The sequence below is a fragment of the Gymnodraco acuticeps genome, unplaced genomic scaffold (genome assembly GCF_902827175.1).
Source record: "Gymnodraco acuticeps unplaced genomic scaffold, fGymAcu1.1, whole genome shotgun sequence".
Classification (NCBI taxonomy): domain Eukaryota; kingdom Metazoa; phylum Chordata; class Actinopteri; order Perciformes; family Bathydraconidae; genus Gymnodraco; species Gymnodraco acuticeps.
Window position 1 is genome coordinate 3,545 of NW_022990510.1, and position 72,089 is coordinate 75,633.

Genomic DNA, 72,089 nt, shown 5'->3' on the forward strand with positions numbered 1-72,089 from the left:
ATTGAACCCAGCTCGAGCTAAATGTCAAATGTATTTAATTAATGTGCAAGTGTTTTGATTTATTTAAAATGTTCCAGTCTAGCTTCCTTCGAGTTTAGTATAAACAACAGATTGGTTCTCATAACATTCTCACTGCTGTGCTGTCCCAAATGTTTTAAACCTTGGGCAGACAAGCACACACACACACACACACACACACACACACACACACACACACACACACACACACACACACTTTGGATGAGTAATCACTTCATCCAAATTGTAAATTGTTGCCTTCTTTAAAGTTATTAGTAATTCAAGATGAATTATTAAATTAAATTAGGTACATAACAATAAACAAAATAACTTTGACTTGATCATTTTGTTCACAACATTAGACCTTGTCCTCTAATCTCTACTAGAACCTAATCTTCTTATCCTTTTCATTACAGAGCTGGGGAAATGGTGTATTGCTTAGATTCGGATCCGTGCAGAATCCAATTATGACTGACTTTAGTTCTAATGTTAATTTGATTTCAACTCATAAGTAATTATTTAGATTAACTCAACATTTCACATGATGATGGATTAGTGCTCCACATTTTTCCCACTAATTTGTTGTGCAATTAGGCCAATGGTAAAGAGAGACATTGATGACCTTGTGTCCCTTTTGTTGGTACGTGGTTCCATTCTGTCTATGGCCTTGGACGGCTTCACTAAGAATCACCCAGTTCTGACACAGTTCTGAGTGCAGTCACAGAGATGCTATGGCTGCTCTACATGAAATGACATTAATGGTCTGGTCTGAGAATGGACACCATTACCTGCTTCCAGAGACAATGCCGCTCCTCAGACTGAACAATACTGTCTCACGTGGGCCACTCCCCCCACCAAGCCATGAACTGAAAGAACACCTGGAAGCCTCCCGGTCACACCAGCACCAACCCTTGGGTCAGTCAGATGGGACTAACGGCTTAACTTAGGGCATTTGGTTCAGAAATATGACTCTCGTTACCGCAGAGTGGGTTGTTTTTTTAAGGCTATTCATACTGCTATGCAGAGGATGCCTGTAGGTTGGCAAGCTGTTAAAAGCCCCTACTATTTTTAAAATAGGCCTCTTAATGTCTAGTTCTACATGTATTCACATTATATGGACAATGTTTCCACCTGGTGAAACTGAAGGCTGCACGGTACTCAGGCTACAATACGACCATTCTGTTCTGCTCTAACAATTCAATTGATAGATTCTACATCAAAACAATTAGCTTTTATTGTTTCCAATGATAACGTCATTTTAAGAGAAGGAATGCAAACCTGTTTTCAAATGTAAGGTTTTGAATGTGTTTGACATTTCTCAGTAAAAACACCCTCAGACACCCACTATCATTCATGCTATGCCTTCAGTAGTGACTCAGATGTTAAGGGGAAGAAGCTTTTCCTCCCAAATCAGATATGCTTTGTTTTTTTAACAAAGGTATGCATTTCCTGCATAAAATATGTTTCTCACAATTGTTTGTTTTTTTGTAAGCTGCACACAGGTGATACTGAGTCTTCTCGATTAATAGATTATAAACTACACCATGCTTAAATAGACTCCTAAGTTATTATTTCATATGAGACATATGTAAGAAAGGGGAGGGAAGAGTCAATTATATTGAGTAATTGATTTTATATTGGAACATTTATTTCTCAAACCTGTTTTATGGAAGAGGAAAATATTTCTGATAAACTAATATGTTATCAAACGGTAAATGGTGAATTAATATAACATTTAGAATCATTGAGAAGGGGTGATATCCGCAGGGACTAGCTCACCTTTAAATTACAATAACATTTCTCTACTTTGGACTGATGAGTTTATGATTCTTGCATGTTAAATGACTAACACAAACCTTACATTTATGCATGTGCATGTCTCAGGAAGGCTCCCAAATAATTCTGAGGGGCCTATCCTATTTTTGTATTTAAATGATAATGTGCTAATCCATTACCTTGAGTTGTCTGCACTCAGGAAAACATCCCTATCAAGTGTTAACCCAATAACTACAGTAGGACAGCTCTGAAGGCCAAGGGTCAGAGAGAGAGCTACGTGGGTCCACGCCAGCCACTGCAAGGTCCTAATCACCAACAGAAGTAGATGACAACAAGTGATGTGTCCTAGTCACCAACAAAAGTAGATGACAACAAGTGATGTGTCCTAATCACCAACAAAAGTAGATGACAACAAGTGATGTGTCCTAGTCACCAACAAAAGTAGATGACAACAAGTGATGTGTCCTAATCACCAACAAAAGTAGATGACAACAAGTGATGTGTCCTAATCACCAACAAAAGTAGATGACAACAAGTGATGTGTCCTAGTCACCAACAAAGTAGATGACAACAAGTGATGTGTCCTAGTCACCAACAAAAGTAGATGACAACAAGTGATGTGTCCTAATCACCAACTTGCACCACACTTGCACTACATACACCAAAACACACTACACACAAGGTATCACGAGCGAGTGCCAGCTGAGCGGTTCCATATGCTCTCTGGTTCCTCGTTTGTGTTACCGGTGTGCGGAGTCTGACTGTCCGTGTCACAAAATCGACCGAAGGAATACACACACACACCCCATGGAGCATTCCCACCTCGTGATGACGGCTCGCCTGGGAAAACGACAACGCAACCGTGAGCAATACAACTGGCCTGGCCCAGTGATGTGGGGTTTAGCTCGCCACAAGACTACGTTTGGTTGTGCGGCGACAAGCTCTATCAAGTTCTGGCTCCCCTCTGGATAGGTACATGCACTCTAGTGGATTTGAATCCAGCAATCAGGCTTAACAACACTACTCTTTAATGTATTATCCATGCACAGAAAGACCTACAATGATGTTTCAAGTACTGGATTAATTTCAGTTTTGGCCCAAAACAAATATTTATAATATTTCATATAACAATTATGTAGCATATTTGATCCTCAAATTAGAGAAGTATAATTTAAAGAAATTGATATTCTCAACATTAGATAAACACAGAAGAATCCTTTCCAAGTACCATAAGTAGCTCAGGTAAGTATGGCTAATAGGAATAATTGATAGACTTAATTTGGTACAGATCAGTGGTAGCATTTACAAATGTAATAATTCAAGGTTTAAGAATGTTTAATCCTTCCTTTCCAGGTTTTTACAAAAGTCTTTGAATATTTGCCTAACTTTTCCTTTTCAGATTTTGAACAATGTACTTGACTAAAATGAATGTATTGATTTCACTAAGTGCCTTACTCTTGACTAAAGCATATTTAAGTAAAAGTAAAAGTAATCCTAAAATTGAGGACACTGCACTTTTGCAGATTACAGATTGATCAAATCACCAGTGTGAATTCTATACTCTAACTGTACATTTGTAGCTGGATCTCTTACGATCCTGAGTTTTAACATGCTTGTGACTAGTGATTGCCTTGAAGTAAATCTTTAAAGCGGCAAGCTGGTTTTGATTTTATAGTTTGATGAATGAAATTAACTAATGGTAAATGATCAAATATATTAGTTTAAAAACAAATATTTAGCCATTGTGCACCTGTGTTTTATGTGTGTTCATTATTATGCTTTTGACAAAAGATGATCAAACACTGATGAGAGATGATTTTTCCTATTATGATTGTCTGTATCAATCATTGTGATTGAATGTTTCAATCTTATTCTACTTTGTGATATAATTAATGTAAGGTGAGACCACACTCGAACCTGGAGACGTCTATTGAGTTAATTATTGACCAAATTATTATTAGACTAATGTTTTTAGGTTATCATAAATGATAAAAAGAGAGGACTGTTATGGAAATAATTATCATAAGACGCCAATTAGTAACATACAGGACAAACCTTGATGTCTGTTTACCTTCTTTAAGGACACAGGCTGCTTAGCCAATAATGTTATTGTTCCCATTCTGTGACCGGTCAATACTGGGTCACAGATGGTCTGTGTTGTGGGTACACTGGGACACTTCCTTCTCTGTATTTGTGGACTCCAAGGTGAATCTTCGAGGTCATAAGTGTCCGAGGCGAGTAGCTCTGTGTTCCCACACTGTTTAGGCTATCTCCTCAAATATGTTGTTTACTCTCTGCGAAACCAGTTAGATGGGCTGGCAAGAGAGAGGCTCTCCAGAATTGACGTGGCAACTCTACCGTGAAGTCAGAACCTCTGACTCTTGGACTTGTGATGTGAATCCTCCGGCCGTTAACTCCAAATAAACCATCATGTGTTTGACATCAAAGCTACTGCTCTTCCCGTGTCTCCTTCCTGAGTCGGTGACTCCCACTGCATAGCTACACAGAAGTTTCCATTACACTATTGACTATGTTACAGTCCTTCATATGTTTGAGTTAATCGTACCTACTATTATTTCAAATGATCATTTGATTTCTCTGGACTTTTCGTATTTACATATATGACATTTGAAAAAAAATAAGTTTACCTAAAATCTGTCTTTCTTTACTCAGGGCCATGCCGAGGTGTTGGTGCAGTGGCAGTCTTGCTCTGGATGGTATGTATCTAATCTGAAGTTTCCTTCAGTGTAGCTGGTGGGGCTGGCAGAACAGGGGCCAGAAAGTAGTCTTACCAACCAACTTCATCAACCCTGAGATCACTAACTTAAACATTTTGGGTTCCTCAGCAGTAAATTCAATTTAGTTGATCACATGGGGGTGGGGAGCCATTTCACCAATGGCTCTATCAGACAGCGATTGTGCCATAAAGTAAGACATCCAAGTTCTCTGCCCTTCGTCATTCAGACATCGCAGGTCTCCCTTGAAAAAGAGATCTATGATCTCAATGGGACCAATCTGGTTAAATAAAGGTTTGAAATGAAATGAAAATTGCGCCCTAGAAACGCTGTCTGGTTGTAACACATAAGCAGGGAAGTAGCTTACATTGGAATATAAATTAAAATACAATATACAACTGAGTTTATCCTTGATCAATATCACTAAAGGTTAAATGATTGATATGTGATGCTGGATGGTATTTGATCTCTTTTGTAATTACTTACTTGTTACATTTGTTCTTAACAATTATACTATTAGTATAGTTAGTAAGTAGTATTATTGCTGTGTGCTGTCTTGGAGGCAGTTGTTTACTTGAGTAAAAGTAGAAGTACTCAGATCTTGTACTTGAGTAAAAGTAGAAGTACTCAGATCTTGTACTTGAGTAAAAGTAGAAGTACTCAGATCTTGTTCTTGAGTAAAAGTAGAAGTACTCAGGTCTTGTTCTTGAGTAAAAGTAGAAGTACTCAGATCTTGTTCTTGAGTAAAAGTAGAAGTACTCAGATCTTGTTCTTGAGTAAAAGTAGAAGTACTCAGATCTTGTTCTTGAGTAAAAGTAGAAGTACTCAGATCTTGTTCTTGAGTAAAAGTAGAAGTACTCAGATCTTGTTCTTGAGTAAAAGTAGAAGTACTCAGATCTTGTACTTGAGTAAAAGTAGAAGTACTCAGATCTTGTTCTTGAGTAAAGTAGAAGTACTCAGATCTTGTACTTGAGTAAAAGTAGAAGTACTCAGATCTTGTTCTTGAGTAAAAGTAGAAGTACTCAGATCTTGTACTTGAGTAAAAGTAGAAGTACTCAGATCTTGTTCTTGAGTAAAAGTAGAAGTACTCAGATCTTGTACTTGAGTAAAAGTAGAAGTAACAGAGTGTAGGAATACTCTGTTACAGTAAAAGCATTCAAAATGTTCCTCAAGTAAAAGTAGAAAAGTATTATCATCAAAATATAGTGAAAGTAGCGACAGTAAAAGTAGTCATTGTGCAGATTGGTCCATTTCAGAATAATATATATGATATATTTTTTAATGATTGATCATGAAAGTGTTCTCAAAGCTGGTGAAGGTGCAGCTAGTTTGAATGACTTTGTATACTGCAGGGTAGCTGGTGGATTTACTCCAGGTGGAACTAAAGTCTGATTTAACACTTGGTTATATTTCACATCATTCATCCACATCTGTGAAGTAACTAAAAGGTATTAAATACATGTAGTGGAGTCAAAGTACACCATTTACTTCTGACTTATGTTCACTGCCAACCTAAAAGTACCTCAACAATAGTAATCAATAATGTATTGAAAAGTTATTTGGCTGATTGTTTTATATTGGCTCAGACAGGTTATATGGGAGGCCCAGTCTACGTACAGATCACTCATTTTGAAATATTAAACTTACTTTTCTTTTCTTTAATTGTTCATCCTCGTGTAGAAGGCTATCACGAAACACACATTTGGTTGTTTATAGCATAAAGAACATCTGATTTAATGTGAGGTAGGGAAATAATCATTTGAGTATGTGTATATAAATATGTAATTTACAACAGCTGTAAGTTGCTTGAAAAGCTGGAAAATGCACCTTGAAAATGCTTGAAAAGTGCTTGAATTTGACTTTGGAAAAGGTGTAAGAACCCTGTATATATAAATATATATATTATACTGCACTTTCATCACGATATTTTTAAGTGACTTAGTGTATCTTCTCATTTGAAATAGCATTGTCAACATACTGTAGAACTACATATTCCAAACAGTTGAAAAAAAGCAATACTTTTTGCTGTGTTTCTGTTTTACAGTGGGGCGAAGTGGAAACATTCCTGGGAGCCAAAGGAAAACTTTCCTAATTAAATATGCCTGACTTTCGTTTTTCTACATTGGAGTAATAAAATACATATTTAAAAAAACATCTATGTAAGTGCCGTGCCTATTTGTGTTCTTATGTTATCAGTGAGCTGAAGCCAAGACAAATACAAATATGTTTTAAGTGTATCCATACAAACTCATTCTCTAAAACTGTCATGTTTGGTCTGTTGAATGACACCCATGAGGAAAAAGGTCCTATACATTATATCACATCGGCAGGGCTGTGATGTGATGAGGCCCTCGCGAGCGTCGACTGGGGGTGGTGGTGGTGTGTAAACCCCGGACACACCAAGCCGATTACAGCTAGTGGAGCCTCGCAGCAGAAACTGTGGCGCGCTCAATTGCGCCGCATTTGTGCATCAGATGAGGCTCCCTCCACAAGATGAGGGCGAGAGGCAGACGCAGTCTGTGTGATCGGCGTGTAGGGAGGAGCGGGCCTGCACATCGGCATATCACAGACTGGTGCATACATTGTACAGGCGGCAATTTGAATTGGAATGCAGCCCACTCACGGCAGACAAACCCAAACACTTTTGGAACACGCCACCTCCAGACACATTAACATGCACTCCCCTAACTTTCCCCTAATCTGACATTGTATTTCATTCCATAACATCTTATCAACAGAGAAAATGAAGGGTAATCAAATAATAAAACATGTCACTCATATCACTTTCTTTCTTACTGTACTTGTCATTTTTATATCCTATATATTCAAGCTGCATTTCAACTTCAATTCTTGGCGATAATACAAAAAAATATTCACATTTATTTTGGATTATGTCTATGGGGGGCCGTTAGGGACATTATTCAGAAATACTGTTCACACGTGAAACACACTGAAACCAAAATCATTTACAAACATGTACAAATCTCTCATATGCAATGGAAACTTCTGAAGCAATGGAAACTGGACTCAGAGAGACACGAGGAGAGCAGGAACTTTGATGGCAAACACTGATGGTTTATTCACAAGACATGTTGTGTGACACGAATTGACACAAAAGATTCCAAACCAATTCTGAAGATCTCTACCCCAGACCCATATGTAGCTAGTTCTGAGAGAAGAATCAACATTGTGCATAACGAGATAAAACCAACACCTCTATCAGCTGACGCCAACAGGCAGGAACAGGGAGACAAAACACTGAGAGCACAGCAGCCAAGGATACAGGTGCCTGTGCTCAGTCAGGACAAAACTGATCAACTGGCTCAAAGTTATTGGCCTTGAAAATATTTCGCCCACAATATATATGAAACGCTCTCACACACACACACACACCATATGAAAGGTTCCAGGATAATAGATCAACTCAGTGAAAGCACCGCCTGGTGACCAATCAGAGCTCAGTGTGCAGAGTCGACGTTCGCTACACACAGGGCCTCATCATATAACTTTGCGTGGGGCCACAAGTTGGCCAGGGGGTGCATGCAGAAGTATTATTTTAAGCAACACATTACTGATCTTAGATTTATTTTTCTGATAGAAAGGGACACCTAGTGGTTAAAGCACGTTATTGAATTGTATTATTTTTCACAAAAATGAAACCATCAATAGCAAAAACTGAATTAACTGTCATTAGTAAACCACTCAAATAAAAAGATCATAAGTGGTTTTGTTTTACATATATTTTAAGGATAATAATAGCAATGTAATTATGTGTCTATGACACTTATAACACTGATTTGAAAAACATACAGAAACAATTAATTCACTGCCCTTAATAAAGTATTTAAATATACATTTCAGGTGTGCTGTTTTGTTAAGTAATGGATATTGAATATGGAATAAAGGTTTTGACAAGACCTGGTGTAACAATAATCAAAAAGGACATTAAAAGAGCTCCAGATGTTAATTATCTGTTTTTGCAAAAATAAAGTACACAAAGTTGATTCTAGACTCTTTAAACACAGGTGATTGTATTCTTGTAAAAGTAACAATAACAAGCTCCATTTTCTATCTCCAGTCCGACTCATATTCATATGCAATGTGTTTGCTTCTATGCAAACTCAGTAATATCCATTGTGATACAGTTATAAGGCCTTCACATGAGACTGTCAGTGGAGATTAAAGGAGATCAGGAGCTCACGTCTTCTCAGAGTCATCATCATCATCATGTTCTCTGCTGCTGCTGCTGCTGCTGCTGCTGCTGCTGCTGCTGCTGCTGCTGCTGCTGGCAGCTGGAAGTGAGTCAACACTTATTATACTGCTGTTTAACAGGATAATCTGTCATATAACATTTTTTTTATTTGTACAGGTGTGAAGTGTGAACAGTTGACACAGCCAGCCTCTGTGACTGTGCAGCCAGGTCAACGTCTGTCAGGTCTCTTATTCTGTTTAATAATAATAATAATTAAAACTGCGGTCGCACTTGTGCGCGCAGTGATGAGCGGGCCCTCGCGTCCGTGCGCCTGTCGGGGAGGGCGGCAGGTCGTCCCGGCGTCAAGCAGACGTGCGCGAGTCCTGGGAAATGAGCGGTTTGTCATTTCTATAATTTTGGCGTCCCAGACTCCCAGGTGCTCCGGCAGCGACCCGGAAACGGATGTCGAAGGAAAACAAATTTCTCTAAAGGGTCGTCGAGGATCGATTATCGAGGAGGCTGTCTGGAGGAGCCGTAACCGAGGATGCACTGATTTAGAGGAGAGAGGAGTGTCTCTGGAGGAGCTATAACCGAGGGTACACTGAAGTATTCTCCTGAGACGATTTAAGCCAACAGTGATGTTTAAAAGAGGCGTGACGCATGGCTGGACTTCTGTCAAACGAAGCACAGCTCTGCAAACTGTTCCCGTTGTGATTATAAGTTATTTGAGATGATCAAATGTGCATCAGACTTTCTGCCCTTTACAGTTTGTTTACTCACTAATCACATGTCCCCTGGATGTTAGGTGATGTTACAGTGAGAACAGCTGCTGAGGGCAGTGCAGAAAGAAGAACAGTGTGTATAATATATATCGCTCAATAACAAATGTAACAGGCCTACATGTCACACTTTATTTGTAGGCTTTAGGAGATATCTACAAATAAACATTAGGGTTAGGGTTAGGGTTAGCGAGTGTATAGGTGTCAGTTGTAATGAATATGCCGCCAGCAAAGGGTGTTGTTGGACTAACAGTAGGTGTGTGTGTGTGTGTGTGTGTGTGTGTGTGTGTGTGTGTGTGAGTGTGTGTGTGTGTGTGTGTGTGTGTGTGAGAGTTGATGTGCCAGGCAAACAGGCAGGCCTCAGTAGCTTATCTGACATATAATTGGTGAAAAATGGTACATTCTCCGTTAGCCTACGAGCTCCCCGTTTGAGCGAAGGACTATTCCTTCTCAATGTAGCATGACATTGGATATGCGCTGAAGTTGTCCTGGATTGGAATTGTTCCGATCATTCCCCTATGAGGAGTTTACAGAAATGTCCTTAAAATGCATGAAAAACGGCCAATTTTCAAAATGGCCGACTTTCTGGTGGGCGGGGCTAATGGAAGGCAATTTGAAATATGTGTGCAATCATAATAGCAATATGTATACAGCGTTTCGTGAATATCGGAAAAACTATATGCGACCAGTTTGGAGCAATTTGTGACATGTAAATGGTCAAAAATGGTGTATTCGCTGTTAGCTTACGACCTCCACGAGTAATTTTTCAAAGATGTGCTCCTCAATTAAGTATCATATTGGATAGGGGCTAAACCTGTCCTGCATTGGAATTTTTCCGATCATTCCCCTAGGAGGAGTTGGCAAGAACGTGCATAAAATGGCTGAAAACCGCACATTTTTTAAAATGGCCGACTTTCTGGGGGGCGGGGCTAATGGAAGGCAATTTGAAATATGTGTGCAATCATAATAGTAATATGTATACAGCGTTTCGTGAATATTGGAAAAAGTATACGCGAGTATTTGGAGTAATTTGGGACATGTAAATCGTAAAAAATGGAAAGTTCTCCGTTCGCTTACGAAGTCGTCGTTTGAGCGATCGACTATTCGTTAGCAATTTAGCATCACATTGGAAATGGGCTGAACTTGTCCTGGATTGGATTTTTTCCGATCATTCCCCTAGGAGGAGTTCGCAAGAACGTGCGTAAAATGGCTGAAAACGGCACATTTAAAAAAATGGCCAACTTTCTGGGGGGCGGGGGCTAATGGAAGGCAATTTGAAATATGTGTGCAATCATAATAGCAATATGTATACAGCGTTTCGTGAATATCGGATTAACTATATCCGAGTAATTTGGAGTAATTTGCGACATGTAAATCGTCAACAATGGTGTATTCGCTGTTAGCTTACGACCTCCACGATTGAGCTATCAAAAATGTTCTTCTCCATTAAGTATCATATTGGATAGGGGCTGAACGTGTCCTGGATTGGAATTTTTCCGATCATTCCCCTAGGAGGAATCCGCACGAATGTGCTTAAAATGCATAAAAAACGCACATATTTCAAAATGGCCGACTTTTTGGGGGGCGGGGCTAATGGAATGTATGTACAAATATTTCCGCAATTCCATGAGGAATGTCTGTGCCAAAATTCGTGAAGTTCTGAGAAACTATATGCGACTACCACACAATAGGGGGCGCTAGTGAGCAGTTTTTTTTGAAAATGTACGTTTTTTTTTTACATTATGGAAAAGGTCGTGGGCTGTGACTCGTGTACCAATTTTTGCGTAACGAAAACCATTTTAGCTCATCGTCATAAAAAAAAAAGTACAGGCCACGCCCACATTTGTCATTCGTTGTGACACTTTGAATATAAGTCCATACTCATCCCCAGAGTATGTCTACAAAAAAAGAAAAATATTTCGTCCATCAGTTAATGAGTTAGACATTTGTCATGTTTTTGGCGCCCCCCTATAGTCCAAAATGGAAATTACTTGTTGTGCTTCTTCCCCAATACAGACTGAACCTTACCACCAAAATGTGTGTTTTTTTGGTACATTGTTGATGAGTTATGAGCATTTGTATGTAAGCCCCGCCTTTTTGCGAAGACATTTAGAGTAATGACGACCACATTTATCAACTGAACATGCTCATTTCCTACGATAATGTGTCTGACCCTCCGGCAATACTGTATACTGAGTTTGGTGTTGAAAAACCAAAATTTGAAATTTAAGTGAATATTTAACTGTTTTTCAAATTATGCTAATTTAAAAAAAATAAAGTAGGCGGAGCTTAAGGGTACCTGGACATTATATGTAGAGCAGGTCCACCCGAGTAAGTGTGAAAAATTTCAGGTCATTTGGAGTTACGGTGCGACTTTGTACATCTTTCCAAAAACGGAAATGGCCATAGGTGGCGCTAGAGAGCATGTTGGACAATTTGAACACATTGACTCCAGAATATCAAATTTTTCACCGATTCTGGAATCTGTGCAAAATTATACAACTTTCTCAGCATCCTAAAGGCCTGAAAATAAGCATTGAAATATGGAATAATAATAATAATACCACGAATAACAATAGGTATCCTTGCACTTCGTGCTAGGACGCCGTTGGGTCCTAGCACTCTCGTGCTCGGGCCCTAATAATACAATTCAATAACGTGCTTTAACCACTAGGTGTCCCTTTCTATCAGCTGTGCACCTTTATGGTGTAAATACAGCCTATCTACCAATTGGATCAAATATAAAAGTCAGCCGAATTAGTGTTGATACTGCAAGGAGACGTATTGTGTGAAGAGAAATGTAAGATGTTGTTTAATGGCTGATATATTTATGATCCACGTCACGTTTTCAGTTCCTCATGTTTGTCTAGAGGTCTTCTCATCAGGGCTCTATAAATACAGAACTACGGCAGATATGTAATATTTAATGCAGCCGAACCGTGTATTACAATGCCGTTATGTGATGACTTTCAAAGAGAAAAGCAAGCACACTCGGAATAAAGTATTATTTTAATGTTTTCGGATTTCACATCGCATAAACACCATTTCCCAACGTGCATTGCGGCTAAACCATCGAATCACCGAGCTGAGGTCTGTTTCCGGTATTGTTTTTGACAGATGTATTTTGTTATACACACACATTCCTTCACATTTAAATTTACATTAAAGTATTTCGTGAGGCCATATAAAATGTTTTTAAATATGACTACTGTTCGAGTTGAAGAGTTTGTAAATTAACATGAACCGAAGCTGTTGCCTGGTAACACAAACGCACAACGTCACGTCCGTTAATTCCACATCCACAGATTAACATCGATTTAATAAATTAATGTAGCCTTTGTTTCTGCTAAAAGAGGTGTCGACCAGCAAATCAAGAAAATCGGCGAAATCGAGTGTGACTATTACAAATTAAATCATTATTTTATTAATATTGATAATAATAACAACCGACCGTAGGGGTAGCATTTGCTTGGCATTTCCGGGTATATCTCCACTGGTTGGGCCATGTTAACAATACTGTGTAATTGTCACGTTTGAAGGGACAACATCGTGACATCTTCACGTCTCCCAGCATGGTAAATCGTCACATGTTCACGTCTTGCCTTGATACCGGGTTGTGCTGACCATGTCCATGCCTTTATGACAACAGTGTACCAATCTTCTGATGGCTACTTCCAGCAGGATAACTCACCGTGTCACAAAGCTCAAATATTCTCCAACTGGTTTTGAACATGACAATGACTTTTACTCAAATGGCCTCCACAGTCACCAGATCCAAATCCTACAGAGCACCATTGGGATATGGTGGAACCAGAGATTTGAGTCATGGATGTGCAGCTGACAAATCTGCAGCAACTGCGTGATGCGATCAGGTCAATATTGAGCAAAATCTCTGAGGAATGTTTCCAGTAGCCTACCTTGTGTAATCTATGCAATGAAGACTTAATGCAGTTCTGAAAGCAGATGGGGGTCCAACCCATCCTAGCAAGGTGTACCTAATTAAGTGGCCGGTGAGTGTATTACTTAGGTCCATTTGTATTGTTAGTGTGTGTCTGTAGGAGTAAAATCTAGACACATTCTTTGGATGTAAGCATTGGTTAATTAAACAGATCATGATAATAAGGGTAATCACCAAAACCTTATACCAGGGGTGGGGAACCTCCGGCCCTCGAGGTAACTCGGATCCGAAGGTGACTGATAACTGCTAATGGCATTTAGTTGAATACCAGACATAGTAAATGCAAAGCAGGATAATACAAAAAAAAGGTAATAAACAAGCCATTAAATCGTAATACTCGTTTTAATACGTTCACATGCATACAACACAATACAATAGACTTGTTAAGTCCTGTTCGTTGTCCTGTTTGTTGTCCTCATCACCTTCCTGTTTGTTATCCTCATCACCGTCGTGTTCGTTATCCTCATCACCGTCCTGTTCGTTGTCCTCATCACCTTCCTGTTTGTTGTCCTCATCACCGTCGTGTTCGTTGTCCTCATCACCGTCCTGTTCGTTGTCCTCATCACCGTCCTGTTCGTTGTCCTCATCAACGTCTTCAATGTCTTCCTCCATCATGAGAAAAGACGAGTCCGTGCCAATACAGCTGTAGGTGCTGGTGACTCTGCTCAGTTTCTGCTCCAGAAGATATTGATGGTGTAAAAGACAGCAGTGCAGTCCCCTGTATCCCTCTTCTGTTATATCGCTTGGAGAAACTAAAATAAAAAGACAAAATGACAGTCTATGTAAGGCAACTTTTAATTAGCATTGATGTTGGTTCCATATAAGCAATTTTAATGTTTAACTCCGAGGCTGTATATTAGCTAAAAAGATTTGTGATTCAGAAAAAATGCAATCATTACAGATGCTATTCAGTGACAGACGTTTGACACTGACCAGAAGGGGCAGTGGCAAATGTTATAAATCGGTATTTGTGGAACATACTTTGGTTCCTGATGTCGTCTTTTGTCTGATGAAGGAGGTGGTCCAGTTTGTCCAGTGCCTGCCTCAGATTTTGACAATAGTGGGTCATCTCCTTCACAATGATGACTTTCTCCTCTTCCATACGCCTGACCAGCATAACCTGGTCAAAAAGTCGCCTCTTTGTGCGTAGGTTCACCACTATAATGGAAAAAACACAAAATATGACAACACAAACACAATGGTAAGGCTAATAAAACAAATAATATCCGTTTGCATTCAATCTTTTTAACTTAAATTGCCCAAAACCTTGAAATCTGGTAAAAAATGTCCAACCTCGCCGCTTGCTGAATTTTTTCAATTCTGTCTATGTTGGCAGAATTACATTCAGTATGTCTTGAGATTCAACATTAGTATGCAGTTCAGGGTGGTCAGGAAGGGTTTTACTGTTTCCATAGATGTGCCTGTCCCAGTGAGACTATAGCAGGGGTGGCCAACCAGTCAGAGGTTAAGAGCCACATTTTTTCTATGTTACTGCAAAGAGCCACATCAAACACAGAGGCACTGATACCGCTTGTTTCCGTTTTTTTGTTTTCTGGAGACAATATTTCAACCACGTCACTGATGCATTTTTGTGGCATTGGGATATATATTTTTTAAATCCTCTGGAGCAGAGAGAGGAGTTGTGGATTATTGTTATTGATTAATGCATCAGTGTTTCTTAGGGTCAAAAACACTAAATTCACAACTTAAAATGAAAGCGTTTAGTTTATTTAATAAAAGAGCACATGTTCAATGTGAAAAGTGACAGTAGTTATAGATTATTTGCAATTTGGTGCTATATATATTTAAAAAAAAAAATTATATATATTTTTTAAACACCTTCAATTTCAGGGGGGGGGCGCGGGGCTCCGTTGGCGGGGCGCAGCGCCCCTCCAAAACAATGGTAGGGGAAACACTGGATAGTGTTTAATCAACGATAGGTTTCCCCCCCTCAAAGGTGATTGGTTCACTGCATCGCAGGTATTATTGTGATTGGCTCTTGGGCCACATCAAAATTAGACTTGCTGTCATCCTCTCATACTGACACCTGACACCACACATACACACCGGGAGCCGGGACGAAAGTAACACGGGACGAAAGTAACGGAGCGATTTTATCCGAGCCCAAACAACTTTGACCGGCCAAATTACGTTAATACTTAACAGACCTACTAAATATCAGGTTTAACTGTCAGGAGTAGCTAGTGTTGTCACGATACCAACATTTTGGTTTCGATACCAAGTCAAGAATTGCGATTCCGATTATTTTTCGATACTTTTCTTAAAAAACAGTCTTAAATGTAATTATTGTGCTTTATTTCACACCAGAACCATAACCATAACACAAACTTTTAAACAATGAGAACAATAAATTAAATAAATGACAAGATTTCCTATTAAATAAAATTAATACATTTCTTACAGACAGGCCTCGTGGTGTCCGTAGGCTTGCCCTCACTGTCAGACAGTGCTGGAATTGGGCCGGTACTCACCGGTACGCAGTACCGGCACTTCTGGTTCTGACCCATGGAGTACCGGCACTTCTTGCTCAGTACCGGCATGCTGGCGGTACTCCGGTACTCATGCACCGTGCCAGTACTCAACACTCTCCCGCCGTTCTTATTATACATCCATATACATATATACAGCCGCCCGGTACTCAGTAGATGGGTCATGAGGTGCCGAACGGACATTCTCATCGCTCTAACCGCTGGAGTTTCACAGCGGCTGTCAGCTGTTTACTCCTGTCATTCAAACAGAACGTGCTGGAGAGGGGGCGGGGCTTATCTTCTCCATGTAAATACTGTGGTGGAAACGACTGTCAAAATTAACCTATTTGACCGTGATTTAATAGTAATACACGTTTCAAAATAATAATAATAATAATAATGCCGAAGTAACAACATACTGAAAACTGTTAGTAAAACCATGTTTTAATGCTTTACAATTTACATACCTAGATGCACGTGTGTTGTGTTTATGCAGTGCAACTCCCACCCAGTGGGTGGCTATGTAGAGTGATAGAACAGAGCAGGCACGCCCCCGAGAGAAGGAAAGCAAGTCACGTCACAAATTAGCATTTCTAAAATGTTAGCGTGGATTAATAAAAGTGCAAAAAGACAGCGGTTGTCGCCGGAAGAAACTTCAAATACAGAGAATGCTGTGCCTGTGTTGGAAATTGTGTCTGATGGGGAGCTTTCTTTGGTTGATCCTCCTGCTCCAAGTTCTAGTGCATTAGCATTAGCACTAGCTCCGCCGCCTCCTCCAGAGCCTCTAACGTTAGCTGCTGCTGGCGCAACTGCCACCACCAACACCGGGCAAAGCGATGCACCTGACTGCTGGACAACGGACCAGGTGCAATATGTTTGCAAGACCAATGCATGGCTCCTTCTTAAATATAAGAAGCTAGGATGTGGGATATGCAGAGATGTCAAATCTTTGGGAATACACACTGGACAAGGACTGAAACTGTCAACTGAATGGGGTGAGTGTGCAGTGTCTCATTTCGGTGTTGACAAGGGCAAACAACAAGCTAGCCTGAGAAAAAAAATCAAAGAACATAAAGAATCACAAGCCCATGTAAAAGCTGCTGACATCCTTACATCTGCTTCATGTGAAACTATTCAACATCAAGTGCAGTCTATGCATAAATCTGAATTAGACACCACTATCAGAGTTTTTCGAACATATAAAATTGGCAAACATAGCCGGCCATTCACAGACATGCCAATTGATTTGAATGTACAGAAACTGAATGGGCTGAACGTGGGCAGGGTTTTGCACTCCAATAAAACCTGTGGCGAAATCATCGACCACATAGCTCATGAGCTGAAGAAAAAAATGGCAAAAGACATTACAGAAAACCAAAGAAAACTCTGTGTTTTGGTCGATGAATCTACCACTATTAGTGGTAAAACGGTGCTTGTTGTGTGTCTACGCTCAGCATTAGCTGATGCTGAGCCCGAAACGTTTTTTTGGGAGCTGATCGAGTTGGATGGAACAACGGCTGATGACATCACAAAGGCGTTAATGGAGTGTCTTGGAAGAGATTTTAACGAGGACTTTTTAGGTCAGTGTTTCGTTTCTTTTGCATGTGATGGGGCTTCAGTCATGCTAGGGAAGAGAACAGGCGTTGCTACCCAGTTGTGTAGTAAATTCCCAAGCCTGTTTGTGTGGCACTGCTCCAATCATCGTCTAGAGCTGGCAGTTGGGGATGTGGTCAAGGAGGTCTCAGGGCTCAATCATTTCCAGATCTTTTTTGACAAACTCTATTCCTTGTTCCATGCCTCCCCCAAAAATCAGAGGCAGTTAGCGCAGTGTGCGCAAGCAGTCGGACAGCGTCTCCTGGTGATAGGGCGTGTTTTGTCCATCCGCTGGGTGGCTTCAAGTGAAAGGAGCGTCAGAGCAGTCTGGGAAAACTACCGAGTGCTTCATGATCACTTCACAAATGCTGCAAACGACACGAGCAGGGATTCCAGAGACAGAGCAAAGTACAAGGGCCTGGATGATGTGCTCACACCTGCAACGTTTGTCAGCAATCTGGGACTGATGTACGATGCGCTCACAGAGCTCAGCGACCTCTCTCGGCAACTCCAAAAAAGAGAGATGACACTGCCTACAGCAGATAGGCTCTTAACTCGAGAAATACGAGTTTTTGAATCCATGGTCACCATGCCTGGCCCACACATGACTACAGTTCATACAGCTCTAGCTGAGAAGTCCTTCAAGGGTGTTGCCCTGCGTGAGAATGGCAGGCTTGTACAGATTCATGCAGGTCAGTTTTTCCGCAGTATGGTAGAGAATCTGAGACACAGAATGACTTCCACAACCTCCTCTCATGTCAGCACAAGAGAAATCCCATTACATGGCCGGGAGGCCCGGGACAATCAGCTAATCCAGGACATGAAAGTTATCCATCCTGGAAGTTGGCCTGAAGAGGAGTTAGACGTACAGTATGGGGACGTAGAGGTGCTACGTTTGTGCGAAGTGCTGAAAGTGGACAGAAGAGAGACTGTTCAGGGCTTTCGCGAATACAAGGAAACCAGGGCATCCCGTACACCTGCTGCCATGGAGCCTCTACTGAAAGCAGTCCGAACCATCGCTGTCTCCACTAGTGAGTGTGAGCGGGCATTCAGCTGCATGAACGATATCCTTACTGCAAAAAGGAACGCTCTCTCTGTCAGCCGACTGTCCAGCCTGGTTTTCATTAAATGTAATGGACCATCACTAGGACAGTTCAATCCGGAACAGTATGTGAGGTCCTGGCTGGCAAAGGGAAGGAGAAGTGCTGATGAAAGAGCCTGTCCAGCTCCAGCCCCTGATACTGATGTCCCCAAGGCCTTCTGGAGCCTTTTCTAACAATGTGAAGTATATTGCAAAGCAGCTCACCCAGTGAGAAGACTTTTGGCATAATGTGCCGATTTGTACAGATCCTGGAGATAGAAGGACTTCAGACCAACCAGGGAGTTATCTGATCAGCTTGGTGTTCAATGTAACTCTTTACCATGGCTCAGACTTTGTTACTTGCAGTTACAGTTTCTCATTTTAGATTGTGCAAATTTTGCATTTGTTTTTACATGTTCTTTGTTCATGCTCTTTATCATTTTTCTGAGTTGGAAAGTTAGATTGCATCATAGTTTACTTTATACATATTTGTATTCTTCAGTGGTGAAGTATATTGCAAAGCAGCTCAGCCATGTGAGAAGACTTTTGGCACTTTTTCGTTTTTCGTTTTCTGAGTTGGAAAGTTAGATTGCATTCAAAATGTACAGAAATACTTAATTTTGTTAAAGCTTTTTATAAAAATGCTTCTGACCAGAGCTTTGTTTCCTTGTCATTAATGTTGAACACCACCAGAGGGGCTCTCACCTGAAAGGTCTCTGCTTCATGTGTCTTCAGCAGAAGATCTAGACTTTGATTGCTATATTTTCAGTTAATATTGACCTTACTGAGCTTTAGCCATATCCGCTGCCTATCATAAAAAATGTTAAGTACAGTGAACCTTTCTAAAATATACAGTAGTAAAGAGACAAACCCACCAGCATTATAGTAGCCAAATTCTTGTTTGTGGGCTGTATATATAAAATTGACTTGAAAAAGTTGCTGATTTTAGAGTACTGGCACCTTTTTCATTCCAATTCAAGCACTGCTGTCAGAGATATAGCTCAAATACTTCCAAATTTCGCTTCTGGCGTCTTTTTTGTCAACAAGCCGAGGCGCAGCGGCAGCTGCACTCCCACTTGCAGCCATGCTTCTCGTTTTCTCACATGCTCTGGCAGCTAGCGCGTGCACGAGAGAGGGGAGGGACTTAGAGCGTGCTTGAGAGGGGCGGGACTGCAGGCACGGCTGCAGTGCAGGGAGTGGAAGCAGAGCGCTGAACACACACGGCTCTTATTAAAACGGCGCTTTCTCAACGGAGTACTTTCCCCCGTCATTCTTAAAGTACCGATACTAATGAAACGGAGGAATCGTAACATTTTTAACGGCAGGGTATCGCGGTACCTTTCAAGTATCGGTACACCGTGCAACACTAGTCAGGAGTCAGTGTCTCTCCCCCAAACTCACACATATACAATTCGATATGAACTGAAGAGCCGCATGAAACTAGGCAAAGAGCCGCATGCGGCTCGAGAGCCGCGGGTTGGCCACCCCTGGACTATAGCATGACTATTAAGACTTGATAGGGCAACATCATACAGACCTTTCAATATAATTATTTCAAAATGCTTTGTTGTGATCATGATGATTTGTGACACCTATGTTGACAGCTCTGTGTTACATTGGTGATTGTATTCTAGTACTACAACTGCATTTATGGAATATCTAGGGCAAACAAAAACAAGTTGTTTCTTACCATCTCCCAGGGCAGAATGACATCCTCAGACAGACTGCATGCTGCTTCTGTGTCAATTGTCTCTGTACAGGTATCAATGGTGTTGTACTGCAGTATCCTCTCTCTGAGTTTCTTCTTGAGCTCTGTCAGTCTTCTCCGTTTGCGTTGCCTTGTTTGGTTGCTGTCTGTAAAGTAAAAATAATAATAATACTAACAATAACAACAACAAGAAACAAATATTGTTTCTAGATAACGTAATAATAAATACCATTTTGTCGATAGAGGTCGTGTTTCTTTCTTCGGAGGGAATAAATAATGTCATCTATTTCTCTCTGGAGCTCCTCCTGGCTGCTCTGGCCTCCATGTTTCTCTTGAAAACAGAAACAACCAGGTATAATCATAAAACATGAAGCCAAATGTTTGGAAATATGGAACCAAATCTATACCACAGTGATCATATAACATACCAGTGGCTGCCCATTGCTTGACCTCCAACACCCACTGCTCCGTGTCCTCCAGGGAGATGTTCAGCTCTTGCTTGAGACTCTCAAGATTGTCCACTTCAGTTTGTGCTCTCTGTGTAGTCTGGTTAGAATGTTTAAAAGCAGAAAGTGAATATGCGTTCCAGTTGGTTGAGAAGGTTGTTTTATACTGAATTCCTTTATGAACATTAACTGACCAGACAACAACATGAAATGCTAAACACCTTCTCTTCAAGGTTGGCAAGTATCACCTTAGAGTCCCTTTTCTTTTTTTAAAAGATCAAGCAGGATTAACATGATTATTATTATACAGAAATTCAGATGAATCAACCTATAGTGCTTAATTACAAACAACAGAACAGAGACTCTCTTGGCAGAGCAGTGTGCCATGGCAGCACCATCATAATGAAATTATTGCAGAATATATTTTATTCAACAACATGTAGCTAAGGATGGTGTTAAATTACTACAACAAGAAACTCAGATATTCTTAATGTACATTTTGAAATGCAGCATGGACGTCTTACTTTGACAAATCTCTTTGAGAGTGTCTTGTGGAGATTCTCCACCTTCCTGTGGTTCCATTGCATAGCCAGCACGGTTATCATATCTGCTCTAGCTGTAAACACAAAAACATGAGAATTCACATCAGCTTTACAATGTGGCACTGCTTAAAACTATTTGTTTTCCTCTACCAACCTGATTTGGTCATGTATTTTGTTGTCAGAGCTGCCCTTGAGAGGAAGCTGTTAACCTGTTCCACTTCCTCGTCAACAGTATTTCCAGCACCTTCCTGGCTTCTGCCCACTTCACCTGCTCAGAATCATAAACAATGAGATCTAGATATTTAGTTCAATATTATAATTTCTTGTACTGTACATCTTTAGTTAACATCAGTGTCAGGAGAAATTTCAGAAAGTTAAAATGTTCTGAGATTGAATTATGCTTTGAGCTACAATGTCACAACTGCAGTTATTTGAAGCTCTGTTCATTCATTATTTCTACAGTGCGGATATATTTACTAAAACAACATAATGGGTTTTGGAAGCCTATCCTTGTGACAGTCTGTTTTGTAACAATTTTGTCAACATTTGTAACTATTACAATTATTCCACAGGCTTGAATAGAATATACTACATGATATTCTTATGTGCACTACAATTTCTAAAACATTTGAATCTAGTCACACAAATGTTTAACTTGCATACTGTACCTCGCATTTGCCTGTGTGGGCCTTGGCGTGCATTACAGAGAGAAAAGGTTTAATCTCTGTAAGTGGTTGGAGCTCTGGCAACTTTGCTGCCATCTTCTCCAAATAAGGCCAGTACCTGTAATGACAAAATCAATTAGCTTTTCCAGTTGCATGATGGCATAATAGTAAAAAGATAAATCAGGTCCTTAAAATTACCAGTACAATCCTTGTAACCAACATCAGCATTTATCCAAATGAATGCTTTTTTGCTTTACATCTACTGGATGTGCAATAATTAAATAGATAACACGTTTCACACAAACACTTTGCATTTTGCAATAGTTATAACTACCTGCAGGCAACATCCATACAAAAGAATGTTGCATTCGCAACTTCAGCCAGCTCCTTCTGCAGGAACATTGGGTAGGCATATATTTCACCACGGTAGTGATTTAGGCCTTGTAGCAAGATGCCATGTCTGCACACAGCTATTTGCAGGCCTTCCTCGTCCACCTTGGCCCTGGACTTGTGTGAGGTTTCTCTGCAAGCTGTGAATGTTGCCGGTCCACAAACATCACGACCACTTTTCTGAAATAGACACAATCTGTTACATTTAACCCTGTGCTAAGTAAAATAAATAAAAGGGTTAGTGGGTTGAATAGATTCTTACAATCGTCATCTGGCTCCTGATTTTGTCGACAAAGGCAGACACTTTACTGTCCTGGGCAATGAACAGTCCATCAAATAGAGACGGTTCATCTGTCCTGCGAAATTCGAGAAAGAAATTGTAAGCAACATTATCATACATACATAAGTTTGATTGTGTCCTCTATTTAATGTGGGCAATTTGCTTTTGCTATCAATTTTTCATAAATGTGGAAAAGGCCTTTGTGAATTTGATCTGTAATTTTGTGTAAAGCCTTTTGTCACCATTATTTAACATTAGTGAAAAGTTTACTGACTTCTTGTAGAAAGGTACAAATAAAAGTACATCCTTTATATTGCTGGGCATGGAATAGGGCAGAGGAAGGCAGAGAAAAAGGTTCCTGGACAATTTAATACATTTATCATGAAGCGATTATATCCAAAGCTGGTTCTTAGCTCCAACATATCCAACTAACGTCAACCATTTAACATTTTAAAGTTGAGCTAACTTTACAGGCGTCATATACAATAATGTTTATGAATTGGATTGATATAATTATGTGTAATTACAAACCAACTATTGTTTTCTGATGGTCTACAAACTTTGGAAAATAAAAATAAATAAAAAAATTGGAAAGTTGGGGAAAGTTCAACATTTCAGCAAAGACATTCAGCTTAGTCAATAAAACAACAACTAAAATGAGAATATGATTTCACTGACCCTCTGGACTTCTTGAAGCGATAATGCTTTCTCTTGCCATCTACAGCAATAGCCAGCATGTCAGGTGTGCATGCTGGGCATTTAAAGGGCTCCACCAGGCACAGATCTTCTTGTCTGTAATTACAGAAGGCAAACTCCCGAAAGACTCTGTGGAAGGTATCGCTACAGATTCTGCCTGTCTGGAAACAAGAATGGTATTCATTTTGTTAATTCAAAGTTTGGTATTCAAAAATCTTGAAAACCACATTTTATTCTTACCCTTCCTGTGGAAAACGATCGATGTTCAAGCATTTTTATAAATACTTGCTGGGATAATGCTGGGCTGGCCAATTTCATTTGCTCGAATGATGTGAACACATCAAACTTAAAAATAATTTTGCAGCTGTCGGTTGCTGGCCAGTATTTGTATCCAAGCAAGTCACCTATGCTCGGGGACCATTTGGTGGAACAAGTTGGACAGCACACAGAAGGCAGGCAAACGTTGTATGGACCTGAGAAAAAATATAAATGTGCAATTTGACAGGTATCTATGCAACGCAGGACAAAAGTATAATAGTAATCCTGTATTTTTGCTTGACCACATCGTCTTCTGGTGGCAACAAACCATTGATAGTCACCAACACGGTCTGCTTTCCTGGGATGATGGTGAAATCTTGGCTTGGACCACAGAAGCAGATTTGGGATGGTGGAGGAATTGGAAGCAGACACACTGTAGCAAAGACAATTTCAGAGATTCATATGCATGTTAGGACATGTAGTCAATACAAATTGAGACATTTGAATAGTTAAAGCAAACTTCCGACATGGTGAAAATGATGCCGCTGTATATGTAGTGCACATTAGGAAACCATGGTAAGGGAATATGTAATAAACTATTTGAACCCACCTTGTTCACAGAGTCCATATTGGCCACTTTCATCCACAACCACTAAGGATGTGGGAGGAATAGGTCTGTAAAACCCATCAATCATGGCTTCCCTGTCATGGAAGACATTTTTGCCATGGATAATTGGGTCACATGCCGGACAAAGAAAGGGAGTTCCTGGTGGAACACAGTCCAAGCACCGGACCACAGCATCAGCAGTTTTGCATTGGAGACAGGAACGTTTAGTGACAATCTCTGCAGCCAATTTCAAATGAAGGAGCTCTGGCATTGCAGCTCTGAATTTTTGTTCACGTTTCAACTGTCTTTGGGTCCATGTTGTTACAGTGGGTGTTTCTTCTGATGATGCAGGGACAGTGAGAGAACCCAACAGGTTTCTCAGTGTGAGAAGATGTTGATCTAAAATAACAAAATATAAAACAAATCATGGAATTTAGTTTAATTAAAAAAAGATATTCCATACTTATACATATTTGGGTCGGAAAACAATCGACCTATTTGGTCGTATTAGTTGGAGGACTTGTTGATGGCTTTTCACTTTAAAATGTATCATGAACACAGCGATTACATACTATAAACAATTAGCTACATTTCAAGTTGAAGGATAATTTAAGAATTCATTGTGCATACCAAGACTTGGGACCTGTAGAGGAATCTCATGTGTCTCCTCGACCTCTGGGGACTCCAGAGAGCTGGAAGGTTTAACTGCATAAACAAAGTACGATGATATAGGAAACATTATTGAAGACCAACGACATTAAAACTTAATGAAACACTAGAACTAGATGATATTGTACAGACCAGATCGATTCTTATTCCAATGTTGGGGTAGAATGTTCCCATCCAGGTCCCTCTTCCTCCAGGACATATTTGATCCTTGCGTTATTTTCTTTGGTTTCTTCGGTTTCTTTGGTATATTAATATATAAAAGAGATTAGATATATCCCTTAATTGTTGCACACAAATCTTTGTAATGTGTGTGTCTTTTATCATTTGAGTAAATGTTATAATACATATTTGGATAATGTTGTACTTGCCTTATTTGCCAACTCATCTGAGAGGGCTTTCCCTGCCTCTAGCCATTCATTTAGTTGCTTGGATGCCATTTTTAAGTGAGGGTAAAAAGGGCAACAACAAACAAAGGATGAACTGACATACAGCGAGGGAGAAAAACAAAACAAAAGACAAGAAAATGAGAGGGGTGAAGAAGAATATGGCTCTGAAAAGAACCGTTGATTTTTTTATGATAATAGGCTATTTCAAATAATTGAATTGATGGATGACCTGAAAAATAACAAACAGATTAACTCAGATTAGTTGTGCTACCATGTCTTTTAATTGTTGTTTCATAAATAAACATTTGTCTAAATAAAACTACAGGCACCAATGTCAATCAAGTCCCAGGTAAATCAGTAATTACAGGGAAATATATTTCTCTTTTTAACTAGATGTGATGGCTTCACAAAACTTAAGTTGAATTAGCGAATGTTTAAAGTAGTAAAACTACTATGACCTGATTATATTAAAGTGTTGAACTTACCTTAACTATCATTAATGCAACATGTTAGGTGACATTTAGAAGAAAAAAAAAGTGTGTGCATTATGAAAAGCGCCATGTAAATGTCTATTATTATTATTATTATTATTATTATTAAAATGCCATTTCCTTTCGCATTGTTTAAGGTCATATCATGTCCTGGTCTGGTTAGCTGAATATACATACTTTTGCCATTGTTATGTTTTATGTCACGTGCTACAAAGGGTTTTGTTTTTAGGCAAGATTTTAGCTCCTTTTGTGCGAAGGAGAAAACTCTCCCTCCAACTTGTTGCAGAAGAACCTTCTTATATTGCAATACATATCCGTTAGCGCATCTGTACCTAAGCTAAGTGCTAACCTTTGCAGCCATGCTATTGCTAACAACAAGCATTCGCATATACTGCCTATGCCACGGGCCAGCCCTAAAACGTAAAACTGAAATATCGTGTTTAAACATGATTTGTAGACAAACGACAGGATTAATTAAAAGCGTAAACAAATCAAATGAAATACAGAAATCAGATTTACCACTTGTACAGCTGTGACGCTCTTTAACAATTCTTCTTCTTCTTCTTCTTCTTCTTCTTCTTCTTCTCTTCTTCTTCTCTTCTTCTTCTTCTTCTTATTCTTCTTCTTCTTCTTCTTCTTCTTTTCTTCTTTCTTCTTATTTTCTTCTTCTTCTTCTTCTTATTCTTCTTCTTATTCTTCTTCTTCTTCTTCTTCTTCTTCTTCTTCTTCGCCTCGTCGCACTTTTATTGATGCCCAAGGTTAAAGTTCACGGGATTACGATCCGCCAGGAGTTGCTAAATTTAAAACATGACAATAGGTCGTAATAAACTGCTGCAAGAAATGAATAGACGGGAGCATGTTGTTTCTTACACGACCACTAGAGGTGCTACACTTTAAAACGTGGCTATGGGTCGTATTTGGGTCGGAAAACAATCGACCTATTTGGTCGTTTTTCGTAGGAGGACAGGCTGAGTATGTGACACTGTGAGTGTTGCACGGCCTGATACGGCTCAGCTGACTCAGATCAGGAGATATATGATACATTATGATGTGATATGAATGATAATGGGACACATCGACGTCTGCACTCAGTGTACTTATGTTGTGGCAGATATTTAAGTAAGCTTTCTTAACGCTAATGTTATAATAGTCAGATTGCTCTGAAGATGGAGGTGATATTGTATTCATGTTCACGTTCACACAGACGGTGATTTTTGCCGGCCGTCTTTCCTGCAACGGCAGCTTTTCTGTATTTCCTTTCTCCTGTAATATGACTTGATCGCTTTAAACTCCGCACACTGAGCTCTGATTGGTCAGCAGGCGGTGCTTTCACCGAGTTGAGCTCTTAGCCTGCAACCTAACCTGCGGGGTATACTACGAAGCAGGATTTTCGTTTAGCAAGATAACTTCTGGGATTTCCGGTACTACGAAGCTGGTTCACTTTTTAGCGGGCTAGATCTCCATGGTGACTTATCCTGGAACCTAGTCTGTGCTCCGAAGCAGGATAGATTCCAGGATAAGAGATCAACTCAGCGAAAGCACCACGCCTGCTGACCAATCAGAGCTCAGTGTGCGGAGGAAATACAGTTTAAACTGCCGTTGCAGGAATGACGGCCGGCCAAAATCACTGACTGTGTGAATGTGAAAATGAATAGAACATCACCTCCCATCTTCAGAGCAATCTGACTATTAGAACTATTATACTATTAGGCTATGTTAAGAAAGCTTAATTAAATATCTGCCACAACATAAGTAACCGGATCAAAGTAACATTACGTAGCCTACAGTCAGCGGCACTGTGAGTGCAGACGTCGATGTGTCCCATTATCATTCATATCACATCATATCACATGCATCATAATGTATCATATATTTCCTTATCTGAGTCAGCTGAGCCGTATCGGCCTTGCAACACTCACAGTGTCACATACTGTATGCAGAAGTATTATTTTAAGCAACACATTAAGTTGACGAAACATTCTCGAGTCAAATGTAATTAAAGTCAGATCGTGTTTTAGACGGGGCAGAGATATCATAAACCTGTTAATGTACGCATTCAAACACTTGTTGTGTTACCAGCTGTATTCACCTTGCAGGTGCAGCTATGTGGCTTTGATCCTGGATCAAGTGTTTAAGTCATGGATGTTTAAAGTTTAACTTCTTCATATGTCTAGCAGGGTTTCCGTTAGCCGGTAATTACCGGTTTTTAGCTGGTAACATTTATTAAAAACCGGTAAATTCAAAACCTGCCGGTCAAAATGTCTGGTAATAATTAGGAAGGCTCCGATAGATCGGCCACTGGTCATTATCGGCCGATATTCACTCTTAATAGTTTGATCGGTGCTCTCTATAAAGGCCGATCAGGAGAGCTGGAACTGATCGATATGGACATAAACGCGAGTGAAGTATAACCGGACACGCGAGAGAGATCAGATCAGCTGCTGAGTCAGACCGAGACACGCACCTCTGCATAATCACCTGAAGCCCCGCCTCTGTTTAGCGAGCTGCAGGAGCTGCATGAGAAACTGACGGGCTGTCAGGAGAGAGGGAGGGAGAGAGGAAAAGAGAGGATCCGTTTCTCCCGTGTTATTATTCAAAGTTAATGTAAACTTTTGAATAATGTACGTTATCTACTACAAGTAGTTTGTTTGAATGTAATAATTATGTTGTTTGTGGAATCATTTATTGAAAAATGGATCTGAATTTTTCGATCTGTTACGATTATAGACTGAAGCAATATAAAAATGAGCCCCGTGAACTGAGTTTTAAACTGAAGCATATCTGCTCATAGTCCGGTCATTACCTGCTAACGGAAACTCTGCTACACAACTCTTACTATTATTATTGAAATATGACCGGTAAGTTTCAAATTTGTCCGGTAAAATAAATTCTGCCCGGACATTTGACCGGCGAGAAAAAATCCTAGCGGAAACCCTGATGTCTAGTATTAAAGTTCACTTTTCATTCAGGAAGTATGACGCTGCGCTGTCAGTATGCTTCTCCATGTTTGTGATTGGTCGAATGCTCCAGATACCACCCCTTTTATGTGAACGCGCAACTAACTAGATAGGACACGGTTGGCTTGAGCGAATGAGTTGATAGCTATGGCGTTATATTTGTGCCTCTATCCTGAGCACGCAATGAAACATGTTGAGCATAGAAAATGCTATTGAGCGCGCACTTGAAAATGTTTGAGCAGAGAAATATATGTTCTCTCATAAAACTCCTGCTCCGTGCGCAAGCAGACCGCTGCACGCGCTCTCTCTCCCTCGCTCGCTCGACCTCTCCAGCCTGTGCGCGCTCAGCTTTGCCTGCGCTCGCTCAAGTTGTCACAGCGTTACAAATGTGCCACAAAACCAACCAATCGGAGAACTCGAGAAGGTCAATTCTGATTGGCTGGTCGTCTCCAATCATATCTTCTATCTGAAGTGAGAGAGGGATTTTCGGTTGCCATCAGGCTGTTGACGTTCTTATTACACATCCATCGTTGACATTTACACATGCATTTACAGGACATGACAGACTCGAATGAAGAGAATAGCACGCCACAGTGTCAGGTGAGTTATACATTTCTAGTTTTCTGATATCACGTTATTGTTTGCGATGCCTGAGTTTGCTAGCCGGCAACATAGCTATAGGGGTAGTTTAAGCAAACCGCTAACAAACCGTAGCCTACATGTAGCTACATGAACCCTTCTGAGGTATTGATTACTTGCTGTAAGCATTAGAGGTGGCAGAATGACAAAACATGTTTCTCTCTCTATCACAATTTTGGGTTGACCAGAACCTGGACCAACTTCTGTTTCCTGTTCTACAATGGGCATAGAGCTTGCGTTAATTGCGTTAACACACGTTAACCATGAACAGCCTATTAATCCGTTCTCCTCATGTTATTTCCTCCAACGTTGTGGAATTAGAGAAAAGGGGCTTCTTAACGTGCTTTTATCCGGGGTGGAGGGAGTTACATATTAGTTAAATATAACATTGGTGTGTGTGATTGTAGTGGGTGGAGGTGGTGAAATGAGGATATCCATTTTGGAGTTCAAGCTAGTATAATATAGTTAACGTTACACAATAATAAGGAAGAGAGCTATTTGTGTGATACATCGCTATTGATATGGATTTAGAGTGGATATTTCAGACTTCCAAACAGTAAACAAAAACATAACTTATGGGTGAGTGTTTTTAGCAGAGCCATATAATGTCCTTGTGATTCTGTTGATTATTACCTGTCTGTATTATGTTGCAGCTCAGCTGATTTTGGATTGATGGCAAAGGGAGAGGGACTTAAGTGAGAGTGAAAACACAAGGTAAGTTTAGAATAGGTCAGCAATGTCCCATCCTATAGGTTGCTAGATGTATCTAACCCTTTCTCCTGTCTCCCTCTTTCAGCACAAGAACCCCAGGGGGATTCAATGGAGCCTGAATACCCACTGAGACCCTCACCCTGCACCTGAGTCTCAACTCTCAGAGCTTTGCAAGCCTCTCCCTGTTCTTTATTTTGATTAAACAGACGTTAAGCTTCCCGATGGTGTGGTCTTCGTTTTGTGAAAAATATGATTACCTCACATATGTTGTTGTTGCTGTTGTTGTCTTTTGTGATAGTTAAATTGCTCCTGCTGACTTGAGCCAGCCATTCTTTCCTCCTCTCTGTGTCAGTGGGGAAACCTTACATTCATACTCCTTTCTCTTAGCGATTGGAGCATCCCCAGGCAGCACAGCAAACCATGGGGGAGACGATATGCCAGGACAACACGGAGGAAAAGGCACAGACAAACTGCATGACATGCTATTCAATGTGTATTGAATTCCATTTATTTACATGGATGTTCCTAAAACAACACATTTAACATCATCATCATGCTGCTGCTGCTGCTGCTAGTGCTTTGACTCATTGTGCTGTCAGTTGACAATCATTGATAGGCACCTGTGGGTCTCCTGTCCTTTCTGAAAGTCATAAAGATTACATTAGTACTTTAGATTACTTGTGCCCTCAATTACCATAGGATTACTGAAACCACCATGAATTAAAGAAATGGTAGAAATGTATCTAATCTGAATTTTGAAACCTTCCTCCCCTCCCTCTAAATATATCAATAAACATTAGGATGTGATGCTCCTGACTACCATATGAATTTAAGAAGATAATATTTGTTTTAAAGAATTCAAAGCAATAAACAACAGGCTCTGTAACCAAGGCAACGTTAGCCTAACATGTATATGTTTCCAGGTAAGATAGCTGTTCACACTGTATATTTTCTAATTTCTACGTTGTAATGCTATGTTATTTCTATTTAAGATGTTTACATTTTCGATTGTTTAATTCTAGTCTTTTAACTGTCTAATGTACAATGCCTCCTTGTCTTTTGCTGCTGCAGCGTAAACATTTCCCCAATTGGTATCAATAAAGTAGGCTACTTCTTATTTTATCTTAATCCTCAAATATTGGCACATTTTACTTATTAAAAAAAAAACACATTGATGTAACTACATACACATATCGATATGTTGTATACATATTGCAAATCAAAACCTTTATTGACCACTAATTACCAAAAATTTCATTTCTATCCTGTTATTAATGCATTCAAATCATGATTCAAATGGCCCGCCACGAACTTCCGGGAAATTTCTGAGTCTCTCTGAACCACGTGACGATCAAGCATTTTGGACTTCCGCTGTCGCAACTCTTCTCTCTACAATAATAATAATAATAATTTCAATTTATATAGCGCCTTTCACGAAACCCAAGGACGCTTTACGATGGGAAGTAACAAAACAAAAAGTAATAATAATCATACAGATACATAGGCTGAAGAAAACAAAACAGGAACAGGTTGCTGAGTAGGCCTACTGTATATTAGTTGAGGCCAAAGGCCTGCGTGAACAGATGGTGTTTGAGGTGTTTTTTGAAGGTGTCTGCATTCCTGATTGCAGAGGGGAGAGAATTCCAGAGGGTGGGGGCTGCGACACTGAAGGCTCTGTTGCCAAATGTTTTCAGCTTGGAGCGCTGGATGGAGAGCAGCCCTTTGTCAGAGGACCGCAGGTGACGAGAGGGGGTGTAGGGCTGAAGGAGGTCAGAGATGTATGGAGGGGCTAGGGAGTGGAGAGATTTGTAAGTTAGCAGGAGTTTGTACTGGATGCGTGACTTGACCGGGAGCCAGTGAAGGTCCCCATTGACATCAGGACGGCAGATAGCTTGCACATCTTCCGGCGCAAACTGAAAACTCATCTCCTTCGACTCCACTTCGAGCGATAGAACTATTAACGAAGCACTTTTATACTAATAAAGGACTGGCTTATCTAAAGCCAGTTGAGTAGCACTTGAAAAGTTTTTGCTCTATGAAACCTGATGTACTTATATGATTCTGTTTTCTTCAAGTTTGTATTTTGTTGGTCGAACGCACTTATTGTAAGTCGCTTTGGATAAAAGCGTCAGCTAAATGCAATGTAATGTAATGTAATGTAAAAGGTGGATGAGGGTAGGGGTGATGTGTTGCCAGGGCTTAGTGTGGGTGAGGAGCCTGGCTGCAGAGTTCTGGACGTACTGGAGCCTGTCAAAGGCTTTGCTGGTGACCCCGAACAGAACTCCATTGCAGTAGTCCAGACGAGAGGAGATGAAGGTATGAATTAATGTTTCTGCAACGGGGTCGGGGAGAGAGGGCCGGAGTCTGGAGATGTTTCGTAGGTGAAAGAAAGTGGTTTTGACAGTAGACCTGATGTCAACACACTCTCACTCCCTAAGCGTCCAGGAGCGACGTTTGGTCAGTGTCCGTGGCGTCCAGTTGTGACGCTCCTAGGCTCCTTCAGCGTCATAAAGGGACGCAAATAGCTTTCAACTGATTGCAATGTATTCCCATCTGCGGCGGGATTTGACGCTCATGGAAGCACGTCATTTGTTTGTGTCGGCTGCCCTTAAAGGCAATGTGAGCGTCCATTCCCATTGGATAACGGAGAATTGTACACCCGGAAGTAAGTATTCCTCTTACTGTCGATTGATTTTACAGTGATATCTGCACTACTCATCGACTAAAAAACACCAGATTATCCTTGTTAATTACACAACATTGATTGGTTTAAATTGTGTGCAATGCTTTTGTATTTTTCCCCTTCGATTCGGAGAAACAAATATGTTTTCGGAGTAAAGGATGGCAGAAGACACTACACTACCCAGAATCCCCAGCTATCGTCTGGACTACACCATGTGCTCTGTTTGACAAACCCCGTGACAGTCCTCAAGCTCTGGGATTGAAGAGTGTGCTCCGAGGGTTACGCCGATTCTCGAACAGCACTTGAAATGGGATGGAACCACGGCAGACTGTCCAAAACTGGATTTGAACGGGTCCCCCGCGTCCCCCCCTCCCCCACCCCGTCCCCAGAACTACACATGCTGGCTATTCTGTTTCGCAACATGTTCTGTATCTATGGCACGTCTCTACTGGGAGTTGTAGTTTTAAAAGACGTTTTCGTATTTCCCATAATAAGAAGTTGCCAGTATTAAACTGTGTACATCCCTGGAGGTTTAGGGGATAGGAAACACTCAAATTTAAAACATATAATTAATAAATGGGTGAACATTGCTTGTGCCCATAATGGGCAGCATTAATATATATACACACATGCCAGCTAAGGTCAGAAGAGCTTTATGTAACAGCTGGTCTTATGTTTGTGACCCCTGTTGTTAATTGATAACATTACATTACATTAATTGATAAGCCTGAAACATGCACTTGTCAAGGTTCAGAGGCACATTTTGCAAATATTGCAGTTGCCATCGATCAGCTTAAGATAAGATATACTTTATTGATCCCAAGTTGGAACATTTGCGTTACATCTGCATGTGTAACAGTTGTAAATATGCAGTGGTGTTTATTTGTAAATAATTTAGTATAATCACACAAATTCTGTGTTTTATATTTAAAAATTCTGTGTTCTTTATTTATTGATTGTTCAATACCTGACAAGGCCGGAGATGAAATATCTACATACATCTTATAAGAGTATAATACATTATGTATAATATCAGTTAAAATAAGTGCTTCAACATAGTTAACATTGCTGGAGGTATGCACAAATATTGATAGATGTCTTGCAATGCACTATTGAGGAACCTGCGACCCAAGTTTTTCATTCAATGCAGAACTACACCATAGTTGTGGATAATATGATATGTCAATAAACCTTAGAAAATCTTGAAAGGGATGTGCAAAATAGTCATTATATACAGTCTTTAATTAACTATTAGTAGAGAATAACGAGTAATGAATATACTTTATAGGGATCCTATTAATATCTAATAATAAAAATAATGAAATGCAATAACATGCTTTAACCACTAGGTGTCCCTTTATATCAGCTGTGCACCTTTATGGTGTAAATACAGCCTATCTACCAATTGGATCAAATATAAAAGTCAGCCGAATTAGTGTTGATACTGCAAGGAGACGTATTGTGTGAAAAGAAATGTAAGATGTTGTTTAATGGCTGATATATTTATGATCGACGTCACGTTTTCAGTTCCTCATGTTTGTCTAGAAGTCTTCTCATCAGGGCTCTATAAATACAGAACTACGGCAGATATGTAATATTTAATGCAGCCGAACCGTGTATTACAATGCCGTTATGTGATGACTTTCAAAGAGAAAAGCAAGCACACTCGGAATAAAGTATTATTATTATTTTTTTAATGTTTTCGGTCTGTTTCCGTTATTTGTTAATGAAGATGTGCTGTGAGATGTGAGACTGGAATTGCACAGGGGAAAATAATGTAGGCTATCTTTAGATGCGGATTTTGTTAAACTAATATGTTTGCGCTGTGGACCAACACTATACATTGACGGGGAAGGGGGTAGCAATAAAGATAACACCATTAAACAGTTACACAACATAACAGAAATAATATCGATAGCAGCGTCCCTAGCAACCACCTTGGTAACAATGAAAACGTCGCGATTTCCTGAAGTAATCTTCGTAATAACTAGCAAACTAAAGATCATGTACATCCACTGCACACATAATCTGAAATAACAACTCATATTTCTCGCATCAAATGACATCAAAACGCATTTTAATGGCCAAACTAACTTTAAAATAGGCATTTTCCACCGAGAATAAAACGAAGTTCGGCCATGTTTTCTTTTTTCTGCAGGGAGAAATTTGAAGATCACGTGACATAGACGCCAGCCATTGGAATGAATGGTGAAAAAAAACGGGGTTTGTCAAACAGAGCACATGGTGTAGTCCAAACGATAGCTGGGGATTCTGGGTAGTGTAGTGTCTTCTGCCATCCTTTACTCCGAAAACATATTTGTTTCTCCGAATCGAAGGGGAAAAATACAAAAGCATTGCACACAATTTAAACCAATCAATGTTGTGTAATTAACAAGGATAATCTGGTGTTTTCTAGTCGATGAGTAGTGCAGATATCACTCGACAGTAAGAGGAATACTTACTTCTGGGTGTACAATTCTCCGTTATCCAATGGGAATGGACGCTCACATTGCCTTTAAGGGCAACCGACACAAACGAATGCCGTGCTTCCATGAGCGTCAAATCCCGCCGCAGATGGGAATACATTGCAATCAGTTGAACGCTATTTGCGTCCCTTTATGACGCTGAAGGAGCCTAGGAGTGTCACAACTGGACGCCACGGACACTGACCAAACGTCGCTCCTGGACGCTTAGGGAGTGAGAGTGTGTTGCTGATGTGGGAGTTGAAGGTGAGGCTAGAGTCCAGAGTGACGCCCAGGCTGCGAACCTCAGGGGAAGGGTGGATGGAGCCGCCATCAATGGTGAGGAGCAGATCTCCAACCTTCCGGAGCAGTGTTTTTGGGGCCATGAAGTCAACCGGATAACTCAAAACGTATCCAGGATAGGCTGAACTAGATTCGTAGTATACCCCCCTGCTCCGGAGCAGGTTAGCCGCTCAGCATAAGTTACCATGGAGATCTAGCCCGCTAAAAAGAGAACCAGCGTCGTAGGACCGGAAAGCCGGAGTTTTCCCTGAAGTTAGCCGGCTAAGCGAAAATCCAGCTTCGTAGTATACCCCCCTGGAGTAACAGGTCATTATTTGAGGTAGTATAGTAATATCTGAGGTACAACGGAATACCAGGGTTATATCTGTGGTACCATGGTATGTATGTATCGTGGTAAGATCTCAGGCACCATGGTATACCATCGTACTATGGAACCATAGTAATAATAATAATAGATTTCATTTGTTAGCGCTTTTACAGGTGCTCAAAGACGCTTTACAGATATAGTGAAGGGAAAAGAAAAGGAAGGAACAACAAATAAATATATAGTTAAAGTTAAAGTCAAATAATACAAAAACAATCACACATTAAAAGCCAGATTGAAGAGGTGAGTTTTTGTGAGTTTTTTTGAAGGTGGTGAGGTCAGTGCAGTCTCTGATGGGTTGGGGGAGTGAGTTCCAGAGGGAGGGGGCAGCGACGGAGAAGGCTCTGTCCCCCCAGGTCCGGTGATTGGTGCGGGTGGGGATGGATAGGAGGTTGGCTTCTGATGAGCGGAAGCAGCGGGAAGGGGCGTGGTGGTGCAGCAGGTCTGTGAGGTAGGGGGGGGCCTGATTGTTGAGGGCTTTGTGAGTAATGAGGAGGACTTTGAAGTTGATTCTTTGACGGACGGGGAGCCAGTGGAGGTTCTGGAGGACGGGAGTGATGTGGTCTCGGGAGTGGGTGTGGGAGAGGAGGCGGGCAGCAGAGTTCTGGATATGTTGGAGTTTATTGATTAGGTTGGATGGTATGCCGTAGAGCAGGGGTGGCCAACCCGCGGCTCTCGAGCCGCATGCGGCTCTTTGCCTAGTTTCATGCGGCTCTTCAGTTCATATCGAATTGTATATGTGTGAGTTTGGGGGAGAGACACTGACTCCTGACTAGTGTTGCACGGTGTACCGATACTTGAAAGGTACCGCGATACCCTGCCGTTAAAAATGTTACGATTCCTCCGTTTCATTAGTATCGGTACTTTAAGAATGACGGGGGAAAGTACTCCGTTGAGAAAGCGCCGTTTTAATAAGAGCCGTGTGTGTTCAGCGCTCTGCTTCCACTCCCTGCACTGCAGCCGTGCCTGCAGTCCCGCCCCTCTCAAGCACGCTCTAAGTCCCTCCCCTCTCTCGTGCACGCGCTAGCTGCCAGAGCATGTGAGAAAACGAGAAGCATGGCTGCAAGTGGGAGTGCAACTGCCGCTGCGCCTCGGCTTGTTGACAAAAAAGACGCCAGAAGCGAAATTTGGAAGTATTTGAGCTATATCTCTGACAGCAGTGCTTGAATTGGAATGAAAAAGGTGCCAGTACTCTAAAATCAGCAACTTTTTCAAGTCAATTTTATATATACAGCCCACAAACAAGAATTTGGCTACTATAATGCTGGTGGGTTTGTCTCTTTACTACTGTATATTTTAGAAAGGTTCACTGTACTTAACATTTTTTATGATAGGCAGCGGATATGGCTAAAGCTCAGTAAGGTCAATATTAACTGAAAATATAGCAATCAAAGTCTAGATCTTCTGCTGAAGACACATGAAGCAGAGACCTTTCAGGTGAGAGCCCCTCTGGTGGTGTTCAACATTAATGACAAGGAAACAAAGCTCTGGTCAGAAGCATTTTTTTATAAAAAGCTTTAACAAAATTAAGTATTTCTGTACATTTTGAATGCAATCTAACTTTCCAACTCAGAAAACGAAAAACGAAAAAGTGCCAAAAGTCTTCTCACATGGCTGAGCTGCTTTGCAATATACTTCACCACTGAAGAATACAAATATGTATAAAGTAAACTATGATGCAATCTAACTTTCCAACTCAGAAAAATGATAAAGAGCATGAACAAAGAACATGTAAAAACAAATGCAAAATTTGCACAATCTAAAATGAGAAACTGTAACTGCAAGTAACAAAGTCTGAGCCATGGTAAAGAGTTACATTGAACACCAAGCTGATCAGATAACTCCCTGGTTGGTCTGAAGTCCTTCTATCTCCAGGATCTGTACAAATCGGCACATTATGCCAAAAGTCTTCTCACTGGGTGAGCTGCTTTGCAATATACTTCACATTGTTAGAAAAGGCTCCAGAAGGCCTTGGGGACATCAGTATCAGGGGCTGGAGCTGGACAGGCTCTTTCATCAGCACTTCTCCTTCCCTTTGCCAGCCAGGACCTCACATACTGTTCCGGATTGAACTGTCATAGTGATGGTCCATTACATTTAATGAAAACCAGGCTGGACAGTCGGCTGACAGAGAGAGCGTTCCTTTTTGCAGTAAGGATATCGTTCATGCAGCTGAATGCCCGCTCACACTCACTAGTGGAGACAGCGATGGTTCGGACTGCTTTCAGTAGAGGCTCCATGGCAGCAGGTGTACGGGATGCCCTGGTTTCCTTGTATTCGCGAAAGCCCTGAACAGTCTCTCTTCTGTCCACTTTCAGCACTTCGCACAAACGTAGCACCTCTACGTCCCCATACTGTACGTCTAACTCCTCTTCAGGCCAACTTCCAGGATGGATAACTTTCATGTCCTGGATTAGCTGATTGTCCCGGGCCTCCCGGCCATGTAATGGGATTTCTCTTGTGCTGACATGAGAGGAGGTTGTGGAAGTCATTCTGTGTCTCAGATTCTCTACCATACTGCGGAAAAACTGACCTGCATGAATCTGTACAAGCCTGCCATTCTCACGCAGGGCAACACCCTTGAAGGACTTCTCAGCTAGAGCTGTATGAACTGTAGTCATGTGTGGGCCAGGCATGGTGACCATGGATTCAAAAACTCGTATTTCTCGAGTTAAGAGCCTATCTGCTGTAGGCAGTGTCATCTCTCTTTTTTGGAGTTGCCGAGAGAGGTCGCTGAGCTCTGTGAGCGCATCGTACATCAGTCCCAGATTGCTGACAAACGTTGCAGGTGTGAGCACATCATCCAGGCCCTTGTACTTTGCTCTGTCTCTGGAATCCCTGCTCGTGTCGTTTGCAGCATTTGTGAAGTGATCATGAAGCACTCGGTAGTTTTCCCAGACTGCTCTGACGCTCCTTTCACTTGAAGCCACCCAGCGGATGGACAAAACACGCCCTATCACCAGGAGACGCTGTCCGACTGCTTGCGCACACTGCGCTAACTGCCTCTGATTTTTGGGGGAGGCATGGAACAAGGAATAGAGTTTGTCAAAAAAGATCTGGAAATGATTGAGCCCTGAGACCTCCTTGACCACATCCCCAACTGCCAGCTCTAGACGATGATTGGAGCAGTGCCACACAAACAGGCTTGGGAATTTACTACACAACTGGGTAGCAACGCCTGTTCTCTTCCCTAGCATGACTGAAGCCCCATCACATGCAAAAGAAACGAAACACTGACCTAAAAAGTCCTCGTTAAAATCTCTTCCAAGACACTCCATTAACGCCTTTGTGATGTCATCAGCCGTTGTTCCATCCAACTCGATCAGCTCCCAAAAAAACGTTTCGGGCTCAGCATCAGCTAATGCTGAGCGTAGACACACAACAAGCACCGTTTTACCACTAATAGTGGTAGATTCATCGACCAAAACACAGAGTTTTCTTTGGTTTTCTGTAATGTCTTTTGCCATTTTTTTCTTCAGCTCATGAGCTATGTGGTCGATGATTTCGCCACAGGTTTTATTGGAGTGCAAAACCCTGCCCACGTTCAGCCCATTCAGTTTCTGTACATTCAAATCAATTGGCATGTCTGTGAATGGCCGGCTATGTTTGCCAATTTTATATGTTCGAAAAACTCTGATAGTGGTGTCTAATTCAGATTTATGCATAGACTGCACTTGATGTTGAATAGTTTCACATGAAGCAGATGTAAGGATGTCAGCAGCTTTTACATGGGCTTGTGATTCTTTATGTTCTTTGATTTTTTTTCTCAGGCTAGCTTGTTGTTTGCCCTTGTCAACACCGAAATGAGACACTGCACACTCACCCCATTCAGTTGACAGTTTCAGTCCTTGTCCAGTGTGTATTCCCAAAGATTTGACATCTCTGCATATCCGACATCCTAGCTTCTTATATTTAAGAAGGAGCCATGCATTGGTCTTGCAAACATATTGCACCTGGTCCGTTGTCCAGCAGTCAGGTGCATCGCTTTGCCCGGTGTTGGTGGTGGCAGTTGCGCCAGCAGCAGCTAACGTTAGAGGCTCTGGAGGAGGCGGCGGAGCTAGTGCTAATGCTAATGCACTAGAACTTGGAGCAGGAGGATCAACCAAAGAAAGCTCCCCATCAGACACAATTTCCAACACAGGCACAGCATTCTCTGTATTTGAAGTTTCTTCCGGCGACAACCGCTGTCTTTTTGCACTTTTATTAATCCACGCTAACATTTTAGAAATGCTAATTTGTGACGTGACTTGCTTTCCTTCTCTAGGGGGGCGTGCCTGCTCTGTTCTATCACTCTACATAGCCACCCACTGGGTGGGAGTTGCACTGCATAAACACAACACACGTGCATCTAGGTATGTAAATTGTAAAGCATTAAAACATGGTTTTACTAACAGTTTTCAGTATGTTGTTACTTCGGCATTATTATTATTATTATTATTTTGAAACGTGTATTACTATTAAATCACGGTCAAATAGGTTAATTTTGACAGTCGTTTCCACCACAGTATTTACATGGAGAAGATAAGCCCCGCCCCCTCTCCAGCACGTTCTGTTTGAATGACAGGAGTAAACAGCTGACAGCCGCTGTGAAACTCCAGCGGTTAGAGCGATGAGAATGTCCGTTCGGCACCTCATGACCCATCTACTGAGTACCGGGCGGCTGTATATAGGTATATGGATGTATAATAAGAACGGCGGGAGAGTGTTGAGTACTGGCACGGTGCATGAGTACCGGAGTACCGCCAGCATGCCGGTACTGAGCAAGAAGTGCCGGTACTCCATGGGTCAGAACCAGAAGTGCCGGTACTGCGTACCGGTGAGTACCGGCCCAATTCCAGCACTGTCTGACAGTGAGGGCAAGCCTACGGACACCACGAGGCCTGTCTGTAAGAAATGTATTAATTTTATTTAATAGGAAATCTTGTCATTTATTTAATTTATTGTTCTCATTGTTTAAAAGTTTGTGTTATGGTTATGGTTCTGGTGTGAAATAAAGCACAATAATTACATTTAAGACTGTTTTTTAAGAAAAGTATCGAAAAAATAATCGGAATCGCAATTCTTGACTTGGTATCGAAACCAAAATGTTGGTATCGTGACAACACTAGCTACTCCTGACAGTTAAAACCTGATATTTAGTAGGTCTGTTAAGTATTAACGTAATTTGGCCGGTCAAAGTTGTTTGGGCTCGGATAAAATCGCTCCGTTACTTTCGTCCCGTGTTACTTTCGTCCCGGCTCCCGGTGTGTATGTGTGGTGTCAGGTGTCAGTATGAGAGGATGACAGCAAGTCTAATTTTGATGTGGCCCAAGAGCCAATCACAATAATACCTGCGATGCAGTGAACCAATCACCTTTGAGGGGGGGAAACCTATCGTTGATTAAACACTATCCAGTGTTTCCCCTACCATTGTTTTGGAGGGGCGCTGCGCCCCGCCAACGGAGCCCCGCGCCCCCCCCTGAAATTGAAGGTGTTTAAAAAATATATATAATTTTTTTTTTAAAATATATATAGCACCAAATTGCAAATAATCTATAACTACTGTCACTTTTCACATTGAACATGTGCTCTTTTATTAAATAAACTAAACGCTTTCATTTTAAGTTGTGAATTTAGTGTTTTTGACCCTAAGAAACACTGATGCATTAATCAATAACAATAATCCACAACTCCTCTCTCTGCTCCAGAGGATTTAAAAAATATATATCCCAATGCCACAAAAATGCATCAGTGACGTGGTTGAAATCTTGTCTCCAGAAAACAAAAAAACGGAAACAAGCGGTATCAGTGCCTCTGTGTTTGATGTGGCTCTTTGCAGTAACATAGAAAAAATGTGGCTCTTAACCTCTGACTGGTTGGCCACCCCTGCCGTAGAGGATGCTATTGCAGTAGTCGAGTCGTGAAGTGATGAATGCATGAATCAGGGTTTCAGCAGCAGAGGAGGAGAGTGATGGGCGGAGACGGGCAATGTTTTTGAGCTGGAAAAAGGCGGTCCTGGTGATGTGATTGATGTGGTGGTTGAATTTGAGCTGACTGTCGAAGATGACTCCGAGGTTGCGGATGTGAGGGGGGGAGATAGAGTGTGGCTGTCAATGGTGAAGTTGAAATTCTGGATGTCTTTGATACAGGATGGGGGGCCGATGATGATGATGTCTGATTTGGCACTGTTCAGTTGGAGATAGTTTGTTTGCATCCATGCTTTTATTTCTGAGAGACAGTTGGTGAGAGTGGAGTGTGTTGTGGGGGTGATGGTTTGTGTTGAGATATAAAGTTGACAGATGTCATCGGTGTAGCAGTGAAATTGAAGGTTGTGGCGACAAATTATTTTGCCAAGGGGGAGCATGTAGAGGATGAAGAGGAGGGGGCCAAGCACCGAACCCTGGGGGACACCTTGGGACAGAGGAGCAGTGGAGGAGGTGCAGTTGTTGATGTTGATAAACTGATGTCTGTCGCTGAGGTAGGATTTCAGCCAGGAGAGTGCAGTGTCGGTGATGTTGAGTGATGATTCGAGGAGGGACAACAGGATGGCGTGGTTGATGGTGTCGAATGCTGCGGTGAGGTCGAGGAGGATGAGGATGTTAAGGTTGCAAGAGTCAGAGGAGAGGAGGAGGTCGTTTGTGATTTTGAGAAGAGCTGTTTCGGTGCTGTGTTTTGATCGGAAACCGGATTGAAATGGCTCAAAGAGATCATTGGAGCTAAGGTGGGATTTAAGTTGTGAGGCAATGACACGTTCAAGTATTTTTGACAGAAAGGGGAGATTTGAGATGGGCCGGAAGTTGGACATGATGTCAGGTGTGAGTCCAGGTCTTTTGAGAATGGGTGTGACAGCAGCCAGTTTGAGAGAGGGGGGAACTGATCCAGATCTGAGGGAGGAGTTAATGATGGTGGCGATGAGTTGGGAGATGGCAGAGAGGCTCTCTTTAACACATTTGGAGGGCATTGGGTCAAGTGTGCAGGTTGAGTTAATTCCAGTCATGAAGTCGGACAGTTGCATGGGGGTCACAGGGGAGAAGTGGGACAGGGGCTGTGAGGTGAAGGGGGGGGAGCCAGGAGGGGATGTGGGGGGTGCTGATGAGGGTGTCAGATTGCTGTAAATGTTGCTGATTTTGGTTTGGAATAACGAGAGGAAGGAGTTGCACTGTTCATAGTAGTACTATGGTATTGATTGATTGATACATTTATTTCGAACAAGTAACATAAATAATTACAAAACAAAACAAATGTTGCAGTGCATAGTCATGTAAGAGAAATTAAAGCAAAAACATGACATTTACAACAACAACAACAGCATTAGCAACATAAACAGTGCCACATCTAGTGTTCGAAAAGGAGTGAGAAGAAGTATAATTGATTTAATCTCACCCCCTTGTCCCTAAATGATTTATTTATAATCTATAATCTGCACTAAATATAATTATTATTCATTATTATTGTTATTATTATTATTATTATTATTATTATTATTCTGCTTCACCTGTTGATTGACATATATACATATACACATATACATACACTGATGTACATATATGCACACATACATATACACACATATACACATAGTCAAACACCTTCCCTGCCTGGCAGTATACATAGTGAAAAGATGGGCTCCACCCTTACCAACAGTACCGTGAAGTGTTGATGAAGTTGATATACATACAATTCAGTGATTCGTATATTATTCTGAAATGGTTATTAGTGTGAGATGTGTAATTTTGCTGTAGTTCTTATACATTTTGATGCCAATGTTTTGTACTTTTGCTAAAGGACTTTGAGTTTGTTCTGCACTGAGGTGTTTCTCTGTTTGTTTTAGCAAGGGATTTGAATAATTTTTTAACCACGATTTATTCTTTATTTTGTAATTGACTACTGTGATTCCCTTACGATTGTTATTTTATATAATTAACTTATAATGTTTTTTGTATTTTTATATATCAATGTATTTAACTATGTCATTATTTCCCTGCTTTCGTTTTTGTTATTTTTGAATGTTTATTTTGTGTTTTATGGATGCAAACTATAATTGTTTACAATAGTTTTTATTGTACAGATTTGTCTGAATAAAGTTATTTTTGAAATGTAACCAAGCAACAAAAGAGCGTCACAAGCGTCACATAATTGAACACATGCTGCATTCCAAGCAACATAAAAAAGCGAAAAGAGCCATGATCATTGAATTAATAAATATATTTTTTTGTTGCTGTTTTCTAATATTATTTACGGATTCAATAATAAGATGGAATAAACGTTGTGTAAATTGTGTTATAATCAATATGTCATATATAATTGTAACTGGTATACCAAAAGGATAAAGTTCATTTTTACCATGTTCAATGAACGCAGCAAGTCCCGTTAGCAAGTGGGCGGTGCTTGTGTGCACTATCAACTTCCGGTAAAACAACGTGAGTTGAGGATGTCCACATGTCTTTAAATAAGGGCTCATTTTCACAATACTGCTGTGTTTTTACTTGACAGAGAAAGGTAGCCCGTAATACTCGTGCTGTGTGGAGACTGTACAGGCTAGTTTGAATCTTACTGTATACGTCTTTCTGTGAGAAACACAGAGTTAGCAGATATCACCTGTCACAATCCACAGAGAAACCCGTGTCAGTCCGGTCTAGTTTCACCCTGTGTCCATTGTTGTCAAGTTAACTAAGACCCTGCTTTGAAATGTCATTATCCAACTGCTCTGTGCTGCCGACTCAAGCTAACGCTAGCCACGTTGAGCAGAGACAGCTCTGCAACATAACTTCATGTACCGTCAGAGTTACTGTGTCGATGATAGCTTACTAAAACAATATCACAACCTCATCACGTTGATATTTTGTCATTAGAATAGTTACAAATACGCAGTTTAAAGCAGCAGCCAGTGTAGTGTATTCATTGTTTTGTGTTTAGCTGTTCACCATGGCTCCCACCAGCCTGGACAGGATCGTCGCTCTGCAGAGGAACCCTGCGAACATCCGGAACCTGTGCATCCTGGCCCATGTGGACCATGGTGAGTGAGCCTGTTCACCAGCAGCTGCACTGACGGAGACACTGTGGTTCTTGCTCATACTACATAGTTCATTTGGCAAGGACACATATTGTGTTCCTGTTTTTCATATCTGTGATGAGTATTGCAATACTACATGGTAGAACTCTCTGTGTACCGTTTCAAAGTAGTGTAATCTAACTTTAAGAACTTGAGTATCTTCCCATTATGCTACTTTATACTTTTACTCCACTACCGTTTGTAGGCAAATGTTGTACCTTTTACTCCACTACATTTATTTTACATATTTAGTTACTAGTTACTTTGCAAATGTGGGTTATTAATACAAAATAGGAATCAACTATTATAATTATATAGGTTAGTTAAGCTAACCAGTAGTGTATTAAGTCATTCAAACAAACCCCAATATAACCATAATAATAATAACGTAATATTGGGAGGGATGAACCCCTCTTTAATGGTCACACATGCAGAGCACACAGCACACACAGCAAGTGCAACATTGAAGTGATGAACACACTAATGCAACAGTAGTTTCATAACATCATTTGATATAGTGTCGTAATATGGAAACATTTATCTCAGCATCATTATCTCCAAATAAGCTGTTCAACATCAGATTTAGGACCTTTTAAAAGTTATATTTATCAAATTGAGTCCAATTAACTTTAATGATGCTACCAATATTAATGTTAATTAATCTCTATTATATTTTTAACTCATATTTATTTTGAACTATGTAAATCATCCAAAGTAAAACAAATATAGACATCACCATTTCTCTTAAAGTAATGTCTAAAACAATCAAAAACGTACTATATTCAACTTAAAATGATAAAAGACGACTAAAGCAGTGAGCCTTAACATGTGATGATAAGGTAATTATTACTATAAGAAAAGTAAGTAAGTAAGTCTGCTGTAATAATAATAATAATAATGGGTTTAATTTATAACGCACTTCATATTTGAATTCAAATCCCGAAGTGCTACAAGCAGTGAGCATGGAACAATATAAAACAGTACACAACACGGTAGAATTGAATAAAAAGCAGTAAAAACAAACAATACAAAATAAATAAAAGGTCTAGGCAAAGGCTCTTTTGAACAGATGGGCTTTGAGGCCTTTTTTAAAGGCCTCTGGACAGTCTGTGGTTCTTTCATGTGGTCGGGGAGAGCGTTCCACAGACTGGGGGCAGCCGAGCAGATGGCCCGGTCTCCCATAGTATGAAGCTTGGTCCTGGGGGGTCTGAGGAGGTTGGCTTTGCTGGAGCGGGTGGTGAGGAGTTCCTTGAGGTAGGGAGGGGCAGTTCCATGGATACACTGGTGGGTGAGGAGGGAGACCTTGAATTCAATCCTCAGTTCCACGGGTAGCCAGTGTAGTGCTTTAAGGTTGGGGGTGATGGGATCATATTTGCGCACCCTCATCAGGATCCTAGCAGTGCTGTTCAACTTCTGAATGTATTGGAGCTTCTGGATGCTTTTGTTAGGGATCCCGATGAGGAGCGCATTGCAGTAGTCCAGCCTGGAGGAGACAGGCGTGGACCAGCTTTTCGGCGTCAGACAGAGTGAGTGTACACTGTAAGGTAGTGAAATAATTTGGAACCATCTGGATCTCTGCAGGTAAAACCACTCTGGCTGACTGCTTGGTGGCGAGTAACGGAATCATATCCAGTCGACTGGCCGGGAAGGTAAGAGCTGCGCTGACCTTTCTCCCAGTCAAGTTGTCTTGTTATGATTTGAGCTTATGGTCGGTGTGTTGTTCTGTCAGCTGAGGTATCTGGACAGCAGAGAGGATGAACAGATCAGAGGAATCACCATGAAGTCCAGTGCCATCTCTCTGCACCACAGGAACGGTACGCAGGGTTGGGAGGGTTACTTTAAAAAGATATTCTGTTAGCATCTAGTTACCTGTAACAAATGTAATCGGTGACCTCGTCTAATATCATAATATCATTTTTTTTTACCTCAAAATCATAAGCAATGCGAATAAATACGAGAGAAAAAAAATCAATAAGATGTTTTTTACTTAACTGTATAATGTAAGACAACAGAACAAATGTGACCTTAGAAATGAAGAAACCAACATATTTAGGATGGAAAATGATTTTATTCACAGGAAAACCTGCCTTTTCATGAAGCACATTCGTTTTATTTGATAAAAATAGTGTGCCTAATAGTTATCCGGCCCAATTTTAACTTCAGTTGAATTTTATTCGACATGTTCATTTGTCTATCTTTTTCTACAGGAATATGGAAAATATACCATAAACAAAACAGGAATGTGCATTCAATATCCAAGTATTCATTACATCTAACTGATGGCAAATTGAGTGTAAACCCTATATTTGATAGTGTGCATACTGTATATATCAGCATTCAATAAGATCCAGGGTGGTTGACTGGCTTCTATTATGCTCAATTTAATGTACAAATAAAACATGTGTGTCTGCAGCAACAACACTCATATCACCATCATACTAGTGTTTCTCAAGAATTAGCATTAGTCCCTACTAATTATTGTTGGAAGATTTTATATAGTAAGAAGAATTGTAAAGAAAACGTTTATTATAAAAAAAAATAGAGTTGCCTTTTGACTCCAGTGTTATTGGAGTTATAGAGTTTGATATTACTGTGAATGAGAAGCTGATAGGAGAAGACTGTCAACAGTGTTTCTGTGACGTTTGCCTCCTCAGGAGATCAGGACTACTTGCTGAACCTGATCGACTCTCCTGGTCACGTGGACTTCTCCTCAGAAGTGTCCACTGCTGTCCGGCTGTGTGACGGGGCCATCGTGGTGGTGGATGCTGTGGAGGGAGTGTGTCCACAGGTACAAGTCACTATCTATCTAAATATTGATTTGAGCATCTTTACATGAACTTTGGATGAGCAGTGGAGGCCCTCCACTGTCATGGGACCAGATGTATTCGACTTGTTTTCAGCACATAAAGTCAGTTGTGAACAACATTATCTAACCACAAAGGTTGACATTTACAAAAGATCCATGAAAAATGTTCAGCATGTAACTCAAGTGTTTTGAGGAAAACGTCTGCAGCTTTGTTTTCAAGATTTAGATAGCTTTAAATGTTCCATAAAACTGGTCTACCCCGGGTTACCACTTGAATTAGAATTAGCTGAAAGGTTATTATGGACAGACTTGAGGAGTAACGCATTAAATAAATAATCATAACAAGGAATCAGATTACTCTTACGTTTCTAAAATGGATCAGATTTGATTTCTTCTTTTTAAACTGTACTGTACAGGCTGATATTGTAGTTTGGAATCTACTTTAAGTTGGGCCGGGCAGAAGTCCAGAGACAGAAGAAGGTCCTCCGAAAGCTGCTGAAATGGCAAAACATTTGGATTTAGCTTTATCACATGTACTTTACCTGCATCGTGATCGTTTCAGTTCAAATGTGCCCAAACAGCATCTTTACTGTCTGTGTAATAGAGTTCCAAAAATGTACTTAAAAGTGATTGATGTCTTTGATTTTTTCTAAAATAACATTTCAGCTACAGGTAATACTTGATTTCACATGTCTTTATTATTGTGCTTTCTTTTAAAGAGTTAAAGGAGATGTGATACTAATGTATATACTGTAGGCCACTGCACAGTTAGATGTAATGTCTCTTGTGTGTATTGTGTGTAGACCCAGGTGGTGCTGCGTCAGGCCTGGCTGGAGAACATCAGGCCCGTTCTGGTCATCAATAAGATCGACCGCCTCATCCTGGAGCTGAAGCTGTCCTCTCAGGAAGCTTTCATCCACCTGCAGAAGATCCTGGAACAGGTGAGCAGCTCTCCAAACTCTCACTATCTGTCTCAGTATATGCAGTGGAGGAAATAAGTATTTGATCCCCTGCAGATTTGGTAAGTTTGCCCACTTACAAAGAAAGGAACAGTCTATCATTTTAATGGTAGGTTTATATAAACAGTGAGAGTAAGAATATCAAAGAAAATCCAGAAATTGACATTATATAAAAGATACAAATGTATTTGCATTTAACTGTGGGAAATAAGTATTTGATGCCCTTGCAACAAACAAGGATTCTGGCTCCCAGACGGTTACGTAAGTCATCTTCGTTTAAAAAAAGTACTCCTAATATCAACTAGTTACCTGTATAGAAGACACCTGTCCACAGAATCAACCAATCAGATTCCAACCTCTCCACCATGGGCCAGACTAAAGAGCTGTCTAAGGACCTCAGGGACCAGACTGTAGACCTGCACCAGGCTGGGACTGGCTACAAGACCATCAGAGAGCAGCTCGGAGAGAAGGAGACCACTGTTGGTGCCATTATTCAGAAGAATAATGTGTGTGTTTCTAAATGGAAGTAACACAAAATGAGCATCAGTCGCCCTCGGAGGGCTGGGGCTCCACTCAAGATCTGGCCCAGTGGGGTATTGATGATCAGGAGAAAGGTGAGGGGTCAGCCAGAACTACACAGGAGGAACTTATTAATGATCTCAAGGCAGCTGGGACCACAGTCACCAAGAAAACTATTAGTAACACACTACACCATAATGGATCAAATCCTGCAGCGCCTGAAGGCCCCCCCCCCTGCTCAAGAACAACATGAAAGGCCCGTCTGAAGTTTGACAACGAACATCTGAATATTCAGAGTAGGCTTGGGAGAAGAGGATGTGGTCAGATGAGACCAACATCGAGATCTTTGGCGTCAACTGGACACGCCGTGTTTGGAGGAAGAGAGATGCTGAGTATCACCCCAGAACACCATCCCCCCGTCAGCATGGAGGTGGAAACATTCTGCTTTGGGGTGTTTCTCTGCTAAGGGGACAGGACCACTTCCCTGCATCGAGGAGAGGATGGACTGGGCCATGTACCGTAACATCTTGTCCGATAGCCTCCTTCCCTCAGCCAGGACTCTGAACATGGGTCATGGAGGGGTCTTCCAGCAGGACAATGACCCTGAACATACGGCCAAGGCAACACAGGAGCTGCTAAAGAAGAAGCACATTCAGGTGAGGGAGGGGCCTAGCCAGTCTCCAGACCTTAATCCCATAGAACATCTGTGGAGGGAGCTGAAGCTTCCAGAGGCCAAGCATCAGCCTCAAAACCTGAAGGATTTGGAGAGGGTCTTCAGAGAGGAGTGGACCAACATCCTTCCTGAGATGTGCACAGACCTGGAGACCAGCTACAAGAAGCGTCTGACCTCTGTGTCCAACAAGGGTTTCTCCACCAAGTACTAACACATGGGTTGCAAGGGGATCAAATACTTATTTCACACAGTTTAATGCAAATCTATTTTTATCTTTTATATAATGTACATTTCTGGATTTTCTTTTTGATATTCTTACTCTCACTATTTATATAAACCTACCATTACAATTATAGACTGTTCATTTATTTGTAAGTGGGCAAATTTACAAAATCTACAGGGGATCAAATACTTATTTCCTCCACTGTAGATTATTAGACAGTTGGTCCTATGTAACACTCAGTTGCATGTTGCGCTTTAAATAAACTCTGATTAACCGTATTCTTTGTCTTCAGCTGTCTTGGATTAAAGTGATTGTGTATTTTTATTAACTCATGGGTTACATGAAGTAAAGTGAGTCTTTGGAGTGGAGACTCAATTAGATATTACAATACATATTATGGATCGACCGATATGGCTTTTTCAAGGCCGATACCGATTATTAGTAATCAAGGAGACCGATAACCGATATTTGGAACCGATATACATTTGCAGTCAAATCAGAAAATCTTGGTGTCAAAATGTAGAATAACACAAACTCCAACACAACTCAACACAACTTCTTTGAAATGCATTTAAGCATATATTATGTTTAATTAACTTTTAAACATCTTACAACTGGTTTCCTCTCTGTGCCCTTTTCTTTAGTGCAGTCATCTGCAATGAGTTAGAGAGAGAGACAAGAAGTGGGGCTGCAGGCTGACATGCTTAACTAACAAGAATGCTTCATTTATTATATCTGTCTGTCTAGCATAACATCCCAATAAGCTGCTAGCAAATGCAAAACACTAGTGCTAGCTAATGTTTTGCAAACTATTAAAAGTGAGGCTATTACAGTAGACCTAACGTTAGTCTAGGAGCCTCACTTCTAATATGTTGCTAAACATTTGCTAGATACATGTTGGCTAGCTAATGAGCTTCACATATCAACCTGAAAAACTGCGAGGCTCCACTCGCAGCCCCTCCCCCCCCTCCTCCGCACCACAGTTACTCCGCTGCGAGACGCTGCACGCACCCCCAACTCTGACTGACTTCCCGCGTCCCTGTGTAACTGGGAAACTGATAGAATTGGATCATGAGATCGTGGTGTTTTTGCAACTTCAGCATAGGGGATAGGGATGTTTATTGAACTTCAGTTTAACACATGTATGGCTCTGCCGCTCAGCGCTGCTGCTTGCTTCAGTCTGTGTCTGCGTTCTTTCGCACCTGCCTGTAATCTGAGAAGGTCCCGCCTCTCTGGCTGGCTCCCGCCCGGAAAATCTTCAGTAATAGCCTATCAGATAGCGCTGTGGGCGGGACATTGCTCGTGTACACAGAGTGGTGACTGCAGCCAGAGAAACGGCCGCATCAGAGCCAAAGTTTTATCGGCAATTTGATTAAAAAAAGGCCGATACCGATAATCGGTCAAATGCGGAATATCGGCCCCTTTATACATATATATACCATACATGCACTTTAACTAAGCGTTGGTGAATGTTCTTCCTTGCAGGTGAACGCAGTGACAGGGTCTTTGTTCACATCCAAAGTACTGGAGGAGCGAGCGGAGAAAGAGAAGGAGAAAGAGGAGGAGGATGAGAAGAATGAGAAGGAGGTGGAGACGCTGACTGGAGATCAGGTGTATGACTGGAGCGCCGGGCTGGAGGAGGCAGACGACTCCCAGCTCTACTTTTCTCCTGACCAAGGAAACGTGGTGTTTGCCAGCGCCATCGATGGGTGGGGCTTCAGGTGAGGCTGTCCATGACTCAGGGTGGGGCTTCAGGTGAGGCTGTCCAAGACTCAGGGTGGGGCTTCAGGTGAGGCTGTCCATGACTCAGGGTGGGGCTTCAGGTGAGGCTGTCCATGACTCAGGGTGGGGCTTCAGGTGAGGCTGTCCATGACTCAGGGTGGGGCTTCAGGTGAGGCTGTCCAAGACTCAGGGTGGGGCTTCAGGTGAGGCTGTCCATGACTCAGGGTGGGGCTTCAGGTGAGGCTGTCCAAGACTCAGGGTGGGGCTTCAGGTGAGGCTGTCCATGACTCAGGGTGGGGCTTCAGGTGAGGCTGTCCAAGACTCAGGGTGGGGCTTCAGGTGAGGCTGTCCAAGACTCAGGGTGGGGCTTCAGGTGAGGCTGTCCAAGACTCAGGGTGGGCTTCAGGTGAGGCTGTCCATGACTCAGGGTGGGGCTTCAGGTGAGGCTGTCCATGACTCAGGGTGGGGCTTCAGGTGAGGCTGTCCAAGACTCAGGGTGGGGCTTCAGGTGAGGCTGTCCAAGACTCAGGGTGGGGGCTTCAGGTGAGGCTGTCCATGACTCAGGGTGGGGCTTCAGGTGAGGCTGTCCAAGACTCAGGGTGGGGCTTCAGGTGAGGCCTGTCCATGACTCAGGGTGGGGCTTCAGGTGAGGCTGTCCAAGACTCAGGGTGGGGCTTCAGGTGAGGCTGTCCAAGACTCAGGGTGGGGCTTCAGGTGAGGCTGTCCATGACTCAGGGTGGGGCTTCAGGTGAGGCTGTCCATGACTCAGGGTGGGGCTTCAGGTGAGGCTGTCCATGACTCAGGGTGGGGCTTCAGGTGAGGCTGTCCAAGACTCAGGGTGGGGGCTTCAGGTGAGGCTGTCCAAGACTCAGGGTGGGGCTTCAGGAGAGGCTGTCCATGACTCAGGGTGGGGCTTCAGGTGAGGCTGTCCAAGACTCAGGGTGGGGCTTCAGGAGAGGCTGTCCATGACTCAGGGTGGGGCTTCAGGTGAGGCTGTCCATGACTCAGGGTGGGGCTTCAGGAGAGGCTGTCCATGACTCAGGGTGGAGGTCGTGTGGATGCACAGGGACTCAGATACTGTATCCTAAAAAGTTTCACCGTCAGTTTCTTGAATTGAATCAGCTTTATCTGTGAGCAGGATCTTTCTTTGTAAGTCAAACAAAACCTTAGCTTGCCATGTTAATTTGACCCAGAAGTGCATTTATTTAAATATACAAGTCCAGCTATTAAACAGTATATATTCAAGACAATATACACATATATTTGCTTTGATGCACACTTTACATATGTTATCTGCTAAAGCGGCAATAAGTTGGCAAGAAAATATTTTCTTTTCAATTTTAAACACTTAACCTGATCAATATGTGCAGGTTTTTATTGATGAAGTTGGAATTATTATTTTTTTTTTTTTGCCATTTAAGAAATGACTTAACAAAAAATAAATACATTAAATTGTAGTCAAAACTACATACTTTTTTTTCAAGGACTAAATAACAATCAGCAAATCTAAATTAGAGAAAAAGAGAGGGCAACACAAATAAAATGTTAAATACAAGTTTTCCTTGGGCCAAGTTAGCCTTTATTACAGAAACTTTTATTGGAACCTGCATCATCCGTAGCAGAGACTGAGCCCCAGGTCATGGGCCAACAGCTCTACCAAGTGAGCTATACAGCGACCTAAAGACAGGGTTTGAAAGGGGCTCCAGTTTATATCCCCCTCATGACTTTGAAATGGTTAATATGGCCCTGGAACAACCTAGTAACTTCTTATAATACCCAATCGATTTCATATTGTTCTCATTAAATATACCTCCAGTGTCCGCTAGATCAGTGATTCTCAAAGGGGGTTCGCAGGCCCCTAGGGATACGTTGGGGTACTGCAGGGGGTACGTGAGATTTAAAAAAAAAACTAAAAAAAGTTAATTAAAAAAATACCATGCATGATTACAAAAATAATCTTAGTAAAATAAGTTAAATAGAAAACACAATTTTATATAAAATATTCCTAGAACCACCAAGGGGGTCCTCATATAAACATGTCAAATGTGTGTATTGTATTTTATAGTTTTGCATAATATATCATTTTTGTTCATTGGTTTGTTAAACATATATTACTTCAATTGAAAAACTCCTTGGAAAAATCAGTTTAAAAAAAATGTCGTTATTTTTTTTCATGCATAAAATGAAAATATCCTTAGTTTGTTGTAATTCATGCATGAAAGAGTTAATAAATCACACACTGAGGGAACATCACTATATTGGAATTATTTGTATAGGCTTTTTTGATCAAAAATGTTCGGGGTTGGTCAGGGGGTACTTGGTTGAGAAAATGTTTCAGAGGGGGTACATTACTGAAAAAAAGTTTGAGAAGCACTGTGCTAGATGGTGCTGTCAACTGAGCTTTGATACATGTGGCACTTTATGACCCTCAACATGAACTATCAGAGATCAGAACTATTCTGACCTAATCCAGTTGAGGCCTTTCAAAGTAAACATATCCTGCCTAATCTTTTATTACTTGTAATCGACAGTTTGCCAGTCACAATATGAATTCTACATCTCTGAGACATAAAGTCTCCATGCTCTCATGTTAGTTTGGTGACTGAAAGTCAACAATGAGGCAAACAGAGTGCCCTGCGCTGTAGAGAAACCCTTAAAGGGCCCATGTTATGCTTTTCCGGTTATCACCCGTCCCCTTGTGTGTTATGAAGGTTTTTCTGCATGTAAACGGTCTGCAGAGTCAAAAACCCTCAAAGTGCACCCTGTAGCGAGTAAAACTCTAACACAGAAAATACCTGTCTATGCTGCCCCAGAACGCCTTGTTGGAGATTTCTCTTCTTCCATTGTTTGCTTCCTGGGTTCTGTGACGTGTGAACACCCAAAGCAACAACAAATGACCGGATTGGCCCAAATGGACCAATCCGCGGAGCTCCTCACACACCAGGATCCCTTGGCTAACTAACAGGGAGTCCCCATTGACTTGCATAGAGCTCCCTGAATGCTGGTAATAGTCGAGTTGGGATTGCGGAGAAATGCTCTCCAGACCCATTCTCACAGCGTTATAAACATTTTTCTTACTTAATATCAAGCCGCACTTAATGTTTTTACTTCGGCTGTGAGTGTTTGTGTGCTCAGGATGAGTTTCGCTTGTTCTCGCTGTATCGCCGACCCGGAAGCCTGTCCGCTCCTCGCAGCAGCGGCGAGCAGTAATGAGCCTCGCAACGTCCCGACCAATCAGAGCACACTGGGAGGGAGGGGGGGGGCAGGAGCTCCAACAAGCCGTGTAGGACAGAGAGTGAATACACAGACTATACAGAGATGCTGTATGAGAAACCAATGTGATTTTGGAACATTGAACAATGTGAATCTATTCTAGTAGACCTCAACAATGGAAATATGATCAGTAGAGATGGCCATGACATGGGACCTTTTTAAAGTCCCAGTGAAGACATCCCAGTCCTGTCTCTGCTGCAGCAGGAGGAAACTGAGATGTAGAAAACTCATGTTCAGTGTGATGCTGTTGAAATCTCTCAGCCGTCTTAAAAGCTCAATTACATTCAAAGCTATACAAATCCAAACACTGCAGGATAGTTTGCAGTAAAGATAAATGCCTCTCTGAAATCAGTGAGCCTGCATTACAAATGGAAAGCTAAGAGCTTGATTTTGTGTTTTACAGCATCCAGCAGTTTGCCCACATCTACAGCCAGAAAATGGGTATTAAAGCCGAGGTGCTGCTCAAAACCCTGTGGGGGGACTACTACCTCAACGCTAAAGCAAAGAGGATCATGAAAGGAGCTCAGGTAATCTAACTGTCTTCTTCCAATGTACCAACCTTGTGTGTTTGACTTATTCTTTAATTGCCACAGATATCTAAAATAAAGAAATAAGAGATTCAGCAAAAGCTACAGCTGTCACTGCTCCTGCCTGGATGGTAATTTGTTTTGTTGATCCATTGCAAGAGATACATGTCATTCAATCAGAACTAATATATCAATAATACAATAATTTGAGAGCCACATTAGCATCGCAAATGAAAGCTGTTCTTTATCAACATTAAGGTTGATTCAAATGTATTTATTTATTTTTGAAAACTCTTTTAAAGTTTTAATAACTTTACCCTTTTGGTGTTGTTTTGGTCAGTTACAGCCAACTAAGTGTGACTTTAAAGCTGTCAAAAGACAATCTTCAATCTAACTAATATAAAGTTGAATTGATGAGCAGTAAAGTGCCCTGTTGCTCAGGTTGATACGCTCCCTGGTATGAACGGTACCCACTGACTGATCAATTAGCGTATGTTAGCCAACCTAAGATCTCGAGGTGATGTTGATGCATAATGGTCAATTTCCCCTGTTAGTTAGCTTAGTAAAACTTTTGGTTGAGACAAGAAATATAAAACTTATTGTTATCAATAAGCAATGCTCATTAAGATTGACTACTTCTGTTTTGTGATCCCTATTTTCTAATGAACTGTGTCCCCCTATTTTAGTCTAGTAGCTCTAAATCCCTGCGTACATTGGGATATTTTTCACTTTTTAACACACACACACACACACACACACACACACACACACACACACACACACACACACACACACACACACACACACACACACACACACACACACACACACACACACACACACACACACAAGTCTCTCCACTCAATTCTACTCTGCTGCCATGTGCTGGTAAGAACAAGGACAAATATATTTCTAACGGCAAGGTAATGATTATGATTTTGTTATTGTTTGAAAAATCATTTCATTAGAACTTTTCATTGACTGTCCATACATTTCCACTCCTGTGAAGTAATGCAGGCATCAACGCACAAACCCTAACTGTTAGCAGGTTAAATGATCACCGCCTTACTAACCATTTACTCGGTTAGTAGTAGTGCTCCACCAGAATTGCTTTAAGGTAAAGGTGTGACACATCACTGTCCTGAAGCTGCTGATTGACAATAGTTTGCACAGTTTCCAATATTTCAACTATGACCACAATAAGGATTCATTGTTTATTGTGATAGCTGTATCTGGTCAGGGTAGAAATGTGTGTGATTAGCATTTCACATGAAGCAGCCTCCTCACTGTTCAACCTGCTTTTGGAACCTGGCACCTCATGGTGCATTAATATTAGCTGTGATAGGAAATTGGAATTATTGACTTTCCTCACTTTGTGAAAAGTCAATAATTTTTGTTCTGCACCGGGGACTGAAATAGACTATTTCATATCTAGGTAATTACTGTGGAAACACTGAAGTGCAGTATAATGTTGTATACCCAATCTTGTAGTGCAGCTTTGCTTATTAACAAAAGCATTGCTCTATACCAGGGGTGCCCAACTAGTCGATCGCGAGATGTGTCTAAAAATAGAACAACAATATTCTGTTTTATCGTTAATGTCCTATAACATAATCTTCCTGTGCCAGAATATTGCACTTGAACGCATCAAAGCTTAGTGATTGGCCGGCGTGACCCCATGTGTCGGGGCGTGGCTGATGGGCAATGGGCAGTGCACTAGTTCGCTGACGTTGTCCGTCTCAACAGGAGTGACAGTCCGCACACACACAAGACCGCAATTATGGCAGAAGCAAAAAAGCATCAATCATTTTCACTCCGAGTGGGAGAATTGATTATATACAACACAAAATAAAACATGGGAGCGGTGGAGCGGTGGAGATGAGGAGGTGTCGGCGTTCTGGCGATTTACTCGGAAGGCTTCAGTAGAAGCTGCTGGGAGCTCCCAGCAGCTTCTACTGAAGCCAGTCCCCTAACTCCGGGGACTTCCGGCCGGGGACTTTGGGCGGCAGTATACTGCCGTGAAGTGGTTTGCGGCCTGCCAGTAAACCCAAAGCAGAAGAAGAAGAAGTGACGTCAGCGGCTTCATTTGCCTAATCCACCCCCAGGGACTTATTCCGGTGTGAATGCGATCTGTACTTAGTTCATGAGAACTAAAGAGTTCTCATGAACTAAGTTCTCATGAACCTTTGTGGGAAAAGTACTGCGGTGTGAATGCGCCTATAGCATCTTATCGTGTCAGGCACGTTCTTGCGAAACACATGAAGTCTTTCAAAGACGGCGAAGTTGTGAAAGAAGCATTCCTGGAGGCTGCCGATGCGCTTTTGGGGACAGTAAAAATAACAGTAGCATTTCAACAGGTTTTTGATATAATAAAAACTCAAGTTAGATACCGTTATTAATCAGCTGTAAGTTTTAGTTTGAACTTATTCATTATAATTATTGTACAAAATGGTATAAGAATGCAAACTTAAATTGATTATAGTCTATTCTCAATTCAGGTTAAGAAACTAGTGTTGCTTGCATCCTATTTTAAAGGCATTTATTTTTATACTCTACTAAAATGCAACAAAAAAAGGGTTTGATTCTATTAATGTTGTCTTTTTTATTGCACTTTGGCAGCAGATTCCTGTGTAGCTTCAGATCTGAGTTGTCTTATTAGTAAGCCTAATTTATACTTTTGTAGCAACACTATTGTTATATAATGGCAAAGAAAGGGTTCAGAGTCTTTTCTTTTTTCCTGTGTCATATGTGGCAGCACTGTTCAATGTTTCTTGAAAACATTACCCACTGTAGTATGTGACGTGTGAATAAACTCCAACTCTGTATCAACAACACTGTTGTGTAACTTCAGTTAAATACTTGTATGTGTGTAGATTAGAAAGAGGTAAGATAAAGGATCTGCAGTATTTTATGAAGTATTAATCGTACAAAGGTCAGTTTTATACAAGTAGAAGTGTGTATTTACCTGGTAGTAGGCTGTCAGTAATGGCTACGCCTCTCTATTTGTACTGGTAGATCTCGGCAGACTGGCAACTTTAGAAGTAGCTCTCAGTTCAAAAAAGGTTGGGCACCCCTGCTCTATACCAACCCTACAAAGAGAGTTTCTATAATCAGTGCACTGCAGTCATTTCTAGTTTCAGGCGACAACATCAGCAACATCCAAAGACTACAGAAGAAACACAAACACTTATTGAGATTATGAAATGACTGTTGGAAATAGTTCTGCATTTATGCCTAGAATTCAATCTGAGCTGCGTGTAGCCATGAAGCTATCAACTGAAGTGATCAGTCAAACCTGTTTTTCATCCATCCTGATTTTATCTTCATCTTCTTGCTCGCTGCAGGCCAAAGGGAAGAAGCCTCTGTTTGTGCAGCTGGTGCTGGACAACATTTGGAGTTTGTATGATGCTGTGGTCACCAGGAGGTGGGTGAACGCTTTTAAATGGCAAGCTGAATTGTTTTCCTAATTGAACAAAATCTCTGTTGTAATGGGATGTTTAAAGTCATTCATAACGCAACGTACTGGCTGACCTTACCACCCTGATTATTCATCCGTGCATATCGGTTTGTCTACCAATGAGAATTCCAGCTCTATGATTGCAACAAAAATAATTTTGCGATGTTTAACTGTAAGGATAAACAGAGCGGCAGGACCACGCCACCTAAAACTCTATATAATGTTAGGGATTTCAATATCTGTGACAATCAATAAAAAACAGCCTCAGGTTATACAGTTTACTGGACCCACTATGATATAAGATTACAACTATAGCTAAGAGAAAAGCTCACAATTGTTTCGGACAATTAGCCGAAGGCAAAAAACGTTACAATCCTCATTAAACTTCTTGTTTTTTTTCGTTTGTTTGAAATGATTCAGGTAAAAAATAGCCTCAGTGAAACTGTCCGTTATAAATATTGTTCTGCACAAGTTCTTGTTTCTTTTAACCTTCAGTTGGCATGAACAAAGTTGGCACCACCCATAGAGCCTTAACTGGCATATATATAGTAACACTCCATATTGAAATAAACCACTGTTGTACTTTAAGCCTCAGCTTCTCAAACCCACACAAATGCCTAAGCTTGGATCACGATAACACATTAATGCTCATGATATTTACACAAAATGGAACAGTGTTAGTGTGTGTTATCTATGCCCCACAGTCTCTATAAAGGCCCTCTCTCCTCTTCCTGTGACTAGAGACAAGGACAAGGTGGAGAAGGTGGTGTCCTCTCTGGGGGTGAAGTTGATGTCCAGGGACTCCCGGCACTCTGACCCCAAAGTCCTGCTGTCTGCCATCTGCAGCCAGTGGTTACCTGTGTCCCAGGCTGTCCTCGGTATCCTTTGTCCCGTGTCTTCATGTCCTCAGCGCTGGAACAGAACAGGAGGGTTATGTGTGAGCATATTATTGGATGTCTGTGCATCTGGTGTGTTCTTTAACGCAGACTGTAGCAATGGTGTGTGAGAAGCTCCCCAGTCCCTTAGACATCACTGAGGAGCGGGTGGAGAAACTGATGAGTGTTGGAGCGCGGATATTTGAGTCTCTGCCCGAGCAGACGCAAGAACTGAAAAGAGGTACACACACACACACACACACACACACACACACACACACACACACACACACACACACACACACACACACACACACACACACACACACACACACACACACACACACACACACAAAATTAATATCTATGTCTTCTGTGGCTCTAGGAGGGGGGTTTGAAAGGCATTAGTGGTTATTAAACAGGGAGGTGCTATCAAAAAGTTAACATCACTTGCATTATGGGAAATGTAGTATCCAGTGGATCTAGAGATGTATATTTGGGACTAAAAGTCAGGCTATCCCAAGAATGATTTTCATATCCTTCATTAGATCTGTATCTAGTGATCCTGTTACAGGTTTAAAGAGCATTGTGATGCAAAATCTGCTTTAATAAAATTATTTTATATAAGGGTCCACACTTAATACAAATCTTATTAAAATCGCAATATAAAATAAGTATAATGTTTATTAAAGACTAAATATTATAATGTTGTTTGGCACACATCCAACCATGATCATTGATATATATATTTCAATAATGAAACGATTATTATGCAAAAAGTATCACTTCTTCACATATTACAATAGCAGCCAGAATTATAGTAATTCCTTATTGTTTAAAATCATGCAGACTTAATTTTTATAAACAATCAGGGATTCGGAGATTTATAACATCACCAAAACAAAACATGTAAACCACTGAAACCAGTGATTAGATGGTGATTGTTAGTTGTCAGTGAGTGTTTCTAGCTGATATGGTGCCCTGGGCTGATCACCTTTCGCCGGCTCTCTATTCGCCCCCCTCTCTATTCGCCCCCCTCTCTATTCGCCCCCCTCTCTCTCCCCCATAGTGAGGCGACCTGAGATCACCCCCGCCCTTCTTTGAGTGTGAGACCTTCCATGCCAGCTGCCTGCTGTCATAAGGCTGCGCCCCCTTCGACCCGCAACCACAAAAACAATACACTATAAGAAATTTCGTGCAAATTGCGCTTGTGCCGCCCCCAGTCAAAACGCTGTCCTGGGCAACAGCCCCTGTCACACATATCAATATCCGCCACTGCTGCTACGGGTCTCTTACACTGTTTGAGCTTTTTCTTTAAAGGGAGGCAATCCTCATGACACGCATTTTTAAATAATTATCATCCGATAAAACAGACCAGTCTCTGCCAGTCTTTTTTTTTTTTTTAATCCGATGAAGTTATCAGTGATTTTAAGCTGATTAATTACCGAAATAACATCAACCCTGTGGGCGGCGCCATTTTGACGAGTCACATTACTTATTTTACCAGAAGTGACGTGAACTATGCGTTTGGTGTTGAGGACAAATTGATGTTCATGTTGTTTACTCTAGTTACTCTCACAATTCTATATAAATATGCCTCATTGTATCGCAAAACATTGCCACAATTCGGATAGGAACAATCCACGGAATGCTCGGTTCCATCTATTGCCAACGGGTAAGCGTAGGAAGTACGTTCGGAGGCAGTGGCTAGCGAAATGTGCTCGGCCCGAACCGAAAGATCCACAGGCGCATGTATGCAGCGAACATTTCAAGTTTCCGGACGACTACTCTGAGAGTATGATGAAACATAAAATGGGATTTATTAATCAACCATTACTTAATGGGGATGCAGTGCACTGCCAATGCCAGCCAGCGTAAGCACCTTACGCAGCAGACTTTACTTATTGTTTACTACGTAAGGAAGCAGGAATTGCAGGACCCAGAGCGCACGGAGCACAGAGCGGACAGCAGATAACGGAATTGCAGTTTTATTGCTTATAGATTATCAGAACATTTCAAAGGGGACACAGTCACATTGGATATTAACCTATGGATTAACTACATCATCGTTGTAATGCCATTGAAGACAAGTTTAGACCAGACAAAGACCAAGGTAAGCCATGTTAGCCTAGCGCATGTTAGTACCTAGCGCCACTTGTTTTGATGTACGTTTATGTTGATAACGTCGCGAGTTTGTATCTTTCAGTGTTGAGGTGGGCACCGTTAGATTCTGTTTCTTTAAGATCATAAACAATGTGTTGGATGTGCAGCTAGGATACGTAATAAGAGAGCTAGGAGTGATTTTCGGTGCAGTAATAGGTTAGCATTCTTCGCTCGGGGCTAATTCAGAGGCTCACTGTTAGCATTGTGTGTTTTTTTTGAAGAAAAAAATGAAAAAGATCAGTTAAATTAGTTTTTTTCCCGTTATATGGATATAAAATATTCATAGTTTATTAAATATTAAGGTTCCTTAGACGTTGTTTCCTGTAAATGACGCGATTTCGGCCCCGGAACCGGGTCCGTTTGGGCCTAAGAGGATAACAGAGTATGTTTTTTATTTTTTTTACAGTTGTATTTGGATGGAATGAATACCTATAGTGATAATTCAAAGTAAGTCCGCCTGGACTTTATTTTTCTAAACTTCTTCCTCGGCTAACGAGTCCGAACTCAAATACCCCGCCATGTTTTCGTCGTGTGTTTACAAAGTGAACGCAATGGCTGACGTCACGACCTAGTTTTTCGGATCATGTGACTACTGAAAATGGCCAAAATGGCAGCTGCCTGACGGAATATACAGGTTTTGATAAAAAAGAGCTATAAAATCATTATTTACCGGGGAATATCGCTGATTTCTTCAGGGTATGGTTTAAACATAATGTTTCACTAAATACTGAAGTTTTGATTAACTATCTAATGACTGGAGCCTTCCTTTAACACACACTTTTACAGATGTAGCGCTTCATTTCAGACGCCTACCCGTGCGGGTCCATGATCGGCACGGGGTGGGCCCCTGCTGAAAAGGAAAACCCCCCCGCAGGACTTGATACGCCCCCTTGATAAATAAATGTAATTTTAATGAAACCAGCTGCAATGGATCATGGATCATGGATCCACCAGGGGGAGCCGTGAAAAGCTGCCACACTGGAACTCATGTGAAATAAACAGCTGATAGATCTACAGGTATCTGATCGGATATTTGTTCAGATCCATATGTCACGGATAGGATCATATTCTGTGCTAAATAAGAGACATGTAATCATTTACAAAACATCACCATGTTTTTATTTAACAAAATAATGTTGTTTAATTCACGTAGGTGTAAGTACAAAACCATCGCTATGTTTTTAGATCAGGAAATGCATCCAGGCTCAACCAAACGATTTTCAATCATCATCCTCACGATAATTTAATGTATCATATGTTCGCGAATTGAAATGAATGCACTAATACATGTAGTTTAATCCACGTGAGTTTACAACAACAAAAATAATCGCTTTGTTTTTATATCACATCCGACCGGAGGAAAATGCAGCACGGCTCTCACTACCGATCATCCTAATCCCACGGGCAAACAATAATATGTGCAGTGTTAATAGTTTACTGTATTATTAGTGTCTAATATTACTGCTATAACAATCACACATTGAGTTGTTAAAATCAGACCGTTTTTTTTTTTTAAACATTCTGAATGAAACGGCAGCTCTCAGGTGATCAGGTGTGTGTTTACCAGTGTTGGGACTAACGTGTTACAAACTAACACATTACTGTAAGAGGAGTGATGATTGGTTAACGCGGGGTAACATTTCAGGGTAAGCCAATCAGAGACAGAGTCGGGCGGGTCTTGCCTTATGGGGAAAATACACAGACACACAAACACTTGCTAACACACATACACGGCAACGCTCACCACCAACACACACACACACACACACACACACACACACACACACACACACACACACACACACACACACACACACACACACACACACACACACTATGGCAGATGCAAGTATCAGCGAGAGCAGCAGCGTATTTACAACTTGGAGATATAACCACTATTTTCAATTTGTGGGGATAAAGGACGCACAAAATATTATGGTCAAATGTAAACTGTGTGCAGGACGAAAAGCATTGTCCACATCGAATAACAGCAATGCCAATCTCCTGAAGCACCTAACTAATGTACATGAGGCTATAAAACTAGTCGCCAAAGACCCCACCGTCTCAACCACCGGCAGTGACCCAGATGGAGCAACACCATCTTAACAGCCAAAAAAACGATTTTTTTTAAATCGCCACATGTCACCCAGACCCAGAGTCAACTAAACAGATTGATTGCTGAAAATAGTTTGTTTGTCTTCAGTGTCAGTCTGACAGTTTATTATTTATCTAATTGTTACTGCCAAAAGAGTGTAGTTCTTGTTTAATTGTTACACTGCCAAAATAGTGTAGTTGTTGTTAATGTGTGGTAATTTACATTATTCACCCACGGATCTATGGGTTGGGGTATTGTTCTGCACGGACATTTTAGTGAACCGGACTTCCTGTTTCCGCCGGTCTTCGCTTCCCGAGAATGAAGTTGTGTACAATGGTTTTCAGATGCTAAATAAAAGTCTAGCTTGTACCTTTGATACCCCGCCTCCGTCTCCCATCTCTCGGCACCACAACACTGCCAAAAGAGTGTAGTTGTTTTTCAAATCAAATCAAATCAAGTTTTATTTACATAGCACATTTATAAACGATTTTTGGTGGAGCCAAAGTGCTGTACATATAATAAAAATAGCCTACAGTAGAGACACTTTACAGCAAATACAACAGCACATATTTTTTTAGTTTTTATTTCATATTGCACTACTTAGAACTTGATTGTTGAGGCTACAATAAAGATGCCTGCTTTATTGTTATTGCACAGATTACAGGTACTGAGACAACGAAATGCAGTTTAGCTTCTAACGGTGCAACAAGCAGTAAAGTGAAAAGTAATGTACACAATCTACAGAATAAAATATAGAATGAATTGAATGATGAATAAACAGTGAGCTTGGGTATGAATACACTAGCAGCCGGTGAGCAGTATTAACAGTGTGTATGAATATGCTAAGATATATAAAGTATGAAAACGGTTAGCAGTGCAAGTATAGTATAACATATATGGATATGAATTTCATGATAAACATTGTGGAACAATGATGACAAATTGGAATGGAAGTGGCGACGTAAAACTGACACAAAACAACAATAAAACAAAAATCTTTTGAGAAGCCCCCACCCCCCATGTTGCCTGTGCTGTATGCTGCAAACTCTTTGTTTAAAACTAATTGGCCATCGGAATGTGTGGAGTAAGTCTCCCAAGGGGGGTGGTCACATTCCACAGCTCTACCCCCCTCCTGTGATCTCCCAACCCCCAGTCTGTAGGTTTGTGTTCGCATATTTCAGTGTTAATTTTGGCAGCTGTTTTTGATTTAGTCTTTAGACGAAAATGGTTAGTTTTAGTCACATTTTAGTCATTCCTATCCTTCGTAGTTTTAGTCTAGTTTTAGTCGACGAAAACTCAAAACGTGTTAGTCTAGTTTTAGTCGACGAAAACTCAAAACGTTTTAGTCAACATTTAGTCGATGAAAAATTACATTTTAGTGAAAATGTGTCTCTATACTCTCTGAATGCTCCGTCCCCGGCAGATCTCTGTGTCCGCTGCAGAATGTTTGTTAGGCCCCGCCCCCCGCACACAGAGAGACACAGGGAGATCGCTCTTCTGGAGTGAAGAGAGCAGAAATAATCAAGTTAGAAACGTAAGATGCATTTTGACAGACAAGATGGACACTTGGGGGAAAATATGCTGCATTTTGAATGTCCGATAGTCCACCATTAACACCTTAGTCCCGTCTCGTCTCGTCAACGAAAACTAAATATACATTTCGTCATAGTTTTCGTTATCAAGAATTTATTTTTAGCTCGTCATCGTCTCGTCTTAGTCATGTAAAAAAGGTTGTTGACGAACATTTTCCGTCATAGTTTTCGTTGACGAAATTAACACTGGCATATTTAAACTGTCACACTTTCTGTTGTTTCTATCGCGCATTGCCGGTATGAAAGGGTCTGTGCCGGAAATATCAAACATTTAATAAAAGTGAAAAACAATGAACAAGACTTAACGTATTCATCATAATTAATTATATTTATTCCGTTTGGATGTAGGATTTTTGACTTTGTTTAGAGCAGTGATCTTCTCTGCAGCAGAGAGCTAAGCGCTGTCAGACCGGACCTAACCCTGAAAAGTATTATCATCTGAAATGAATCATTATGTTATTAATATTAAATACATATAAGTATTTTTTACAACTTGTATTAAGAAATACTCTGTTGTAATTATTGATGCATAAATGTGTTCATCCATTCAATGTGGCATCTGCTATAATGGGGTTAATGTATGATATTACTTAATAATACAATACATTATAATATATGATATGATAATTATATTTTAGTTTTATTCATTTTTTATTACATAGTTTCTCATTATTATTATTTTTATTTTTATCGCTCATCTTATTTTTGATTTTATTAATCTGTGTGAATCTGTGCTATCCTGTTTTTCACTCTTACCCTGTTGCTGTTTGAACTACTGAATTTCCCCACGGGGATTAATAAAGGTCCATCTTATCTTATCTTATCTTAATGTATAAGTTGATTTACTTCAATCTACTGTACTGTGTAAAAACACCCCAACAATATTACAAAAAATATACTGCATAAAGCAAACTATATACTTTATTTGATCTCAAACTGATGTTTTTTTCATTATAGTAGCTTGTGAAAACCATAACAAATACGTGATTAAATCCTACAGTATTCAACAAACATAACTGCAGAGCTGCAAACAGACTAAGTTCTACAACACCCAGTTGTCTTTGTGTATTTGTGAATGAAGCGCCATCTCATGGTTAAATCCTGTAATTGAACAAATGGGGAAATTTGGCAACGCCCTCTAGCAATTTGGCAACACCCCCAGCCACTGGGATCCGCTGGGCTTTTGACTGGGACACACCCATGTGAGTCCTATCTGGAGTGCTACATCTGTATGTGTGTTTGACTGCTTTTCTTCTTCTTTGGTTCCTATTCAGCGTTCCTCCGGTGTGGAAGTGAGGAGGATGATCCACTCATCATCTTTGTGTCCAAGATGTTCGTTGTGGACAACAAGGCCTTGCCTAAGAACAGACAAAGGTGTGTGTGTGTGTGTGTGTGTGTATGTGTGTGTGTGCAGATAGTGTAGGCAGGGGCACCGCCAGGGATTTTGGGCCCCATGAAAATATATCACATTGGGCCCCACCACCAACATTCTGCTGCAGTAGAATTCACTATTTGATATAACACTAACATTCCTGACAATAGATCTCAATAGTCATCTTTTATGGTGTACATGCCTTTTTAATAACATTTTTTAATGGAACATTCAAATATCAAAATTAATATAACTTAAATATACATGAGCTCTTAAATTCAAATAAAGTGAACATTAACACCAATATTATCATTTATAAAATGCTATAACAAAAAATATAACATAAGCAGCAGATTTCTTAATTAAATATACATACCAACTACAAAATAAGCGGGTATTAAAGTGTAAATGGACAACAAAACGGAAATTGAAGTGAAAAGGCCTGATGGTGGTGCTAAATCAGAGCCTATTACCTGTTCTCAGTATTTTTCTCATCATGCATCTTCTGTGTAGTGATCCAATATTGTTACCATAGCCTTGCCCTTTAACAGTTATTACGAGCCCTTGCTCAGCCTTACTCACCAAGAGTCCAGCGCCTAGCCTTCTTACAGGCAAAGTCACTGATCAAGTCCTTGAAGTCCAGCTTTCTAGCCAACTGGCTTTCAATGGACAGCATGGCAAGACTGCAAAGCCTTATGGGGGGACAGGGCTGCTGAGCCTAAATATGGATCTGTTGCTCCTGGCACCAGGGGGAGGGACAACTGATTTAGTATGAATAGCTGCTAAAAATGTACCTGCATTTATTAAATGTCAGCTAAAAGAGCAGTGAAATGAAAAACCTCAGCATTTTCTGTGAAGATATTAACAGTACTTAATGTCAGCAAAACATTACAATTATTATTTACAATGGACTAAGCTTAGCCAACAGACTAATTTCCACCACTCATGGACCACACCCACCTTTTCTTTTGAAAAACTGGGTGACATACTGTCGCCCTTTAGTCCCTCTCTCTTGTCTTTCTCTCCTTTCTTTTCTTTTTTGAAAGCCTGACTTTGTTAGTCGTTGAGACATCGTACACATGTAAGTACTAGCATCCCTGCTCCTAACATGCTCTCACTCTCTGCCAGAAAGTGCGGTGCCGCACAGCGTTTGGAGGCAGGACCAAACCATTACATGTAAATAGAGGGGGGTGTTTAGAGGCTTTGGATAATTAACTTTTGGAAGAAAAAATGTGAAATGAATCGTAAGTTTAGTGATTACATTATCAATTTAACGTTATATTATTGTTAATTGTTGATGATTGATGAAAGGTTACTTAAACATTTTTTCTTAATGTTTGGGGCCCCTGTCAGTCACGGGCCCTTAGAATCGTCCTAACTTTTCACCCCCTTACGGCGCCCCTGAGTGTAGGCAGTAGATGGTGCTGCCGTCCTGTTTTTCCCTCTGTGAATACGCCTCACAGAAAACAACAAGGCAAGGCAAGTTTATTCATATAGCACCTTTCAACACAAGGCAATTCAAAGTGCTTTACAAAAAAAGAAAGACATCAAGAAAATGGCATTTATAATCAGTCATTAAAAAGCAAAGACAATAAAATAAACATTAAAATAAAAAATACATGGATAAGAGTTTCAGTGCAGTTTAAGATGTGAATAGTTCAATTAAAAGCAGTGGCAAAAAGAAAAGTCGTCAGCCTGGATTTAAAAGTAGGCCTAGTCATCCGCATAGCTATGGTAACTTATTTTGTAGTTTTTCATTATCTGAGCCAGTGGTAGCATGTAGATATTAAAGAGAAGAGGCCCCAAGATGGAGCCTTGAGGTACCCCACATGTCATATTTGTCAACTCAGATTTGTATTTACCTATAGAAACAACGTTTTTTCTGTCCTTTTAAGTAGGATTGAAACCAATTTAGAACTGTTGCCGAAAGTCCCACCCAGTTTTCTAGTCGGTCTAGTAATATGTTGTGGTCAACAGTGTGAAACGCAATGCTGAGATCTAACAATACTAATACTGAAGTTCTGCCACAAATATATTTCTCTCTTTACTTTTAAATCCCTGCTCTGACTGTGGTACACAGGACATCATTCAACAATGTGAAACCCAAATGAAACGTTTAGTACACAACACAGTCAAAATGCTTGTGGATTGGTGAGGATCACAGCATCTGACATTCAGAAACTTGAGCTCCCCAATAAATGTAATGCCGTCCTATGGAGCTAATTTCCTGCCATAACTCCACAAACAAACTAAACAAGTTTTACAAATGCCTTATGATTCACTAACAAACACAGTGTGGTTTGCAAATACAAAACACCATCTACAAACTAATGCATTTAGTTTTGCAAATAAAAAATGTATCTATCAAACAAACACATAACATTTTTCTAATAAATCATGTTTCAGAGACAAATTCAGCTTAGGTTTTACAAGTACAAAATGTTTTTTTACAAGTACAAAACTTTTTCTTCTCACGGCGGAATATTACTGCCAAAAGTCACATGACTCACTCCCGTGACTTTCGGCAGTAATATTCTGCCGTGGTTGTGCTCATACACACTCACACATGCTCACTCACACATGCTCCACAGCAGCAGGGGGCGCTACTGAGTCCATTTAGACAGCGGGAGGTTGAGCAGTGTTGATTTATGTTCGTTGTCTAGCGTCCAGGAGGAAGTTAAAATAAGAGACAATGTAGTCTCGGAAAAGGTTCAAATTGGTACTTTAATTAAGTAACATGGTTTCGAAACAAACAGAGCAATACAGGGACAACAGCTGTGGTCTGGGCGGCCGTGGGGAAGAGAAAGCGAACAAGCCAGGATCTCCCGTCTATATCTGATTCATGGCTCCTCCTCTCAATGTGACGACGGGGGTCCGCCCTCCGCATTCTTCTGTGTCCGATATCGCGTATAACAGAGGATTTAGACCAGGGGTGCCCAACCAGTCGATCGCGGGGAGATCCCCAGTCGATCGCGAGATGTGTCTAAAAATAGAACAACAATATTCTGTTTTATCGTTAATGTCCTATAACATAATCTTCCTGTGCCAGAATAATGCACTTGAACGCATCAAAGCTTTGTGATTGGCTGGCGTGACCCCATGTGTCGGGGCGTGGCTGGTGGGCAGTGGACACTAGTTAGCTGACGTTGTCCGTGTCAACCATAGGTGTCAACAGGAGAGACACACACACACACACAAGACTGCAATTATGGCAGAAGCAAAAAAGCCCAAAATATATAATTTTCACTCCGAGTGGGAGGATGATTATTTTTGTATCTATTCCAATTCAAAATCCATCTGTCTCATCTGCAATGCGAGCGTGGCTTTATCGAAGAAGGGTAATTTAGGAGCGGCATTTCAAAACAGTGCACAAACGCTACGAGACAGAATTCCCTCCTAATTCTGCCCTACGCTCCCAAAAGGGGAGGGGCCTGAAAGGACAGCAGTCCATTTTCACCAGGCCCAACAACAAGAGCAAGGCTGCTACCATAGCATCGTATCTTGTCAGTCACGTTCTTGCGAAACACATGAAGTCTTTCAAAGACGGCGAAGTTGTGAAAGAAGCATTCCTGGTGGCTGCCGACGCGCTTTTGGGGGACAGTAAAAATAACAGTAGCATTTCAACAGGTTTTTGATATAATAAAAACTCAAGTTAGATACCGTTATTAATCAGCTGTAAGTTTTAGTTTGAACTTATTCATTATAATTGTACAAAATGGTATAAGAATGCAAACTTAAATTGATTATAGTCTATTATCAATTCAGGTTAAGAAACTAGTGTTGCTTGCATCCTATTTTAAAGGCATTTCTCTTTATACTCTACTAAAACGCAACAAAAAAAGGGTTTGATTCTATTAATGTTAGTCTTTTTTATTGCACTTTGGCAGCAGATTCCTGTGTAGCTTCAGATCTGAGTTGTTTCATTATTAAGCCTAATTTATACTTTTGAAGCAACACTATTTGTATATAATGGCAAATAAATGGTTCAGAGTCTTTTCTTTTTTTCCTGTGTCATATGTGGCAGCACTGTTCAATGTTTCTTGAAAACATTACCCACTGTAGTATGTGACGTGTGAATAAACTCCAACTCTGTATCAACAACACTGTTGTGTAACTTCAGTAAAATACTTGTATGTGTGTAGATTAGAAAGAGGTAAGATAAAGGATCTGCAGTATTTTATGAAGTATTCATCGTACAAAGGTCAGTTTTATACAAGTAGAAGTGTGTATTTACCTGGTAGTAGGCTGTCAGTAATGGCTACGCCTCTCTATTTGGACTGGTAGATCTCGGCAGACTGGCAACTTTAGAAGTAGCTCTCAGTTCAAAAAAGGTTGGGCACCCCTGATTTAGACGTTGTGTGTTCATTGTATAACTCCACACGCCTTTTCTCCTCATACACTCATTCATGACTTTTTATTTAATGCATTTTAACGGCTGTAATCGTTGTTAACGTAAAAGTGACGTCACTGTTGACAAACGGAGATGCCTTTCAGTAAAGCTTTTCAAAATAAACTGTACATTCCTTTAGCAACAACGTTAGCCACAAGCCAATGCTAACCGGAAATATTTTCAGAATAAAACTGTTTTAAGCTTACTCTATGTTTAAACTAAGTTACGTCATTCAATATTGATTTTAATTTCTTACAGCAGAGCAGGGAACAGCCCTTGCCAGTCTGATGACAGGTGTTTCTAGCGATCCAGCGATCTGAGACCGGACCTCATTTCACAATGAGCGGCCAACAGGTGAGTTTGTTGATTTTTCTGGTGAAAAAGCCAATGTTAACTCAACTAAGTTACTGTTTCATGAGTATGAGCAGGAGCTAGTTTACACCAAGCTAGGCACATTTCATGTTGGTTCAGTAGGATAACTCAGTGTATAAACTCATTCCTCTACTGATCACTGGTGGGCAAAAGCCACATTTT

At 40.9% G+C, this 72,089-nt stretch overlaps 2 protein-coding genes across 11 annotated transcripts in view; one reads left to right on the plus strand and one right to left on the minus strand.

Moving 5' to 3' along the window:
• Nucleotides 1–13,781: 13,781 nt before the first annotated feature.
• Nucleotides 13,782–26,323, minus strand: LOC117553162. Of its 9 annotated transcripts, XM_034226984.1 has the most exons (14): nucleotides 26,279–26,323; nucleotides 25,251–25,497; nucleotides 25,015–25,120; nucleotides 24,844–24,918; nucleotides 24,217–24,627; nucleotides 23,935–24,039; nucleotides 23,589–23,821; nucleotides 23,331–23,509; nucleotides 22,635–22,728; nucleotides 22,317–22,552; nucleotides 21,986–22,100; nucleotides 21,472–21,585; nucleotides 21,300–21,391; nucleotides 20,759–20,875 (listed from the first exon to the last, which is right to left on the minus strand). In XM_034226984.1, the coding sequence occupies exons 2-12, from the start codon at nucleotides 25,317–25,319 to the stop codon at nucleotides 21,496–21,498; spliced, it is 1,713 nt and encodes a 570-aa protein (XP_034082875.1). In that variant the 5' UTR covers nucleotides 25,320–25,497; nucleotides 26,279–26,323; the 3' UTR covers nucleotides 20,759–20,875; nucleotides 21,300–21,391; nucleotides 21,472–21,495. The 9 variants fall into 9 exon arrangements, with proteins under 9 accessions (XP_034082882.1, XP_034082883.1, XP_034082875.1 ...); XM_034226983.1 differs by lacking the exon at nucleotides 26,279–26,323 and having other exon boundaries at nucleotides 25,251–25,840; XM_034226987.1 differs by lacking the exon at nucleotides 26,279–26,323 and having other exon boundaries at nucleotides 24,217–24,612; nucleotides 25,251–25,829.
• Nucleotides 26,324–44,239: 17,916 nt separating this feature from the next.
• efl1 (elongation factor like GTPase 1) overlaps nucleotides 44,240–72,089 on the plus strand; it is a 150,273-nt gene continuing 122,423 nt past the window's right edge. Inside the window, exons 1-12 of one of the 2 annotated variants that reach the window (XM_034226973.1) lie at nucleotides 44,240–44,277; nucleotides 44,774–44,873; nucleotides 46,491–46,558; nucleotides 46,639–46,723; nucleotides 47,564–47,697; nucleotides 48,519–48,656; nucleotides 51,575–51,810; nucleotides 55,488–55,611; nucleotides 58,956–59,035; nucleotides 59,810–59,946; nucleotides 60,062–60,184; nucleotides 67,068–67,167. In XM_034226973.1, coding sequence (XP_034082864.1) covers nucleotides 44,783–44,873; nucleotides 46,491–46,558; nucleotides 46,639–46,723; nucleotides 47,564–47,697; nucleotides 48,519–48,656; nucleotides 51,575–51,810; nucleotides 55,488–55,611; nucleotides 58,956–59,035; nucleotides 59,810–59,946; nucleotides 60,062–60,184; nucleotides 67,068–67,167 — 1,316 coding nt within the window. In that variant the 5' untranslated portion in view covers nucleotides 44,240–44,277; nucleotides 44,774–44,782. The other variant, XM_034226974.1, reaches the window with a different exon arrangement.

What these genes read in the sequence shown, in the direction of transcription:
- LOC117553162 (XM_034226984.1), bottom strand. Translation starts at nt 25,319, where the DNA reads ATGGCATCCAAGCAACTAAATGAATGGCTAGAGGCAGGGAAAGCCCTC. An exon ending in TCTACAGGTCCCAAGTCTTG is followed by an intron (nt 24,628 to 24,843) that starts GTATGCACAATG and finishes GATTTGTTTTAT; the next exon opens with ATTTTGTTATTTTAGATCAA. An exon ending in ATATGGACTCTGTGAACAAG is followed by an intron (nt 24,040 to 24,216) that starts GTGGGTTCAAAT and finishes TCTTTGCTACAG; the next exon opens with TGTGTCTGCTTCCAATTCCT.